This window comes from Pinus tabuliformis, chromosome 6 (genome assembly GCF_031772625.1).
Source record: "Pinus tabuliformis cultivar Carrire ecotype Pingquan chromosome 6, CPIR1, whole genome shotgun sequence".
NCBI classification, from domain to species: domain Eukaryota; kingdom Viridiplantae; phylum Streptophyta; class Pinopsida; order Pinales; family Pinaceae; genus Pinus; species Pinus tabuliformis.
In genome coordinates, this window is record NC_142292.1 from 170191157 (window position 1) to 170263245 (window position 72089).

Here is a 72089-nt window from a genome sequence, read left to right on the forward strand (position 1 = left end):
ACGAAGGTATCAGAGGAAGTTACGCCGACCTCTTAACAACAGCCTGCGCCGGTGCAAGCCCCCAAGCTTCGCAAGGGTGCCCTCCAGTAGTACTGTCGAGAGTGATACAACGTCGACCTCAGGTGCCACGAGATTCCCCTCCGCAGCCACCTATGCAGATCCCTAGGAGAGGCAACTATGGGTACCAACTCGTCGCAGAAGCCAGGCGGAACAGTCGTGAGGTAAGTTCGGACAAGTAGGAGAGGGGGTATCTCTCTTCCCTGTCTTCACAGACCCTCGTGCTTAAATCCCAGATCCGGAGCTTTCCTGGTCTTCCTAACGCTATTGGATTTACTCTCGTTAATCAGACTCTTATGTTTGATGTTTTATGTGGCCTTGGAGAGTTAACTCTCCACTCGCCTAATCCAAGGCCCTAAAATCCTAAACTTGTTGGTGTAACTGACTAAAACAAAAAAGTTCTAGTGGATTTTAATTTAGCGCTTGATTTTATTAGGCTGTTCTTTAAGTCACAAGGTAATGGAGATGAAACTTGTGGTGTTTTTATGGACGCAAAAGAAATTAATAAAACTTAGCTACATGCACATGCACTTTTTGTTTTCGATGAAGAGCAATTTCTATGAGGTTCAGAGGTACTTCTAATATAAACAAATTTTCTTTTTCTTTTCAGACTCCACACTCACAAAAACTAACAAAACTAAATATGCCTAAAAAGAGATGCAAATCTATCCTAATGCAAGAACTATATGTGGATGCAAGATTTAAAGACTACTTCTAAAAACAAAGAAGGAAAGTTGTTGCTTTACCAAATTTTGTCTTGCCACTAAAATGCTTAGATAGAAGATGATGTGTTACCAATCATTTCGTCCAAACAATAGAAACAAGTTTTAAGATAAAAACAAAGCACTTTCACTTCGCAAAAAAGGAAATCAAATGAAAAGCAAGTTTAAGAAAGCGAAACTCAAAACTTTCAAAAGATTTTCTTTCAATCCAACCAAAAAGTCTTTTTCAAAGGAAAGCTCTCAAAAATACTGACACCAATGATTGATAAATAGGCAACCAAACACTTTTGTGAATTGACACCTTTCAAATGATGAAAACTCAACAAAAATAAAATGTGTTTGAAATCGCTTTTGACAATCAAAAGCAGCAATGAAAGTCCAAAAGATCAAAAGACAAGTTTCAAGAAAATGGTAACAAACAACTTTCCCGAAACGAAGGAGCAAATGGTCACAAAAATGATTTCGTTAAGCAAACAAAAGTGTCATGAAAGCAAAATGGACACAAAGCTTGAAATCCAATCTTCCTACTCTGCCAAAACAGAGCAGTCAAGATTCTTAACCAGAAATCTTGTGTGTCAAAAATCAATACGCTTGCAATCAACGAAAACAAGACTAGTACTCCTTATAACTAGGGAGAGTTCAAAACAAGATGCCCCCTGTTAAACAGAGGACTGTTACTGGAAAATGACTGCTTGAAACTAACCCAAACCACCAGACAAACATTCAGCAACAAGAAAATTTATAAACCTTGAAAATTATGTAATATATGCGCCTGCATTTATGTGCAGAATGCGTGTACACGCGACTGTAACTAAGGAAACCTGCGTATACGCGGGTTCGCTTAGTGCAACTTGCGTATATACGCTTCTGTAATCTAGAAAAAGAGCGTATCTGAAGTCTTTCAAGAAAAATAAAAAACACAGACTGAAAAACTGGAAAAGCTTGGAGTTCAAGAACAGATCAGACAGTTAGAGCCAACAAACAAAGGGGCTGAGCCTTGATTGGCTTGAAGACTACCCAAACTAGGAACAACAAGAGTGTTGTCCCCAGTGGAGTCGCCAATTCTGGTTGAAGGGAAAGTACCCCTAGGGTCCTTTGGGCTAAGACTCTACCAGACTGAAAATTGCTTATTCAAAGAAACACACACACAGCCATCATCTTTACTTTTAAGAAAATTCTAATGTTAAGGGTACGTACCTAAGGTCCTACGTTCGAGAAGGCCTTTAGGGTCCAAACCCTTCTTGGAGTTCCCTTCTTCTTCCTTTGACCTGTAAGACAAACACATCAAAGAACACAACAATACATGTACAAATACTTATGTATAAACCATCTTTATGCTATAAAGTTAGTTATAAAAATCTTTAAGTAACTACTTGCATAAGAATTCAAAACAAGAATCTCATAAGCATAAAGAAAGATTGTTTCGGGAACAAAGACGTGTTTCGTTATATATAAAGGCAAATAAAGTACATATAACGGAAAGATATCACCTGAACACCTTCAGCAGGCTCCAAGCAAAGCTTCCTCCCGGATTCGTTCCAGCCTCAAGCCTCCAACAAGAGCTCCTTCCAAGTCTTACTCAATGATGATATCAAGGATGAATGATCACCAATACACATGAAAACAAGGGTTTCCTATGCAAAATGGGGGAAGTGCAGAAAGCACCAAGGACTTCAAACCTGGTCTATGGGGAAAATCTCAGCATAATAATCTTGCTCTTCTTTTCTCTCTCCCTTAGGCCTTCCCTTTGATGTCTTTTTATACCATCTCCAAAGTAGTTTTTTAGTTAGGATTTGGTTGGGAAAAGTTGGGCCACGGGCACTAACAGGTGATCAGCAGGTAAAACCCGCGATCTCCACCCAAAAATAAGGAATTATATATTTTTTTAAGTGTTTTAATACATACACGCGGGTTGGGTATACACAGACCCACGTGTACACGCGTTTAACTCAGGGCAATGTCGCGTATAGGGAATAAAACACTGTTTTTTTAAATTTTTGGACCAGGTCTGGAAGGATGGGTTGCCCTAGGCCATGAGTGCAGCATCACAAACCATAAGAGTGAGATTTGGAGCTATAACAGCAGCCGACACAAGTTTCCGCAGCCGACCCAGGTTTCTGCAGCCAGCACAAGATTCCGCAGCCGTTTTTTCAAACACCATGCTACAGGTGTCCTCTGAAGAAACGAGCCACATGGGCAAGTTACAGGAGTCAAGGACATGGAACGTGTCCCTCCAGATCATCCAGCATGCCCATAAAAGCCCGCGGTCAAACAAGGGGCAAAGGATAGTCAACGGAAGTGTTCAGCGGTGGCACAGCTCTGCGTAGCTCTGTTTTTGAGCACGTGAAGCTATGTGGCACAATCCTTAGCCACGAAGACATCCTGGTAGCGTGAATCCAACAGCCATACCTCTCAGATTTAATAAACATGATGACAGTTACCTAGATCCGGGCTGAAGAGGATTTACGTGTCTCTGGCAGCGTGGTTAATAGCGTAAATTTAGTTAATTTGTTTAGCTTTCTTTCCTTATAAATAACGCATCCATGAACGCTGTAAAAGTTAATCTCTTGTAATGTAATTCGAAGTTGTTGTATTTCCCCACTGCACTTTTACATTGCTGTTTAATATATGAGAAGACTAGTTTAAACTTAAGCTTGTAGTTGTTCGTTGAATCGGCTGAAGTGGTAGAGGGCCCCTGCTCACTAAAGCCTTGTACAGTTGTCCTTTAACTCTTGCATTACTTTTTTCATATTCATGTATATTAGTTGTACAGTTGTCATTTAAATGCTGCGTTTTATTTCATCATGTATATTAGCTGTACATAACAAAGCTTTTTGATTTCTGTTGATTTACATTTTCATTGCTGCTCTTTTATGGTTACAATTGATCAATAATTTCTACAGGTTTTCTTAGGCAGCCCGGGGCAATTTTTCATCTTTTCTTTTTATAACTATTGGCATACGAGATCATCTTGTCTTTGTCGGTGACTCTTGTTTTCTGAAGTTTGATTTCCAGTACTGTCATTTCCTTAAGTTGTACATTTATTTTCTGCTCTTAGATATCATGCTATTCATCTGTTAACGGTTTCTTTCTATAATCAAATAACTTTATTAGGAACCAGAATATCACTCATTATAGCTTGATTTAGTTTGCTTTAGATCTCACATTGCTTGACTTGTTCATGATTGTTTCTCACAGGGTAAATTAAGTTCAAAGGCAAAAGGTCAAGAGAGTTAAAGTAGTGTGATTAGTTTCTTTTATGCAATTTAACTTCTTTTAGATTTCACATTGCTTAACATTTCATGATATCTTTTCACAAGGAAGATTGAGTTGAAGAGTTGAAATAGTGTGGATTAGTTGTTCTTACTTTTAATTGAATTTAGTGTAGATTTCACTTTCATTTTCATTCAGCAAAAAAGATACTGGGCCGATGTCATTAGTTCATTATTTGATGTCTTTATTTCTTTTTAAGAATTGATTTCATTATAGTTATTTTAAAGCTTTCTTTTTTTTAAGTTTTGAAAAACCACTTAGAGATCACCATAATCATCCATATTTCACTTGCTTTATCACCTTTTCATCATCATACATTAGGGAAAGATAAATCCAAAAACAAACTTAAAAAACTAAAAACGACAAAAGACTAAGGAAATGGTTATCTAGTACATATAGTACACTTCACTTCGTCAGTTTACGAACCCTGGATTGACATTATAAATAGCAATTTAGATCACACTAAATTGACCAAACACAAACCATAGAGGATTTCTTCAACCTACATGATGAGCCTCGAATTGGGTAACTTATTGGGCTCATTTTTCCTAATTGTCCTTGTTCAATCCTCCATTTTTCATAGATTATGCATATTTTTCTAGTATGTTTATGTTATTTGAACGAATAAGGGTGGTCACTCTACCAAGGAGGCTAATACATGGTCATTTCAGGTTTTTTGGGCAAATTTTGGAGCAAAACCAAGCAATTATGGCCCAGGCGACAACCAAGCTTGAGGTGAGGATTCGTAGGGAGGTTGTCTTTGTCATTAAATGGCCCTTCCTCGAAATATCCACCCTCAACGCTGAACTCAATAGGCCACCAAAACTAGTTTTAAAGGTAGTCGAGCAGCTTTGGGAAGAGTGACTGTTTACTAGCAGTTGGAACAGTTGAGTCCCTTGAATCTAGGAGGGCTACTAGGCCCCTCGTAGTGTACAAATAGGAAGGCCTCAGCCTTCATAGTTTACTTTTGGAACTGTTGGTATTTGCACTATAGCGTTGTCCTTTTTCAACTCATTTTTCTTAGCTACTGTTGTATAACTCTCTTGTGATGATTATTTTTTAGTAATGAGAAGCAGCTTTACTTGGCATCAGACCTGAGTTCTTTATAGGAGCCTGCAGCTCTTGGGGTTGGGCCCAACCCAAGTGCTAAGGCCTCCTTTATGTATTGCTATTTGTTCTTTATGTATTTGCAAAATCATTTCTGTTAAGTAGATTAAATCTTGTTGATTAACTAGGTCATTGTTGATGATTAGAAATACTTTTGATGTTCAGATTTAGTTGATAGGTTGTTCACAGGAAAAGCTTCAGAAAAAGGGCCATCAAACACCTCTGATTTCACCTCTCCATCAGTGGGATCAGGAGCTAGGATCAGGGTGACCTTGCTGCCCACAAAAACACTGACTTTGCTTTGCCATGCAATCACTAGTGTTTGATTTTCATTTGTAGAAGTTGGTTACATGTTCAGATTTTTGCTTGTTTAGTTGCATAAGTTAGTATACATGGTTTCATTGCAGTTTAAACTTATGTTCATTCTCTTTATTGTCAGCTAGATCAGATTAAGTCAACGTAACTAGGTGTTTGATTTTACAAGTCTTCGTTGGTTCAGTTGGAAAAACAACTTGCAGAGCAACTGTACTGCTTCTCTACCTACCCATACTCCATCAACCCATCTGCTCCATCCCTCAACTCATCTTCTTGCCTTACGTTTGCCATTTGCTCACATAACCCTAGTTTTTGTGCATCATTGCTTCAGTCCTTCTTGAACAAATCCAGCCATCTACATCTTTCCTCAACTCCATCCACCAATTCCTGGACCACCTCCAACCCTTATCCTACCTCCATAACTACTCCTTCATCTTTCTTCCTCCATCCATCCTCCAAAATCCCATTTCTGAACATCCTGTAGAATAATTACAGACATCCTATAGAAAATCACAGACATCCTGTAGAACCCCTGCAGACTTCTTGTAGAAGCTCACGAATGAGGTTTCTTGATAGCAAAACTCTGTGAAACTCTCTGGAAGGGTGTTAGGGACCCCTTAGGCCCTCTCTAAACCTTCCCGACCTCCTCCAAGCGTTTCCTCTTGCAAATCCACCTTTGCACAGTCAAAACAGTCAAATCGCATGCATGATAATTCTGGTAACTTATTCAAAAATACAAAAAGATGTTTTTTTCATATGTTACTCTAGAAGTAGCTTAGATACATGTATTTAACTTCCTAGAAGTCAATGGCATTTCTTTCAGTAGCTTGCATCCTCTTTCTTGCATCGGTAGGGATAGCTGGTAAAATTAGGGTTTGCTAGGGTTTATGTTTCCTTTCAGCTTTCCAGTTTCTTTCTACAAGTAGATCAGCCTTCTTTGAGTTAGCTTTCGTCCATCAGTTAAAAAGCTTCTTCTCTGAGCTCATAGAAGTTGGCTTAAGCTCCTAGCGGACTTGTGCCAGCTGACTAAGTGACAGCTGCAGCAAGAGCTAGTACTTGTGCATATAGCACCGTCACTTCCAGGTTTGTTACGAACTACCAGGTTGATAAAAGTAAAGAAGGGAGTCTCAGGAGTTGCAGCATTATTGCTGCAATACTGGAGCTCACCACTCTTTTTGGCGTCGTTGTCGGGGAAGCATTAGAGTATTTGTGATTGCTGCTTTTCTTCTATTTTCCTACTCTAACCTTATGCTAAGTAGTTTATTTCAGTTCCATTCTACAATTTCATTTCTGCAAAAGTAAATTAGACATTTCCTGCGTTCATAGATTAGCCTTTCAATTCCGCAATTTCAATTCTACAAGCGTAGAATAGAATTTCAATTCTGCAAGCGTAGTCTAGCATTTCATTCTCGTAATTTGATTTCAGCAAAATAGATTAGTCCTTTCCTGCTTTCATTTCAATTCCGCATTTTTATTTCTGCAAGATAGATTTTAGTTAGTTTCAATTCCATCTGTTTCAGTTTTGCAAGTACAAGCAAAGAAAAAAAAGCAAAAGCAACCAAAAATCCTTTCATTCCTCGTAGGAACAGAGATAATACCGGAAAATTCCCACCCAACACCCCCACCACTTCACTGAGTCACCCTTCTCTCTTCTTTGGTGGCAGTGACCCAGAAGAACCTATAGGTGAAACTCCTGAGATATACGAAGATCCTATAACAGAAGAAGAGCAAGAAAACATTCCTTTTGAGACCATGGCTGACAACAGAAATGGTAGAGATGATGACGAGAGAATAGAAGGTACCTTAACCATTTGAGAGACCAACGGGGACATGAAAATGAAGAACATAAGTCCCTCAGCCTTACCTCATTTCCATGGATTGACCACTGAAGACCCTGATACCTTCATGTTTGAGTTTGTTGTCCTTTGTCGAACTTATGACTATACAGAAGATGAGCAAAGGTTGAAACTCTTTCCCTCTACCCTCAAGGATGCAGTTTTATGCTGGTTCATGGGGTTACCTGGAAACAGTATCACTACTTGGGATCAGATGTAGCAAGCCTTTAACAACAAATACCGGGATTACTGTAGGTCAAAGGAAACCAAGGGAGAAATCTTTCGGATGACCATGGGAAATGATGAGTCTTTAGAAGACTACGAGGAAAGGTTCCAACTTAGCTATAAATGGGTTAGGTGCACACTTGACCCTGAGTCTCTAAAGTTGGTTCTGATCTGAGGAGTCCGAGAAGACCTTCTAGATACCCTTCACATGCTAGCTAGAGGATACATCTACCAACTACCTTATGAGAACATAAAGACTGTGTTTAGAAACCACTCTAGGGCAGCCCAGAAAAGAGGTAGGGGGAATCCACTTTCAGCTAGTACTACCTTATCCAAGCATGAGTTTGCTAATCAGATGGAAGACCTCAAAAGTGAGATTAGATAGACCATTGCCATGCAACTTGATACTTTCTGAATCCAACAAAAGAAAGAGGAAGCTGAGAGGGCTTTGGCCATTTTCTGTCCCAGATGTATGAGGAAGCACCCTAAGAACGAGTGTCCATTGCACTCAGTAGAGGTATGTTTCGTTTGTGAGGAGAACCACCCCACAAACCAATGCCCAACTTTACCCGGATTCAAAGCCATGTACCAAGGGACTGAGGCACCCACTGAACCTCTCTACTTCCTCAACCAAAGGAGGTCGCATGGACCCAGACCTTACCAGTAGGGGATGCAAGGGACATCCCAAGCTTATTACAGCCCCAACCAATCTGCTCACATGCCTTCTTGGGGTCCCCCTGCTCATCCTTCCTGGTCTGCACCTCCTCTGTGGTCTTATCCACCTCAATACCATACTCAACCCACTGCTCATTCGTTTCACTAACATGTCCAGCCATAGCCTCAGTGGAATGCACCTCAACCAGGGTGGAGGCCCCAATGCAACTCTCCTCCCACCATTCTGCCTCCACCACTGGCTCAGCCACAACCATTACCTCCTGCTCCTCCAAGACAACCCCAGATGCCTGCTCAACCGAACCCAAACCCCAACAACCGACAAGCCCAGCAGTATACACTAGGGAGACAACATGTCCTACCTATGCTGTGGAGATCTAGGAGATCAACCTGCGGTCCAAGAAGACCCTTCCAGATCGCCAACCTCCTCCCCCAGAGGACGAGGAAGAGAAATAGGAAAGTTAACCCAAAGCCATTCCACCCTTTCCTGAGCAACTAACAGTAACCACGCAACCAAACCCAGAGGAGACTGAACTTCTGGGAGAACTGAAATAGTTGTGTGTGAAAACACCACTTCTCCAGGCCATCAAAGATGTACCGATATACAACAAATTGATTAAGGAGAAGTGTTTCAGGCACCTAGGCAGGCAAAAGAGAGATGCCTCGACTATCAATGTCATCGGACAACTGTCCGATCTAATGTTGGGGCAAGTCGTCTGTCCAAAGTATTTGGACCTTGGGAGTCCTGTAGTTGATGTCCACATCAATGGCACCATAATCCCCCATACCTTGATTGATCTAGGGGTTGCCATTAATGTGATGACTAGGGACACCATGCTTAAACTCAACCTTCAGAATTCCTTAAGGAAGACCTCGACAGTCCTGCAGTTGGCAGATCGCTCCACCGTGACTCCCGAAGGGATTGTGGAAGATGTCTTAGTCTCGGTTGACTCTTAGGAGTACCCTACGGACTTCTTGGTCCTTCAGCCAAAAGAAAAGCTCACTGGATACCCCCTTCTTTTGGGAAGGCCTTGGTTAGCCACTGTGGATGCTTACATCAGTTGTCGAGCTGGAAGCATGACTATCAATAATGGGCCTATGTCCAAGCAGCTAGTCCTATATCCTCCTGCCCAACCACTGCTAGAACATGACTTACCACTCTGTTTGGAAGAAGGAGATGAGGATGAGGTCTACTCTTTACCATTGTGCATAGTAGAAACCACTAGGGGAGGCCCTCAAACCGAGGATGATTTGACTGAGACTTTGATTCAAAATCCACCTCCCAGTGCATTGTCCTTAGAGGAATTGGTGGAAGATACCCAATCCAGCACCTTAGTGGAGCTCTGTGTGACTGATCCAAACTCTCCCAGAGTTAAGAATGTGGAGTTTGGTCACGAAAGAACTTTAAAGATCATCTCCTCCCTATCTCCTTCCCAGGAGAAGGAGTTGTGTAGCTTACTGAACAATCATTTAGATGCTTTCGCTTGGAGCTATAAGGAGATGAAAGGAGTCCATCCTTCGGTCTGTACCCATCACATCAACATTAAAGAAGATTGTAAACCGGTCAGGTAGCCTCAGAGGTGAATGAATCCAGCCCTTAAAGACATTGCCAAAGAAGAATTGCAAAAATTATTGGATGCAGGATTCATCTACCCTATCTCCGATAGTGAGTGCGTCTCGCCTCTAGTGCTTGTGCCCAAGAAGAATAGGAAGTGGAGAATCTGTGTATATTACCGAGAACTTAACAAAGCCACCAAGAAAGACCATTTCCCTTTGCCTTTCATAGATCAAGTGTTGGATGGACTGGCAGGGAAGAAGTTCTTCTCTTTCCTAGATGGGTTTAGAGGGTATAACCAGATCCAAATAAGCCCGGAAGACCAAGATAAAACCACCTTCACCTATCCTTGGGCTACCTTTGCCTACCAAGTCCTTCCCTTTGGGCTATGCAACACTCTTGCCACTTTCCAGAGAGCAATATTGAGCATCTTTTCTCAGTTGGTCCATGATTCGGTAGAAATCTATATGGATGACTTTACTCCTTATGGGCCCAACTTCCAAGAAGCATTGACTAATATGGGAAAAGTTCTAACCAAGTGCATTGAGATGAACCTATCCCTCAGTCCAGAAAAATGTGAATTCCTGATGACTGAAGGGACCGTGCTAGGTCATACCATTTCTCAGTAAGGATTACAGGTGGACCCTAATAAGATTGCTATCATCCAAAAGGTCCCGCCTCCTCAAAAGGTAAGAGATGTTCAAAGTTTCCTAGGCTTAGCAGGATATTATCGAATATTCATTAAAGACTTCAGTAAGCTAGCCTCGCCATTGTTTGGCCTCTTAGGGAAAGATGTTGAGTTTAAATGGACTGACATCTGTCAAAGGGCACTCGATGAGTTGAAAGATAAGTTGGTGTCCGCGCCGATCTTGAGAGGTCCAAACTGGGCCCTACCTTTCCACATCCACACTGATGCCTCGAACAAAGCCATAGGGGCAGCCTTAGGACAAGTTGAGGAGAAACTCCCATATTCCATATACTTCGTCAGCAAAAACCTGTCCAAGGCAGAAATGAACTATATTGTAATCGAGAAAGAGTTCCTGGCTATAGTCCATTCCTTAAACAAGTTCAGACACTACATCCCTAGTTATCAAAAATTTGTACACAATGATCATGTTGCAATTAGATATTTAATGAATAAGCCTGATGCCAATGCTCATATCATTAGATGGTTACTTTTGTTGCAACAATTTGATTTGACGATTGTCGACAAGCCAAGTAGGGAAAATGTTGTTGCTGACTTCTTCTCTAGATTGGACTTGCTTGCAGGTGAAGAAGGAACAGTGGATGACCAGATGCCAGATGAACATCTGTTTTCTATATCATTACTCTCTCCATGGTTTGTTGATATAGCAAACTACTTGGTCTCAGCACAGTTCCCTCCACATTTATCCTCAAAAGAGAAGAGAAGAATTGTAAGGAAGAGTGCCCCATTCAATTGGATCGGGGGCAACCTGTTTAAACTTGGCCCAGCTCAGATCTTGATACATTGTGTTAGGGAGGAGGAAGTCTATGACATCCTCCTAACCTGTCATGATGGACCTTGTGGAGGCCACTTTGCAGCAAAAAGGACTACCTTCAAAATTCTACAGGCAGGCTACTATTGGTCTACTCTTCATCAAGATGTCAGAAGATACATCAGCCAATGTGACCGATGTCAGAGGATGGGGAAACCAACTCCAAGGGATGAAATGCCTCTCCAACCTCTGGAATTATTGTAGGTTGCAGGGAATATAGTGCAGATAAAGAAGGTAGCCCAAAATGAGGACAGGGGTCCGTACCAAGCTACCATACATCCTCACAAACACCCCCTCCATGGCCACTCACTTTTTCTAGGATTTGAACACATTCAAGTCGAGATTCAACCTCCTACAGGAAGTTCTGATCTTTCTACAGGAAGTTTTGGGGCTTTCTATAGGAAGTTTCGCATTTCTACAGGAAACATCCTGTAGAGCCTTCGGGCAGGCCAAAGTCAATTCTGGAAAGGGATTTAAAGCTTGAAGTCTATTGGTAAGGCCTGCAGCCACTCCTCTCTTCCATCCATCACCGATTTCATCTTTTCCCACCGCCATTACAACAATCTGTCCGGTATTCCTGCATAGTCATGCAAAGAGTGATGTTCTCCTTAGATTGCAATTTTTTTCAAGGGACAAATCAATTACATGAAGGCTCGCACACTCTACCTATTAAAGCTCCATCAGGACCCTTCAATTGTGAATACAACCTTGCTTGTTTCAGCATGCACCCCAGGAGGAGAAGCAACTACAGGATGTCCTACAGGAACCCTGTAGCAGTTGATCCGCCTGAAGTACACACTATGGAGTCAATAGCAGTTGAAATTAATGCAGGAGGCATGTAACCAACTCCGCTTTAATGTGAACACCTCATCGATAGCTGAGAAAAGCCAGAGTCGTGCATGCAACATTCACCACCAGAGGATCGGATCCCGAAGCCTTGCATGCAGCATCAGCCAATGAACGAAGGAATTCCAGTGCCTATGCACGAACCAGCAGCAAGCAAAGCCATCGTTCCACATCCCAAAACCTACAGAACACATCCACGGCCACACAGGTAAGTGTCTAACCTTATTTCGTCAAATTGCATAGACTATACTATGAAAATTGCATGTCTGTGAATGGTGTGGATTAAACAAATTCGATGGCCAGTCACACCCACAGTCAGTCGAATGGTCTCGTGGGATCCAAACAAGCTCGGTTACACTCGAATCCGCCAAAGGGATGTGGAGCCGACACATGGGAAGTGTCCAGTCGAGGAAAATCGGCGGATTTGCAGTGAAATCGGCGGATTAGTAGTGATGATGGCGAGTAATGGCAGAGATAGAAAATGGCGGTCAGAGACACACCAAAGAATGATGGCCATGACGTTGGCTAACGGATCGGTCCAGACACCTCACCCCTGCGCCATGAATTGCGCCATAATTCAAAATCGTTCGGCCAGAGCACTCACATTTACCACTGTCATTTACACTTGCAACTAGTTTTCAGCAATGTATGCATCCTCCTCCTCTGCAATTCATTAGCCTGAGCTTCTCGGCCTATTTCAAACTCCTCTCGTGTCCTAGGCTTGCTCAGAAGTGCCATGACATCCTCCAGAAGCCGGCAAAGCTCTCTACAGGAAGCACAGCATAGCCTCCCGAAGCAGAGAAACCCGGATCTTCTGTGTCGGAATTGGAGTTTCGAAGAGAGGTAGGCTCGAAAACGCCATTCCAATGCATGATATTTCGAAAGGTGGTGAATTAAAATTGTTTGGAGTAGGAAAATTAAAACAAGTCTGCCTATGGGTCAAGAAGGGTGGTTTGCCTGTGTGATACATGGAATTTCTTTCAAATGGTGTTGCGTCACATTCTCCTCCATGGTTCCTACTAACAAATTCCTCCTGTAGAAATGATAAACCACTGTAAGGGCTAACTTGTGCATGAAGAATGTGACTTGTATGTGATTGGTGTGAAAATTAAGCTCTGCACTCTATCTGTGAGAGCCTAATTCCCTTTTGATAGTTGAGTTTTGGGCAGGAGTGGCATTATAACCAGGGAATTGGTGTAAAGTGAGACACAAACATCTGAGAAACCCTATCCTAAGAATCAAAGGAGGAAACCATATGCAGAATTCCCCTTCTGATCAGAACGCAAGCCAAAATAGAGCATTCTCACGGTGCCAGGAGGGTTTATCAGAAAGGAACCCTCGGATTCTAGGAAATTGCAAGAAACTCCTGAGGCGGTAGACCTATTTACCCGTGCCAATTGGATGACCTTCTGTGACAAGATTCAAGGTCACAATGATGAGGTAACAGAAGGGTTCCTAATGTCTTTGCAGCCTAAATCCAAGATACTGGACACTGTAAATTTCAGAGGATTGACCTTAAAACTTACCCCACAACTCATTAGTTGATTCACTAAGTTGCCATTGGGGATACCCTTGAGCAAAGAGGAGAGGGCATTGGGCCAAAAAGCCAAAAAGGAATTCTTCCTCCCAGAAGAATAGTTTTCAGAGGATAAAAATGGGGTCTGAAGAGCCAGCCTACATCCATTTTGGAGTGAGTTCAGCCTTCAGATCATGAAATACATTACCTGTGAGGGGCGGTTCAGTATTATATATGGTTATCACTTCCGGTTGCTAACTAAACTCAGGCATAAGATGGATTTACCCACAGAACAAAAGCTAAGCATCCCATATTTCCTCCTACAATCATTAATGGAGTGTGGCACAAAAATGAAGGAAGGGACACTGGACCAGATGGCTCATCATGGGCTTATCAAGCTTCTAGTAGAAGATGCCCTCCATACCTATACTGTCCCTCTCTCCTGGGAGATTTTCCGCAATATGTCCAAGAATGATGATATCCGGATTCTAGCCGAGGAACTCACTTCATCCAGCAGTGAGGAAAGGGAGCACATTGAGGCAAAAGAGAAACCCAAGGGTAAGGAACCCCAGGACAGACCACCACAGAAAGAGAAAAAAGAGAAACAAGAGAAAGGCCAAGCTGCTAAGCCCAAAATTGTGGGTGGAATAAAGGCACAAACGCCAAGGGAGAAATGGTTGCAAATCAGGGCAGAAAGGACTGAAAATGTCCAAGCAAGTGAGGGCACATCCAAGGCAACCATAGCAAAATTGAAAGAGAAGGCACCCCCAGCCAAGCAGGGCAAAACAGCAAAAACGGTTTCTACAGGAAGCCCGAAAACTGTTTCTACAGGAAGACAGAAAACAGTCAGCACAGGACTTTCTACAGGAAGTCTGAAGACAGAGCAACAGAGGGAAAAATCGTCGGAAATTTTAGCTAGGGAGGCAGCAGCTGTGCTGGCCACCCTAAGCACATCTCCCAAGTAGAAGGGGAAGCGAAAGAGGGAGCCTCCCCTGTATTTTAAGGTAAGAAGGAGTGTGAGGATTAAGACTGGCAGACCCCAGCCACTGTCAAAAGAACCAATCACAATTTTAGACACCCCTACCACACAAAAGGAGAGGTCCCCCTCCAAGGCATCCATCACTTATGAACGGGGAAGCCCGAAGACATCCACCTAGAGAGAAAGAATGAAAATGTTGGACACAAAGGCCTCTATACAGGATGTTGAGACTGTTCTACAGGAAACACTGGCTAGGCTGAAGGAGACCGAAGCAATGGAAAGTGAGGCAGCTAAATCACCACAGGAGGAAGAAAAGGTGGAGAACATTGTGGAACCTAGCCCCCAGTCCAGCTTGGGCTCCTACTATAACTTCTTAGAGGCTGGAAAGATCATTCCTAAAAAAATCACAATGCCACTTTTCCTTGCACTAGAAGAAGAGAGAGTGAGGACCCACACTTGGATGAAAATCGCTAAGTCCAAGAGTGTGGTGGATATAGGTCCTCTTGAGGAACAACTCAAAGAGGCAAGAAGGGAATTGGCTATGGTACGACATATGGAGAGCAGCCAGCAGGTCAAGCTACAAGAAGAAAATGAGTTGCTTAGACAACAACTATAATTACAAGGACAGAGGAAGGAAGACAGGCCTCATATCTTGGGAGAACAACAACAACAGGAGGAGCCCACAACAACCAAAGATACCCCTGATGAACAACGGAGAAAGGAAGGGATGCAGACTGAAATTGAGATACTGAATCGACAGCTACAGGAAAAAGAATTGCAACCATGCTTGGAGATACAGTCTCTGAGACAGCAGGTACAAGAAAAGGAGGCCCAACTGGCCTGCATGGCCAGCTGGGAAATGGAAGCTCTGCAGTGTAGGAAGCCTGCCAAATCCTATTCCCTATACCTCAAGGATCAGTGGTTACAATTTCAGATCAATACCTTGGCCCAAAGGGGCATCACCCCATTCCAAAATTATCATCAATTTGCAGCTCTATGTGGCAGTAGTTCATCAGAGGATAGGGACAAATTATCAGAGTTATACTTGCACAATTTCGCCCTTCCAAACATGAACGCATGGGATCCCAACACGGTGATAGGAGATGTCCAGCTTATGGCCATGGCCTCATGGATGAGTCAAGAGGAGAAGAGAGCAACAGAGGTCCGCAATATCATAGGCAGAGAGCTCAGTGAACCACTCATGATCAGAGTAGAGCCGGATGACCCCTTAGCAATGATAAGTACCCACCAGCACTTGGCCAACAATCCTCAGGATCTAACGGAATACATTGAACAACAGGCTCAAGCCATTTCCCACTTTGAGGACATGGAGAGACTGTTGGGAGAAAATTGGTTGCATGCGTGCACAAGGTGGTGGAACACACTGCCTCACAGCCTAAAGATAAACAATACCACTCCCCCACCAGGATGAGGTAAGCCTTGGCAAGGGTACCTCTCTACAAACAGTTGATCCATAATTTGCAGGCCAATTGGATTGGCCTGAAATTCAGTCCTCCTTTACTTTTGGGATTGCTAGAAGGAAGAGGAGGAAGGTAGACAATGGGAGGAAGTGGAAAGGAAGGCAGGATTCCACAACCGGGAAGAGGATATCACCATAGAGGCCTAAGACATGAGGGAAGCGATCAAAGCCATAAAGGATGATGAGCTGGACTAGTTGCTCAGAGGATGAGCAACCCATTTAGCAGGGGGATGATGATGAGCCCCGAATTGGGTAACTTATTGGGCCCATTTTGCCTAATTGTCCTTGTTCAATCATCCATTTTTCATAGATTACGCATGTTTTTCTAGTATGTTTATGTTATTTGAACGAATAAGGGTGGTCACTCTACCAAGGAGGCTAATACGTGGTCATTTCAGGTTTTTTGGACAAATTTTGGAGCAAAACCAAGCAATTATGGCCCAGGTGACAGCCAAGCTTGAGGTGAGGATTCATAGGGAGGTTGTCTCTGGCATTAAATGGCCCTTCCTTGAAATCTCCACCCTCAACTCTGAGGTCAATAGGCCACCAAAACGAGTTCTAAAGGCAGCCGAGCAGCTTTGGGAAGAGTGACTGTTTACTAGCAGTTGGAACAGCCGAGTCCCTTGAATCTAGGAGGGCTACTAGGCCCATCGTAGTGTACAAATAGGAAGGCCTCGGCCTTCGTAGTTTACTTTTGGAACTGTTGGTATTTGCACTATAGTGTTGTCCTTTTTCAGCTCGTTTTTCTTAGCTACTATTGTATAACTTTCTTGTGATGATTATTTTTGAGTAATGAGAAGCAGCTTTACTTGGCATCAGATATGAGTTCTTTATAGGAGCCTACAGCTCTTGGGGTTGGGCCCAACCCAAGTGCTAAGGACTCCTTTATGTATTGCTATTTGTTCTTTATGTATTTGCAAAATCATTTCTGTTAAGTAGATTAAATCTTGATGATTAACTAGGTCACTGTTGATGATTAGAAATACTTTTGATGTTCAGATTTAGTTGATAGGTTGTTCACAGGAAAAGCTTCAGAAAAAGGGCCATCAAACACCTCTGATTTCACCTCTCCCTCAGTGGGATCAGGAGCTGGGATCAGGATGACCTTGCTGCCCACAAAAACACTGACTTTGTTTTGCCATACAATCACTAGTGTTTGATTTTCATTTGTAGAAGTTGGTTACATGTTCATATTTTTGCTTGCTTAGTTGCATAAGTTAGTATACATGGTTTCATTGCAGTTTAAACTTCTGTTCATTCTCTTTATTGTCAGCTAGATCAGATTAGGTCAACGTAACTAGGTCTTTGATTTTACAAGTCTTCATTGGTTCAGTTGGAAAAACAACTTGCAGAGCACCTGTACCGCTTCTCTACCTGCCCATACTCCATCAACCCATCTGCTCCATCCCTTAACTCAGCTTCTTGCCTTACGTTTTCCATTTTCTCACATAACCCTAGTTTTTGTGCATCATTGCTTCAGTCCTCCTTGAACAAATCTAGCCATCTACATCTTTCCTCAACTCCATCACCAAGTTCTGGACCACCTCCAACCCTTATCCTACCTCCATACCCACTCCTTCATCTTTCTTCCTCCATCCATCCTCCAAAATCCCATTTCTGAACATCCTGTAGAAAAATTACAGACATCTTGTAGAAAATCACAAACATCCTATAGAACCCCTGCAGACTTCCTATAGAAGCTCACGAATGAGGTTTCTTGATAGCAAAACTTCGTGAAGCTCTCTCGAAGGGTGTTAGGGACCCCTTAGGCCCTCTTTGAACCTTCCCGACCTCCTCCAAGCATTTCCTCTCGCCAATCCACTATGCACAGTCAAAACAATCAAATCGCATGCATGATAATTCTGGCAACTTATTCAAAAATACAAAAAGATGTTTTTTTCAAATGTTACTATAGAAGCAGCTTAGATACATGTATTTACCTTCCTATAAGTCAATGGAATTTCTTTCAGTAGCTTGCATCCTCTTTCTTGCATCGGTAGGGATAGCTGGTAAAATTAGGGTTTTCTAGGGTTTACGTTTCCTTTCAGCTTTCCAGTTTCTTTCTGCAAGTAGATCAGCCTTATTTGAGTTAGCTTTCATCCATCAGTTAAAAATCTTCTTCTCAGAGCTCATAGAAGTTGGCTTAAGCTCCTAGCGGACTTGTGCCAGCTGACCAAGTGACAGCTTAGCAAGAGCTAGTACTTGTGCATATAGCACTGTCGCTTCCAAGTTTGTTACAAACTACCGGGTTGATAAAAGTAAAGAAGGGAGTCCCAGGAGTTGTAGCATTATTCCTGCAATACTGGAGCTCACCACTACAGACGTGAGAATTTTTTCCATGGACCTCAAATCCTTGAGGTTGTTTAATGTACACCTCCTCCTCAATCACACTATTGAGGAAATCAGTATTCATGTCCATTTGATGTACCTTCCATCTCATAGAAGTTGAAATAGAGACATTGGATCTAATGGTTGTGTTCTTGGATGTCGGAGCAAAAGTCTCATCATAGTCCTCTCCCTCTTTTTGGGAGAACCCTTTAGCCACAAATCTCACCTTATATTTATCAGTGCTTCCATTTGCTACATGCTTGATCTTTTCTATCCATTTTTAAGTTACAAAAGACTTCTTCTTTGGTATTGGAACAATTTCATGTACATTCATTTTCATGATTGATTGATGTTATTCCATCATAACATTCTTCCAAACTTGTTAGATAGATGCTTCTTCATCAATATAAGGTTCATAATTGATTAGCTTAGTCATGAATTTCACATAGCATGTGAATAATTTAGGCCTTTTACTTTCTTTGAATGTGCCATGAGCAGGTACATGTCTTTCTATTACTTTAATGTTTTTGTCAACCAAGTTGGTTTCTTCTTGATTTCTACAATGGGGATAAGATCCATATGATCAATTCTAATGCTTCCAAGTGATCAACAGGAGGTTCAAATTTTTCTTCTTAGGGAGCCTCGGGTTCTTCCTCTTCATTAGTATCCATGCGGTCTTCAATAAACCTTTTAAATGCATCGCTCTCATCAAAGGTGACATCTCTGCTAAGTTCAATATTTATTTGCTTCTTGATCTAGATTTTGTAAGATTTCGAGGATTCACTATATCCAACCAATATTCCCTTATTGTCAAAGGGGTTCAAATTATTTCTTTTGGCTTAGGAATGTGAATGTATATATGGAAACCAAAAATTATCAGTTGATCCACTAAAGGCTTTAGACAAGTGAAGGCTTCTTCCAAAGTCATATGATCCAACAAGTGTTGAGGACTTCTATTTTGAATGTAAACAACAACCATGATTTATTTACCCCGTAAGAACAAGGGGAGGTATTGATCATGAAGCATAGCCCTAGAGATCTATTCTTACTTCCTACCACTCCATTTTGTTGGGGATTCTAGGGAACTGTTAACTCCCTCTTAATCTCTGCTTCCTTACAGAAAACAATCATCTCCTTAGAAGTGGTTCTCCTCCATTGTCAGATCTTAGGATCTTGATCTTATTTCCATACTTATTTTCAAATTGATCCTTGAATCCCTAAATCTCGCCAAACACTTCATCTTTTATTTTCATAAGATACACCCAAGTCTTGTGAGAATAATCATCAATAAATGATACATAATATGATGCACCACCAAGGGAATTCACATACATGGGACCATAGACATCAGAATGAATCATATCTAGGATTTCTTTGGCCCTATTTTCACTACTAGGAAAAGACTTATTAACATTCATTCGTAGGGCAAAGCCTTTACAGACACCTTCATTATCAATTTGAAGTTTGGGCATGTTAGTTACCATATTACTCAAGAATGGTAAAGTTTTGTAATTAAGGTGAGCATGCCTCCTATGCCAAAGTTCACAAGGATTGATGTCTTAGTGTACTAGTGGTTGAAGAAGTTGAATCAAAAGTCTATAAAGCCTTCCTTGATGGACTCCAATGGTTCTAGAATTTTATATACTAAAACCTCCAAGATAAACCAATACTTTACCATTAATGAAAGCTACATTATGACATTTTTATCTGATAATGAGATCTAAGACAATTATTAAGGTATTACAGACTCATGTGCATGGATATGCCTATGTTACTTTGTGCAGTGGATCGATAAGATTGTGAAATACATAGACAATGAAGTAGTAAAAGAAACATAATAAACAACACATATAAACACAGCAATTTTAATAAGGAGTTCACCCAACACTCCTAGGCTACATCTACTGGTCCATCCTTTGGTGGTGACCTCTCTATTATGTCTTCAAAACAGAGTTTTACAACAGTGAGCTCAATTTGAGCTTCACACAACATATACAAAACAATAAGGCTTTACTTGGATCCCCCAAGTCCCTTCTGAGTACACAGACTCTCCTCATTAACTTCTCTATCTCTATTGCTCTGTCTCGGCACTACCTGTCTGTTTTCTGTCAATCTATGGCTTTAAAGCCAATCTACATTGTCTATTTGTTTCCTCTTCTCCGGCTCTCTAGCTTACCAACCTATATCCGCTTAGATCCCCCTCTGAGCATTAGCAAACATTGTTAAATGCTTTCAAGGATGGTGGCCACCTGTACTGTAATGGAATGGGTCATCGAGCCTTTGAAATCCTTTGAAATCCCAAAAACGGTCGTTTTCTATTTACACAGAGAAACACTACAAAACATGGAAAAATCTGCCAAAACACTATTCATCGGACTTCAAATATTATAAATCTGCCTTATAACTCCTATCGGGTCTACCTTTGTAGTGATATCTCATCTCCATTGTTGATCTGGGAGATCCAGATCTAATGGCTATGGTACATTTCGGGCGACTCTTTTGTACGAAGGTTAACCACCCGATGAGGGTGGTTTTCTCTCTTCTTAGCCTGGACACGTGGCAACCATTGTATGGGATCGCGTGGAGCCCAACCCAAACCATTTATCGCCTTTGGCTCTCCCGAAATCTCTCTTATCTCGTGATTTCCCTTTGTATTTAAAAATGCAGTAAAACATGAAATCTCGCTCATATCGGACTTGAAATGTTAAGATATCATATCTATAAGTTCCATCGGGTCCATAATATCGCATCGGGTGCATTTCCTTTGTAATCCATTCACTTGGCAGAAATGCGAAATACAAAGGAAATTAACGCTTTCCAGATTTCAAATTATATAGAATATCACCTATATTTCCATCAGGTCTAGCCATCGCATCACATATATGTATATGTATATAGCCCCACTCCTCTATCGTTTTTCGATGCGATATTACGATGCAACGTGGGTCGTCGATCTGTGCGCTTGATCAATGGTCCTCGTTGACCCCGTTGATCGTTGTCGCATATTCCTTGTGGTCTCTACCGATAGCCTCCCTTTGTCGCCGCCGATTGTGATTTGTCGATCGAATCTGTATTGTTGATCGACCAGATCCGACGAATCTGATCCAAAGTTTCTTTGACCGCCAATAAGCCTATTTTTCAATGTTTTCATTATGTTTTTGCCTCCCGATAGTGTTATCCACCTTCTTTAAGGGATTTTATTCATGCGATAGTTTTTATCTTTCACACGATTTCGAAGACTTAGAGGGTATTTGGATCCATTTTGGATCACATTTATCTTCTAAACATGAAACAGAAACCAAGTTCTTTTTCAAACCTGGTACATAGAGGATGTTGTTGAGATGCACATTCCCACTAGATTCTAGTTTGATAGATGAATATCCAACACCTTCCATAGGATAGCAATTATCGTCTCAATGCTCAAATTTGTGAGATGTCTTTGTTCTTGATATACTTGAAAAGTTATCATGATCTCTAGTCATGTTCCTTGAGGTGCCATTGTCAATAATCTACATGGCATCATCATCAAAAGAACCTAAAAGATGATATAAGTAGAAGTCCTTATCTTCTTCAATCATTATTTTCTTGGAATGTTCCACTTCCTCAGTTGTTGAGGCCTGATGTCTTCCTTTCCTCTTCTTGTCATTTTATCTAATAGGAAAGTCACTTTTATAGTGACCATACTGATGACAACCATAACATTAAACTTTTTACCTATCTTTGCTCACTTGAGGAGCAATTTTTTACTTGAATTCTTCCTTTAAAATCCAAACTTGTTCTTTCCATTAAACTTATTTGATCTAGAAGAAAAAGCTTTAGAATTATTTTCTTGAATTTTTTCCTTTAGCTTTGAGTCTTGGCTCTTCTTCCATACATGTAACACATAATTCATCAAATATTGGTCTCTTCTTTCTGGAATAAATTCCTCCTACAGTAAACCATTAATTGCAATAGTCACCAATTCAAGTTCGGAGATCTTGTTTCCCATGTTGTACAGTTCGTCCCTTGTGTTAGATATCTTCATGAAGAAAGATTCCATTGATTATCCATTTGAAGGGTTCAGATCACGAAGTTGAATCCTTAGAGAAATCATTTAACTAGTGGTATTGGATGGAAACAAATTGACCAACTTTTCATACACTTTCTTAGCAATGGGTAACTATGAAACATAAGGGATCAAATGATTCTTAAGAGATTCAAAGATAATTATATGAGATTTGAATTCACCGTTTCAGTGTTTAGGCTTTCCATCATCATCATTAGGTTAAAAAAGTTCTTCTTGGACATATTGAAGAACAACGTGTTCTTGTAGAACCAAATCGGTCCTCTTTTTTTAAGCTTTGAAATTTGTTGCTCCATTAAGCTTGTTTCCTTCTTTGTAAGAAGGAGCCATATACTCACTATCCTTAGTCATTAGAGAGAGATAAAAGACTTACTCGATGATGATGAGAAGATGAACAAGGGTTTCTTCAAGATGTGATCTGTAATTTTCTTCTGCCACAAATGCTCTGATACCATGTTGAAAAACCAAGTAAAATGTGTACAAGAACAATTTTGACATATTGATAATTATTTGTCAATTTATTAGAGCTTCTTTAATTCATCTTCCTCATCAAATAATTACACTTCAGAAACCCAATAGTAACCAATGACAAGAAAGTAGATATCATAGAGCACAATAACAAGGGACACCAAAGTTTAGGTCAGAGACCATGGGAAAACCCAATCAAGCTTTTCCTTAGAGAGATCCTTCAACAAGACATCAAGACATAGATAATACTGACCACAAGATGGATTCCACAAGTGCTAAGGGTCTTCTTCACAAAGCCTTCCAATCAAGATCATAAACAAGAGTTTGATCCTCTCATCATACCATAGAGACCAAGCTCAGATATTGTTCCTTCTGAAGCTCTAACTTTGGATAAGATATAGATCTAGGGAAATACGAAAACTTGGAACAATTCACACCTTGGAGTGGCTTAGATATCTCATAAAGATCTGAGTTAGATCTCAACCTACTTCACAATCTTGGAAATAGATCTAAGTTAGATCTAGACCTAGTTCACAATCTTGGAGACATATTTGAGTTAGATGTTGAACTAATTACATTACTGGAGATAGATCTCATATCTCAGCCTAATTACAGTCCGATCTCAGATCTCGACCTAATTACAGTGGTGGAGATAGATCTCATATTTCCGCCTAATTATAGGCTTGAAGTAGTTACAGACTCGAACCAATCAAAGACCTCAAATAGACTTATAATATCCTTCTAGCACTCAGCCTAGAGATCACCTTCAGGAGACAAAAGGTCTTGAATAAGTAGGGTCTCACACCGCTGAAACATTTCTTGGAGTGTCCTTCTAGATCTCGATCTAGTATCAAATTTCAGATCAAAAAAATAGGAAGCAGATATTGGACCACCAAACTTCATATGACAACAATAATGAGCAGATCCCAGACCACCGTTCTTTAGATCAGAAGAGTAATGAGTAGATCTCAAACCATTTCACATCGGAGAACAAATGAGTAATGTATGTGTGATTGAATTGTGTTAAAGGAGGATGAATGGAGCTTTTTTATAATCAACATGAGAATGGAGTGGACACCTTTCTAGGAAAACTAACTTGAAGAGCTAGAAGGACTTATTTGATCTAAATGAGTGAGTCTCTAAGCAAGCCAACTTGACCATCTAGAAAGGTCGACTTAGCACATGTGGAGCCATTTGTAATTATAAATAAAACTATATTTATCTTATTTACAAAAATATATTTTTGACCAAATCTAATGCATGATGAACATACTAGAACAATAATAATAATAAATTATTTTTCCAATAACAATAAATAATTTTATGAAAACCAATCCTAGCTACATTTTCAAGGAATATAAAAATATAATATAAAAAACACAATTCTAAACTAAACTAAATAAATAATAGATAAAGTGTCAATATCTAAACTAAGACATATAGTTAATAGATACAAGAATATAACCAATATCTAGGTGAAGATACTATATGAGTCCATGTTGAAATTGATTAGCTAAATTGTTTGATATTATGAAATGCAGAAATAGTGCATATCAGAATAATATAAGCTTATTTTTTATTTTTTTTCCCTTAAGGAAAAAGTCATAATTTCTATTAATAATAGGAAATTACATTCTGTAGATGCTGGTCGCATATTCATATGAGGTCAGTGACATGTCTGTATATACAAAAAATGAACTAAAAGAGTTGGATCTCCACGCAGGGAGTCTTAAGTTTTACTGAATCCAAGTTTTTTACAAAAATATTGCTTTGCCTAATGAGTACTGCTATAGGCCGTGCATAAACTTAAAAATATACAATATAAGTCCATGTGTCAAAATTTGTCCAAAATGGCTATGACTGTTTTGGGCGGGTCAATGACCCGTTCTGTTGAGGTCTTCAAAAGGCCTGTGATAATATTGATGGAAGGTTCCATCAATCTGCTCCTCTATCAGCCATTGATCTAGATGGCTGTGTGCTGCTTCTTTGGAAAGTTGATCCGCTTCTGTATTATGTTCCCTGTATATATGACGACAGACAAAGGATTCAAAAGATGATTTCAGTCTCTTGGCTTCATCCAGTATGTTTCTCAAAGAATATGCATGACAATGAGATGCAGAATTTATCCAATTGCAAACAATCTGTGAATCTCCAAACAATTGCAGGTGTCTGCAGTGCTTTTGGTGAGCAAAATGAATGATGTGCTTTGCAATGCATAATTCGGCGTAATTATTTGTGCCATTTCCAAGTTTGATCTATATTTTGAAGCAGTGTGAATCATTGATGTATAATACAACACCACCGCCACAGCCCGCATCCTGTGCGGAACCATCGAAGAAGGCCCAGGGCTTTGTCTTATCAATAGCAATGGGATTAATAGTGCGGGGTGGGGGGTTTGGATACAGTATCTGGTATTAGATTGTAGTCAGCAATGGTATGATTTAGGATTGTAGGCCAGTGGGGAGCTTTGTTGTTGAATATGATGTGGTTCCGAGCTATCCAAATAGCTCTACACACAATGAGAGGTATGTTAATGATCTTTCCTGAGTGTGCTCGATTCCAAGAGCTCCAAGCCTCCTGTATGTTCGCGCCATGCCACGCTGTGAGGAAGGTATAATGTGATGATATTTCATGCCAGAACTCTCTAGTGACTGTACAGTGGAGGAATAGGTGATTTGTGCTCTCCTCTTCGCTACAGCAGAGGTGACATCTGTATGGCCCGTGGTAAGATCTTTTCATGAGATTTTTCCTTGTGGGGATATTATCAAATAAGATGTTCCACATTAATAGACGACATCGGGGGGCAACTTGTAGCTTCCATAGATTTTTCCAGTGTGGGAGGATATTCGGGGGCATATGTGGCTCCATTAGTTTCAGGTACCCCATTTTGGGGGTGTACATGCCATGTTTTGAATGGGCCCAAATGAGCTCGTTCGGTCCCTCAGTCAACCTAATGTGTGCCTAGGTGAGAGAATCGGTGAAATTACCCCATTCAGCCTGCCATTGCTCAGGAATACCCAGTGTCTCAGATGTGAGCCAAGCCTGTTGTAGGAAACTTGAGTTATCACCGTCGCCAACTTGATTGATATGTGATATGCCTCTGCTGTGTAGGTGTCTGATGAGGCCTTCCGAGAGTCTGTGTGTAATACCACATCTGACCCATGGGTCCTTTCCAATTCTAACGCTCTGCCCACTCTTGATGCGCCAGGTAATGCTCTCCCTTAAAAGAGGAAGGGAGCGTAGCACTGCCTTCCAAATTTTAGATATGTTATGCCCAGGCTCTTGATGCTGTTGGAACCAGTCCATAAGATGAGGAGGTCTGATGTATTTTTCTTGGGCGACACGAGACCAAAGGCTATCAGTGGTCAATAGCTGCCATCCAAGTTTTGCAGCTAGAGCATTTGCAAAGAGATCAAGCCTTTTGATACCCCAGCCACCCCTTTGCTTTGGCTTGGCTATAGTGTCCCATTTCACCCATGCAAAGATCTTCCCAGATTGTTGTCCTTTCCATAGAAATCTAGAGCATATACTCTGGATTCTGTTGAGTACTCCACGTGGTATCCAAGCAAGGGTCATCCAGTAGACTGGCGTAGCTTCTATAACCGCTTTAATGAGAGTCAACCGACCCACTCGAGAGAGGTATTTGTGATACCATGTCTGAAGTCTTTTTTCCACCTTGGCTATCAACCAAGTCCAGTCGGCAATTTTGTAGCCAAGGGGTTTGAGTCTATACCCCAAATACTTGATACCGTCAGCAAGGGTAGTTGAGGTGAAGGGGAAGCGATGTGTGGCGTATGCTACCTCATGTCTAGAGCAACCAACCGAAGTGATAGTGGATTTACTATTGTTTACCATCATCCCCGTAGCTTGCTGAAATAGGAGGAAGTTATTTTGGAGGGCTGTGACATCTCCAATACCTCCATTGAGGAATATGAGGATATCATCCACAAACAGAAGGTGCGTGAGGAAAAAATTTTCCGATATATTGATGCCAGTCATCTGGTGCCTATCCTTGGTTGCAATGATAAGCCTACTGAGCCCCTCCATGACAAGTAGGAAGGGGAGAGGGGAGAGAGGGAAGCCCTGTCTAAGCCCTCTTTCCGATGTGAAAAATGGTGTGGCTTCCCCGTTGAGGAGGACACTATATGGCACATCAGTGATGCAGCTCATGACCCATTTAGTGAAGTGGTATGGAAAGCCGAGGTGTGTCAGTAGCAATCTGATGTAGAGCCAATTGACTCTGTCAAAGGCTTTGGATAGATCCACCTTCAATATCATGCCTTTCTGTTTTTTAGTGTGGAGGGTATGAAGGAGTTCCTGAGCAGTAGCTATGGCTTCATGGATCTGTCGGTGGTTTAAGAAAGCAAATTTTTCTGATGAAATATGGCGAGATAAGATAGGCTTCAGTCGGTTGGCAATGATTTTGGCTACTATTTTGTATAGACAGTTGCAGAGAGATATAGGTCGGAAGTCGTTGAAAGATGTAGGGTGGTCGGCTTTAGGGATGAGGGCGATGAAGGTAGATTTTAGGGCCAAAGAAACTCTACCTTCCTGCCTGCAAAGCTCGATGACTTTCAGGAGATCATTTGCCAGGATGTCAAAGAAGGCGATATAGAACTCAATGGACCATCCATCCGGGCCAGGGCTCTTATCTTTCTTAAACCATTTTATGGTAGCTTCAAGTTCCTCCATGGTCACTTCCTGAGTGAGGTCGTCTTGTTCCTCTTGAGTGACGAATCTGGGAAATTTCTCGGCCACCCTCATGATTTCGAGTATGTTGGCCTCCATGGGAGCCTTATATATGCTTTTGAAGTGATCAGTTGCTAACTTTGCCAGGTGCCTTTGAGATGTGACTGTATGGTTCTGATCATATTTTAATTCCCAGATTGTGTTAATGGCCTTCCTGCCATTGGCAAAGTTGTGGTAGAATCTGGTGTTGTCATCCCCAGCTGTGAGCCATATGGCTCTGCTTCTCAGCCTCTAACTTTCTTCTCTTTCTTTCAGGATCTGCGTCTGTTTGGTAATGAGAGAAGTATATAGCTCCTTGCTTTCCTGGGTAGGGAAGATGCCTCCCTCATCTTCCTCATGAGTAGCAATGATCCTTTCAGCCTCGCTCAATGTGTGGTCATCACGGAGACGCTTCTGATGAGCCCAGATCTTAGAAATTCTTTTGAGCTCGGATAACTTCCTGGTGAAGCCTTCAATAAGGTTTTCATCGTCTCTGATGGGGTTGTTCTACCAATACTCAGTGATCATCTGAGTGTAGGATGGGTCCTATAACCAAGAAGAGTTAAACTTGTAAGGGCTCTTAATTCTGGTGTGGGAGTCAGAGGTCTCTAGGTAGATTGGCCGATGATCCGAGATGCCCCCTGATCCAATCCATTGTCTGATGTGAGCAATGTTGTTATGAAGGGGTTCTTTAATCATGAATCTGTCAAGCCTCCTGGCTAAACTCTGGTCACCGCATCGATTGCTAGACCAGATGGGTTGAAGTTTTTCCATAGGAGTATCTATCCAGTGGTGTTCATCCAATAGAGTGGATATAGCTTCCGAGAAGGGATCCACCCTGGCTCCATGTCCCCAGGATTCACAGAAGCCCATGGTGAAGTTGAGGTCTCCTCCCATAATGATGTTATCTTCACTTAATAGGGCTGATCTGAGAAGGGAGTTCCAGAAGGTCACCCTATCAGAGCATGGGCCATATACATTGATGAGGCGAAGGTCAAGTTCCATGGAGCGAGCATATGCATCAATTCCAATATACCCTCGTCCACCCCAAGTATTCTTAAGTCTCAGGGCTTTATTATTGATGCCAATAGCCAATCCACCAGATCTCCCAGCAACATCTAGTGCGAAGAAGGTCCAATTGGGTAGCCAGGTCTTGAATATGGGAATAAGAGTATCAACCGGGCAAAGAGTCTCTTGTAGAAAGATAATATCCAGTTGTGCAAGAGAGAGCAGCCTCCTAAGGGCTAGTTTTTTGGGATTACTAGCAAACCCTTTGCAGTTATAGGATAGAATCATCATGATGGAAGGGAGGCAGGGCTAGTCTGTGCTCTAAGGGCCCTAAAGATGGTTTTCTTTTGTCCAATGGTGACCTCAGCATCTGCAGTGTGTCTAGCTTTCGATATTCGCGATGGCTTGCCCCTAGTGTGCTTGAGAGAGGAAAGTACAGAATCCAGGGCAAGTCCAATAACATCCGGGCCTCTGTCTTTAGATCTGGGGCGGAGGGAGTATATGGGGGGAGCAGGGGAAGATGGGGCCGGGAGCACTTCAGAAGTGGGGGGAAGAGTAGGCGATCGTGTGGAGAAGATTAGAGGGGGGGAGGGGATAGGGCAGATGAGAGAGGGAGGGGGAGAGGCGATGGATGAAATTGTAGTTGTATGTGCAATGTGAAATTGATGCAAATGTGCAAATGTAGAACCATGATGTTCAATCGGGGGCGATAGAATGAAAGTTGAAGATGGGACAGACATACCCGGCATATCGGTCCTCATCGGTGCAGAGTCTGTGAGGGCTATGGCGGATGATGCTCGGGTCCGGACCCCAGTCGAGGAACTCGGAGGATCTGGAGGAGATCCATCAACCTGTCCCTGAGTGTCCCTGGGTTCTCCTATAGGTGGATGAGCAGGTGATGGGGGGGACGAGCCTGTGTATCCTCATGATTTTGTACCATTCCTTTACGAAGTAGAGGGCAATCCCGATAGAGATGCCCAACTTTGTGGCATCTGCGACATCTGTATGGGATTCCTTCATAATCTATGATCTGCCTCCAGGATGTGTCCCTCCATTGTATCGTGATATATTCCAGAAGGTCGCCCCTAGTGTCCAGGTTGATGAGGAGGCGTGCGTAAGCCATCATACCCGTGTGAAGATACGATTTGTCGTAGTCCATGAAGCCGCCGATGGAATTTCCAATTCTCCTGAATATGTCTTCTGACCAGTACTGCAGGGGGAGACCGGGAAGCCTAATCCATACCGGACCTATCCCAATCTGCTCTGTTGCCGGGTTGAATAAAGGAGTCCATCGTTTAAGAAGTACCGGAGCGTGTTCGAAGTGCCAAAACGAGGATAGGACCCAATTTGTGTGGTCGGCACGAGCGAATCTGAATGCAAACCATCCTCTCACAAAGGTTTGCACAAAGGGGATGTCGACCAGGTGATGACCCCATACTTCCGTAGCCCAGGTCTTGAGTTGAGCTGCCGAGTAATGTCTGCCTCTGATGCGGCCCACGAGGACCCTGTCTGCGAAATCCATAATTTTGCCCCACTGTATATCTTCTTCAAGCCTGAGAAAAGTATCCTCCGCCCTGGATTTAAAACAACGGTACTTCTGCTTGTGACCAGATCTCGACGGAGGGATAGATACCAAGTCGGGGCCGAATCCCTGGAGGGGAGGAACACTGGGAGTGGGGTGCAGGGGGCTGGTACCGTTGGTGAAATGAGGACCAGAGAGAGGCGGGATCCCAGTGAAGCTACCCGATAGAGGTCCGGCTGATGAGGAGGCGGTTAAGGGGGGGCGGAAGGCGGAATGACATTAGTCGACCGGGGTTCCAAGGAATGAGTAGGGGCGGAACTAGGGTTAGGGTTTAAGTAGCCCGCCACAAAACCCAGGGTGGCCGGAGAGTGAGGAGGAGTAGACAAAGCCGGCCAGGTTGGGGGGGAGTCTGGGAGAATCACTGGATAGTGACTCGTCGGCAACCCATCGGAATAAGAAACCAAATTTTCCGGGAGATCTGTATGGAACATACCTTGAGCTGTAGAGTAGGGTGTACGCCAGATGGAGACGCCCTCCAGCAGGTCCTCAGAGTAGTCGACAGCGTCCTGATCCTCCATCTTGACAGCGACAAACCTCGGAACAGTGGACACCTCGACACAGTTAACTGCGGAGAAACTTAGGGTTAGGGCAGCGTGACCGAAGACGGTTATGGCGATCCGGTAGCAGGTGCGGAGGTTGAACAGGAGAGCAGGGGAGAGCCCGAGCCTGTGAGCGGCCTAGAGAGGAAACGGCGACCGGGGAAGCGGTGAGAGTGACCGGGAGGATATTCGATGCGAACCGCAGAAAAAACAGGAACCCTTGTGACTAACCGAAACCATCGCGCTCCATTTCCGCAGAGCTCCCAAAATAATATAAGCTTATTCATAATATTATGTTCTAAATTTTGATTTGTAAAGGGATACTGATCCGATTTTATATTTTATTTTAGAATGTATATTTTAAATTGATTTAATTATAATTTAATTGTTTAAAAATCTTATTCTTTTAATATTTTTAATAATTTTGGAAAATTGATTTGATAGTTTTAATTGATTGGCTAAACTATTTGATATTTGATATTGTGAAATGCAGAAATAGTGCATCTCAGAATAATATATGCTTATTCCTAATATTATGTTCTGAATTTTGATTTGTAAATGAATATTGATCAGATTTTATATTTTGTTTTAGAATGTATATTTTAAATTGATTTAATTATAATTTAATTGTTGAAAAATCTTAATTTTGGAAAATTAATTTGATAACTTTAATTGTGATTCATTACATCGATAATTTTAATAGGTTAATTGTGATACATTGCATTATATATTGTGTTATTAAAGCTAAATTGCTAATGTGCATGTGAAGAAGAACAGAAAACTATTGATTGTTTAGTAGATTGTTTTCTATATATTATAACATATTTGATATGATAAGCTCATATACATCATATTGGACATTGTTTGTAAAATAATTTAAGATTTGTTTATGTATTCATTTCACAACAAAATAAGATATAGTACGGATATCATCTTTCAAATAAGCATAAGAAAAAAAAACTATTAATTGTTTAATGGATTCTTCTCCATATATTATTAATATGTTTGATATGATAGACTCATGCACATTACCATAATTTGGACATTGTAATATGGTTTAAGGTTTGTTTATATCCAATGACAAAACAGTATATATGATACAGTACGGATATCATCTTTCAAAGACATGTATTTTGGTACCAATTTCAAAGGGCAATTTCTAAATATGGATAAGGCACTTGTGACCTCTTTGTTTAATCACTGTTCATCCCCGCAACACCATTAGTGTCTCTGCCATATTCTTTCCTTCCGGTTCTCACGTATCTTCCAACACTAAAGTATTACAAATGTCTTCCTTTATACATACATACAGAAAACAATACCTTTATACTTCAAGAAAATCATGAGAAAATAGCGAGAATAGCGAGAGTCGGTGGCCCAACAAGGGAGCTGGAAATTCCAATCAGTGGGCGCCTTTAATAAAGCCAAAGGTCTAGAATAGCATGGTGGCCAAGCATTCTCAAAAGCATCGAGTCGGGAAAATTTCTTTCTTGCAGTGGTAGGTCTCGCAAAGTATTATGCGTTCAAGACTTCAAGGAAAGAAATTATGTAGAAACCAATATGGCATTAAATAACAGAAGGTGGGGAAGCTTAGCATTCTGTGTATTACTGCCAACATCATTTTTTTTGGTTTTTTGTGGCTGCAAGCACCAGGATTTCTCAGAAGCAAGAAATGGGTCAAATCTGGACTGGTTTACACAACTCATTTAAACGTATTGATCTCAGATCCATGGGATATATTGCAATTTTTCTTATTGTTATGTGAATTTTGTTGTCTAATGTTTTAGAGTTTGAGATCATTTTATACACAGTTTATTTATAAATAAATGTAAAAATGTTAGATTTTAGGATTTTGTAATTTATATAGAAAAAAATTTCTTTCAAACTAATCTCACCATTTAAGTTTGATGAACTTTTACACTCAAATAATATTAAAATCTTCAATTTATTATTATCTGGCTTTGGTTAAAATTTTAAAACTACCCCTTATTTATTATTTAGTCGTTATGTTGTGATGCAGACCACATCCCGGAACAATATCTGAATGGGGTTATAGACACAATATTTGACAGATTACCCAGTGGTGAAGATGGAAAGACTCCTCGCGCTGAGACTGCTGAGCCAACACCAGCTGGTGGAGAGACCCGTGATTCTGCCAGCGATACAGCTCATGACTCTAAAGAGATTTCAACCCCTGCAGCAACCCCTACAGCAGGTGGACCAAAGAAGAAAACTGTGACTTATGAGCAGCTGCATGAAGCAATAGTTGAGGTCTTCACGTAAGCATCTAAAAGTGGAGAATAAATATGCAACTTCATATTTCATTTTTGAGGATCCTTTCGTTAAATCTTATTTTTTTTCATTGTTCTTCTTATGCAAAATAGGAAAATCAACCAGATACCTGGCGCCAATTGGGCTCCTCCATCAAAGGAAGATGTGGTCAGATTGCTCGAGGTATGGAAGAAGGGGTTAAATTTGACCATTATCTGTTTGTGTTTTTTAATAAAGCAGTAGTTTTTGGATAAAACTTTCTGATAAGTGTTTCTGAAACAAAATTTATATTATTTTTTAAACAAAAATTATATTATTTTTTATTTAATTTTTAGTAAATATTTCTTACTTAACTATCAAATATTGACCTAATTTGTACATCATTTTTAAAACTAATAAGTTGAATATATATATATATATATAATAACACTTCAATATTTTGCATATAAGCAATTTAAATATAATTCAGACCCAAAAAAAGTGATTATGCCGAACTTACAATATTAAGGTTTTAATATAATATTCCAATATAAGCTCAAAATACCCCATAGTGTTGAGATTCTAACACAAACTTATACACAATGGTGTTGAGATTCCAACACAAACTCATATACAATGGGTATTTGAATGTATTACCAAAAAAAAAACCTCTTTTTTCTTTTTTCTCTTTTTGAGTCTCCACCCACATCTGCAATCATGACTTTTGCACACTTCAACCTAAAACCTATAGCTTTAAGGTTGAGATTCATAAAGCATGCCCATACCCATAGGTTATAGGTATGCTATATGAACACTCCATTGAGATTCATAAAGCATACCCATACTCATAGGTTATAGGTATGATATATGAACACTCACTTATGGGGATAGAAGAACAGAATTAAAGGTTTTTTTAGGTTGTTAACAACATTAATATAATTGATGATTTTTCTTATTTGTCTATGTGAAATAGTGATTTTCTATTTGATTTTTAGTGGAAACAGATTTATAATGATTAGAAAACGGAAATCTCAAAAGATTTATTTATCATTTTTATTTGAAATAGAAATCATTGTAGTGGCTATGAACACATTATGTAAATCTGAACTCAATTCAATGTTAAAAGTTGAAATTAATTGTTCTTTTTCAAAATACATTATAGTTAATGGATTTGACTAAACTATTTCAGAATTTTTTCAATAATAGTTCACTACACACCTACAAAGATGTTGCGGAGAAAACCCTAAACTTTACCAGCAAGGAAACTTAATGTTCATTTTGCAATAATTGGAATTTGAAACACATGAATTCCAAATGCATGCAGGCTTCTGATCAAGACCAAAATAAGGAAATCGATCGCGAGGAATTCCGCGAGTTTGTCCGAAATTTCTGTGGACATCTAGTGGCAACATACGCAAGAGAAATGATGATTGTTACAGTAGCAGTCCCTATTGCAGCTACATTGACAAAGAGGGCCACTACCAGAGTACCTGTAGTGGGCGGCTTGCTTTCAAAAGTACCCAATACAGTCTTTTATGCATCAGCCTCGGCCACTGCTATGTTCATCAGAAACAAGTATTTCGTAAATAAAAATACACGCCCAATCTGATACAAGTAGTTGAAGATCCTCATAAACTATAAGACAATGGTGTACTTTCACAAGTTGGTTTGATTTCAACCTAAATTCAAATATTGTCATAAATGCAACTCATTTTAGTACCAAATGCATAGGGAAGTAACGTTTGATTAGGTATGGTTGTTTTATAATTTTTTCTTCTAATAAAAATTAAATCTTGAAGTAGCAGTTTTTAAAGATGGAAATTTGGATTAATGTCATAACAATGATTACTTCCAAACAAAATTTATGTCCTATGATTTTAAGTCTAATGAAATTATATATTTTAGCATAATAAGGTGATTAAGGTTTCAAGCAAAATGCAATGATTACTTATCACCAAAGTTGAGTGAAAAGATTTTTTTTAAGATAGTTCTTCCCCTTTAGAAAATATATATATATATATATATATATATATATATATATATATATATATTCATATTCAATCACTACAACTGACACGTGATCCAACAAAAAGTGCATAATGAAATGATCACTACCCAACAACACCTGATCTAACAAATAGTAATAGCTTTGTCAAAATACTATACCAAAAAATCTTCATCACACTATGAGGGAATAAATGTCTATGAGGATTGCTTGAGTTTAATATGTTAAAGGATTTTAATTCTAAGTACCACCAAAGAAAAGGGATATTTATGCATTTTTCATATAGTGGGTATTTAGGCATTTCTCATATAGTGTTGTTGGACAAAACTTTGGAATGAGGAAGGATGAATTTTGGAATCATTATGATTTTAATTTTATTTTAAACTTTTAAAAGTGATGGAGGAAAAAAGAAAAAACCAAAGTCGAATCTTATTTAATTAACTAAAACTTTAACTTGACATTAAATGAAATGGAATTGATTTAAAATCTATCTTTAGTTTATTGCAAGATTTTAAAAAATATAATAATATGATATTGAAATCATTCGATTTTGATTCTATTTTAAGTTTTCAAAATTTGAGAAATGAATTAATAGAAATTGATTTAAAATTGGCCTTCAGTTTATTGCAAGATGATAAAAAGAACTTAGATGAATAAGAATAATCATATTGAAATCCCCATGATTTTGATTCCATTTTAAGTTTTCAAAATTTGAGAAAGAAATTAAAAGAGGACAACAAATCTGAATTTAATTAATTGAAATTAATCTAAAAAACTATATTTATTCTATTGTAAACTAATACAAAAAGACTTCGATGAATAAGAATAATGAGAGTTGGTACCTAATTATAATTGCGATCTCAAAATTTTCTTAGGCTTTGAGAAGTGATCAGAATGTAAGATTATAAATGGAGGAGTGTTACTTAACCAAGGGGAAAGGACCAAAAATTATGGTTATGGTGTAATTAGGTGGGGTTTCCACCCAAAATTGAGTCAAATATCAACTAAGTTTGACTATAGGACTAATGCTATGAGAATTTCACCCTATAATTATCAATGTATGATTGCAAATATTTGGTTACTAGGTTTAAGGTATAGAATAACAAAAAATCATCATCCTTGAATGTACATTGTAGTGGAGAATTTCAATGTGGCACATGTGGGGCAGAAAGTGGAATTTTTTTATTTCATCACGGCATATTAATATTCTACAAGTGTATAGTTCTAGTACTACAACATGGTCTTGTAATTTCAAACTTCGATTGTACTAACACATTAGCATAATACCTTCGTTCATTAATGTTTTTCATAGAGAAAATCCAAATTCGTGCAAGTGAACTTGGGTAAGTGTCAAACTCAAGAGATAGTCATGTGCAAGAGCCCAATGTCCATGGTGGGTGACCTTCCAATATAGCTTGGCATGAATTTGTGTGAGGCAAAATGAAAATGACTTCTTCAGATTAATGAGTTAGATGAAATCTGTCAACCATCTCTACACCATAAATTTGTCATTAAACAACAAAGAGCTCGGTAGCATGACAAGTTCATAAAGAAGAAAAGATTCAAATTTGGGATTCGTCTTTGTTATTTGACTCGAGTTTTAAGGACTTCAAGGAAAAATTATGCATCATTGACTTGGGACATATGAGATCGATACCATATATGATAATAGGTCCATTAAGCTCCATACTATTGATGAATATAGGACCCCACTTATGGAAAATAGTCATAGGCTTTGATTATATCACAAGCCCCTATCAAAAGAGGAATTTTTAAGAAAGCTCAAGGAAGGATAGCCTAATAACAATTTGGATATTTTCCATAAGGGAGAAATCCCCTCTAGATGTTTCATCTTCAATTCTCTATTAAAAAAATGAATAAGTAAATATATATTAACTCAATAAATAAATGAATAAATTGAAAACTATATCATGAGCAAAGGGACACTTTAATGACTATGTCAAGATTCTCCTATTCAAGAAACTTATAGGTTCCTTCTAATGACATCTTTGTCATTATTGTATGAGAATGAAATTGCATTCTCCTAAATTACTTATGATATGGGGAAGGGAATAATCATATTGTTGCAACACCAATACAATATTGCCTACACACAGTTGTTGCAACACCTTCCTCTAGGCAGAACTAACACCATTTGTTGCAACAATGTTGTTGCAACACCTTAGGTTAGGATAATATTATGATTATGCTACAACACCTCTCCACTAGGTCAAGACAACATCCATTGTTGCAACATCAATGCAAATAATTGGTGTAATACACCATGCTACAACACCTTCACCAAAATATAGCTACATCCCACTTTTGGTTCCATTACCAATTTCAAAAAATGAGATAGGACCTGACACACCTATCTCCACCAATTTGAAGAGGATCACCAACTCATAATGATGGTAAGCATTGAAAATATATTAACTTTCCTTACATAGCATTTGACATTAAAAGTTGGCATAATAAATCTTACCTTGTAATGATTTCCATGATCATTCACTATTATTCCCATATCACTCCAGTGTTGCCTCACCCTATGACATGACCATCACCATCACTCATGCTTATAATGCCTTAACTACACATTTCCACCTCCCAATGAACTATTCATTTGTGTTGCAACTGATAGCTATTTGATTTTTTACTAGCATCATGCGTGGTTCATTAATACATCAAGAGCCTTTTGAGACCCTCTTGTTGCAAGCTTACAATCACATTTTCTCCATATTCTAGGTAACATGGTGGATAGAGTATGCAAAGAGACTGCAAGGTTTGATGAAAATGTTGTATTTGAGTTTTCCCTTAATCAACATGATAAAACGACAATGGAGGGAACACTAGTTATAATCAACAAAGAAATAATAGCCACTATCCCAATACTACCATAGGTGGTGTTGTAACATTTTCTTTGCAAAATGTCACACAAAACATTTTGAACTTTATCCTAATAATCATAATATTTTTATTTTAAATAAATCTAATTTTATAAAAATATTTACATTTTTTTGTTAAATTGTTAAAAACATTGTTTATTTTTGTTAAATTGTTTATTTAAAATAATCCTAATATTTTTTTATTTTAAATAAATCTGATTTTCTAAAAATATTTAATCTAATTTTATAAAAATATCTACATATTTTTGTTAAATTGTCTATTTAAAATAATCCTAATATTTGTTATTTTAAATAAATCTAATTTTATAAAAATATTTACATATTTTTGTTAAATTGTTAACTGTCGGGGCTTTCCATGGAACAAAGGCCCCAAGCTAAGTTGGATCTTGAATGATGTTGATATTATATTGCTTGTTGAAACTTGGGAGCACAAAGAATCTAAGGTCCCTAACATAGATGGCTTTGCACTATGGTCTACCTGGAACAAGCGATCCTCCCATAGAGGCATTCAGGGTATAGCTTGTTACATTAAGAAGAACATCTCCCCCCATGCTAGGATTTATAAAAACGACCCTTACAACCAATATAGTTGGATAGATATTACTGACATTAATGATAAAAAGGCCTACATAGCAATCTGTTATTTCCCCCTATCAATTCTAACTTCTATAAGAAAAATAATCTAGATAAAAATAGTCCTTACAATGGTTTAGAGAATGATATTTCTAACCTAAGGAATGAAGGTAATATCCTTTTAATGGGTGACTTTAATGCTCAAGCTTCAAGCAACCAAGCTATTCTTTTAAGAAATCATTCCAACCCTAATCCTCTTTGGTTAGATGAAGACCTTACATTGGCTAGTTGGTACAAAACGAGCTCTGAAGACCTCAGGGAGAATTTGTTTGGGTTGGAGCTAGTCAAGCTCTATAGTGCTTAGGATCTCATAGTTTGCAACAGTCTAACGAAGTGGCCTAATTCTAGCCATATGACCTGCATCCATGGGCTTGGTAGTAGCATGGTAGACTATGTTATTTTCAATCTCCCTTTATACAACGAAATAATAAATTTTAACATATTAAACGACCACGAGCCTGAATTTGATCATAGACTTTTACTTATAACTCTCAATTTTGTCATGCATAGAGATCCCATAGAAGATAATCCTTATAGCCAAAATAACTTGTTCTTTGATAGAAATAAAAACAATCACTTCCTAAATGAATTAAAAACTAATTTGCTTCCTTTATCTAGTATAGACAACATATAAGACCTCTATCATAATTTTATTACAACCATCTCATATTCTATTAACAAATTCTCAATTTAAGTTTCAAGTAATAAAAGAAATATCAAAACCAACCCATGGTATGACAAATATTGTAAAAGTGTGAGGAGAGCAATTAAGGAAGTTGTTGATGAATCTCTTAAAATTGGCAAGATAAAAATATACAAAGCCCTAACTAAAAGGAAAAAAAGGCAGTGTATGCATAAAATACAAGAGAACCTCTTACACCTCTCTAAGGTGGCTCCTAAGAAATTCTGGAGGTAGATTCTAACTAGGAAAACTAAAGATAATAATAAAATTGCTTTACACGATTGGAATTCCTATCTTAAAAACATTTATGAATCTCCAAATGTCATGGATAACTTTGAAACCTTGCTCACAACGAAAGAATTTTTCTCATTAGAAGACATTTATTTTGGGGTTAAACGCATGGAAAATGGGAAAGCTAAGGACATTGAAGGTTATCAGGTGGAAATCTTAAAAATTGGAGGTCCTATCCTCATCCCCCACATCCACAAGCTTTTAAATCAAGCGGTCAAGCAAGGGTTCCCTAAACCATGGACTCAAAGCCTCATTATTCCTATTTTTAAAAGTGGGGATACAAATAACCCCTCTAGTTATCGGGCAATTATGATCAGCCCTCTCTTAGCCAAGTTATATGGTATTATTTTGGAAAAGAAGTTGAGCATATGGCTTGAAAGTAAAGGTAAGCAGGCTAAAGGCCAAGCGGGTTTTAGAATGTAGCACTCAACAACATACCACCTCGTTATGCTTAGGATCATTGTGGAGGAATGTCGCAATGATAAATACGATCTCTTTTTTTGCTTTATGGACTTTAGAAAGGCTTTCGATACAGTTCCTAGAAATAACCTATGGAATATATTAGAGGAACTAAGGGTTCCTTTTGAGTTGAGAGTTGTCGCTATAAGGCTATACAAGAACGTAATTGCCAAGTTAAAGAGCAATGAGGAGTGGTTGAAATATATTAAGTTTAATATCGGAGTTAAACAAGGTTTCCCCCTCTCCCCTACCCTATTTGGCATTTACATCAACAAGCTAAAAAGTTGTTTAGAGGAAGCAGGTTGTGCTAGCACGATCTTAGCCGAGATAGTCATCATCCTTCTTCTCTATGCTAACGATATTGTTCTTCTCTCAAGGTGCCCTTCTGTTCTTGATAAGAAACTAGACTTCTTAAGGATTTTTTCTCTACCATGGGTATGATTGTCAACACTGACAAAACAAAAGTTATGATTATCAAATCCAAGAAGGACATTAGTACCTAGGAATTGATATTCATCACAACCTCAAGTGGAACTATAGCATTGAGAAAAGGATTAATGGAGGGTGGAAACCTTATTTTGGTCTTGAAAATAATTGTAAAACGAGAAACCTCGTAATGTGGGATAGAAAGAATTTCCTCTTTGAAACTTTAGTGACTCCTGTTATCTTATATGGATGTGAGGTTTGGGGTTGTAGAATCTCTAAAGAATCCTAGAGAAATATTGAGCAAATCCAGAAGCGTTTTATAACGTATAACCTCAAAATTAAAAGCAATACACCCTATCCTATTCTCCTTATAGAAGTGGGTCTTTCCCCTACCGAGAGCCTAGCTATGACTATGCTTATGTTGTACAAGCACAAACTCAATAACATAGGAGACCATAGACTTTCTAATCTAGCTTTAAATTCCAGCCAAAACCACCTAAGGCTCAAATGAGGTTGGTATAAAGATAGGAGGGCCTGGTTAAGCCATTGGGAGATCGACGAGAATGTTGCATTGAAAAACATTAATAACATTAAAAATATTGTTACTTCTAAGTTCAAAGAAAAAATGTGGTGTGAGAAAGATTTAGCAATTTAAAGAAAATTAAGATATTATCAGGAGGTCATCAACCCCACTCTAGAAGATCAAAAGTATCTCTCTATTTTAACTAGCTCAAAGAAGAAAATTAATATAGACAAGATCAGAACGAACTCTCATGAGCTCGATAGTGAAACGGGTCGTTGGGAAGTTCCTAAAACACCATGGATGGAAAGGATCTTCCATATCTATGAGAATATGAACATCGAGAATGAAAATCATTTCCTCTTAGAGTGCCCCATGTACAACCACATTAGATCTTAGTTTCATAATCTTTGTTGCAATACTGAACTTCCTAGCCTTTTACGATGTCAAAATTATAGTGAGATCGGAAGGCTTCTCTCCAAGATTTTTGAGCATAGGAATAAAATATTAAATCAAACTAAATAATTCCTTTGTTTAGGTCCAATAGACCAAAGTTTGGTCTCAGTGGACGTTAACCATCATCATCATCAATATGGTGTTTCATATCCAACCTTTTGACCAAACTGTCCAACTAAGCTTTATCCACGTCGCGTATAGTTACCAAGAGTCGCATGCTAAATATGGTCCATGGAGAGCCATGCCCAAGTGAGCACAAGGATCAAGTTGTCTGCTGAACACATCAACCAAAACTATGAATAGCTACATCTATAAACCATTGAAGATACAAGTATTCAATGCATGTGGGATAAAACTCCCCAGTTTGACAAATAAGAATATGACTTGGAGATTTTGTATGCCTATTAAAGTTTTAATCTTGAGAGGTTGAGTGTTGGCAAACAGTGACAGGAGTATGAGAATCATCTTGGCGATGCAAAAAAGCTTCAAAATCTATTCATGTCAAAGTTGGCAGGTTGTTGGGGACTTCTTGCTGCTCCATTCGATTCATACTTTGTTGATCATTTCAAGAAAGTAAAATGTTGTTTATCATCATAATATAGATTGGCTAGAGCTAGATGAAGTTTTACAATTTGGTCCATTTCTATCACAATGAAGAAATTAAATCATAAAAGAGTTTTTCAGTTTTTCAATAAAAAGCTTGTAGTTTTCAAAGGTGAGCAATGGCACTTGAAGATCAACGGTTGTAGTTTCATAGCAAACCCCCTTACAATTCGAAGTTTAACAAAGGGGGGATAAAAAATAAGTTTTTTGTCCAAACTGGGAAAGGTTACATGGTAAGATTTGGTGAATAGTGGGGGACCCCTTGAAAAAACCAGATACATCTAGTACCCCCATGCCTTCCACTTCAGTATACAACCTATGAAAAGAGTGATTTTATTATGGTAATGGTTTTAGTTTCAATGGTGAATAATGTAAACTTTGAAACGGGAACTATAAACTCAAAACGGGAACTATGGCCAAAAAACCCCCAAAAAACATCAAAAACAATGCTAAAAACGAAAAGTGTGTATACTGGAACGATGTTTTTATTTTTTAGGCATCAATTTTGAACATGTTTTAAAAATGGCAGTGACTACGAAATTTAATATGAAATTTTCGCGCAAAATATAGCTTCAAAATGAAAGTGATGATACGGAAACAATGATTTTTTTTTAAGGGTCAATTTTCAAAATTTTTAAAAAATGCTAATAAAACCAAATTTTTATGTGTCAAACAAAGTTGTTTATGAGGGAAAAAACACATTAATGTTTTTGATAGAATATCATTTTTCTTTCCTAAGTATAAATCTAACATGTTTTCAACCATAACATGCTAGATACAAAAAAATTGAAATTTTTTCAACTATAAAATTAAAAAACCATGACATTATGAACAAATTACATCACTAAATGAATTCAAAAGTCATTATTTGTATATTGAATAAAACATACATTATATCTCTAATTTAATATTGCATTGTAGATATTTTAAACAATAAAATTGATCATAATTAAGACATATAATCCAACAACATAAAAATTCCTCATAACTTCTCATTTAACACCATATGGAAAACATTCATTTTATTTGAAGATACGATGCATACATCAGTTATATAAACTGTCTTAAACAATTATTCAAAATCACTCATATTTTCTTTCACACCATCAGAATTCACATCTTCAGATGAGTGACTGGATGCTGACGAAGATGTTCCATATTCTTCTCTTTCATCAACTAGTGCCCCATCTGAGTCCACATGCATGCCCAACATTTCAGGTTTCAAAATTCTTCTAGATCTACGACTGGTTTCGGCTGACTCCCATGTCAACACTGTTCCTTCTGGTAAAAACCTTTTCAAAATCTCTATCATCTTGAAGCGAAGAGTTCCTCTCTTTGTTAAATTGAAGTCATAAACAAGTATGTCAACCTGCTCCAATTTTAATATGTCTGTGCGACAGTGATTTATATTTGTACCGTTTCTTTTTCTTTTTCTGCCATTTCTTTTGTCAACTACCATCGCTGGCTTATACACACCATTGAATGGGTGTGTATTTGTGGCATACCAATGTACTTCAACACTTGTAACATCATCATTTTCTATAAAGACCTTTATAACTTTAGCAACCCAAAATGGATAGCCATTGGGATCTCCATCTGCTAGCACTGCAATCATGCAACCCTCCTTAATATCTTATATTGAACCCCTATAAAGGTCTTCCATGGCTTCACGTTGTGCACGAGATCTTCTGGAACCAATATACATCTCTCTTTCCGCTGCCTGTGAAGAATTAATAATACCTTGAGATTGTTGTTGTTCAACAATGTTTACTTCCTCATGTTCATTTGACACATTTTGTGGCCAAATAAATGGATTTTTCAAAGGTGTATCTTCATTTGTTGTTTTGGAAATGATATCACTTTGATTATTGAAAAATGACTCCCACCAAACTGAATCAGCAATGTCAAAGTACTCATATGTATATCTAATACATTTTTTAATTTCTTCCAGGCAATCAGAGTAATTTATATCTCTATTCTGACTGTGTGCATTCTAAACTTCACCAACTGATTGTAATAACAATATTTTGATGCAAATATTGGATGATCTGGAATGAACTTCAAAAATTGCAAACCTGATGACGGTGCCCATTCTGTAGTAGTTGAATACTTCTTGCCCCATATTAGTGTTTTCCCATCAATTTTTTTGATACGAAATTGATGTTGGAAGCTAGTGTCATTAAGTTGTTCAATGCATTTCCCCTCACCATATGATCCCAGAATAAACCTTTGCATGTCAACAGTTTCTTCCAACACATCAAAAGTAGGCTCTGGCATGTATGATTTCTTAATACATTCAATTAGTGATGGCAAGCTCCCAACTTCCTTCCTCCTCAATGTGACTGAAAAACAACTGAACATCTGATCAATATGGTCATGAGTGTGCCCAACAAGAAGGAAACCAACCTTTACCTTTTGAAAAATTCTCAATTCAACAAGCATGTTTAGATATCCAAAAACAACCTGATTTTTGTTTTCATGGCAAGTGTTGTCCAATTGTAGATATAGTACTTCAGGAAGATTACCAGACCAATGAGAAATCACATCCTGAATTATGGTTATGGTCAGATTGGCATCATTATGAATATTTTGAGCTGTGAAGGTCACCCTTGCCAACATTTCCCCATTGAAGACCATACAACCGACCAAGTGAAATTGAATAAAATTTTCCTCCTATAAATTTTTGGGTGTGCGAACAAAATGTGGTAAAAGTGTTTTCTTCTGGTCCATACCATCAATTATCAAACCAAAATATTTATTTGGATTACCATAACACTTCTTTCGATGCTTGTACAACTTCTTTCTTTCGTTTGTTTGTTGTTCGCGATGCTCCTGAAGTACTTTGACAATTAAATCTACACAACATAAAAGAAATTCATTAAGAAATATGTTTTCATAGTTGATGACTATACAATTTTAAAAGTTAAAGTTATGAACGCTTACCTCTTTCTGAGCCTTCACATTTGTCCCTTTTTTATTTAAGAGAATCACATGTACTGCAAATCCCCATCCTTGTCTTCTTAGGAATATGAACATTGTTGAATTCTTTCTTCCATACCTTCACAAAATATTGATATGTAATAAACTAGCCATGTCCCTCAGCACCTTCTTCATATTCTTTGTATAAGTTGTAGATTTCTTGTCTTGAAAAATTATCTGGAATGTGTATTGTCTCTCTATTTGGCATACACTCTCCATGCTTTGAAAAGAAATCTTTCATCCATGACATTGTAGTATTTGATAATGGCCCAAACTATCTTTTATGACATACTTCTGAATAAAATGTGGGATCCTTTTCCAAATTTTCTTGAATTCTCGAGAGATGAAAATTCCCAATCAAATGAAACATTTTGAAACCTTTTCTACAGATAAATAAAGTCCCAATATGATAATCATAACCTGACAATGTAGATTGCATGCACCCAACTAAATATGAATTTTACATGCTTTTATTCATTGACAAATATATCTTCCTGCTTTCTAATGCAAATTTGAAATCCATATGTTTCAAGCAATATTTTTGGCAACATTCACTCGAAATGAGAGCACTGATAGAACTTCTTCTCGTCAAATATTCTGCTCTACCCCTTGTATAACTAGAACAACTTGCATTGATAAGAAAAGGTCTGCTCCTACTCCTCGATACAATATTTCTTAGCAACATCTCCATCATTGGATCATCATTTGTATAAGGCTTTTCATCATCATTAAGAGGAATGTTATCCACACTATGATCAGCTCTGCTTTTCAAATATTGACTTGGAGGATATTCTTCATCTTCCGCTTCTTCAGTGCTACTGTCATAGTCCTTAGAATTCAGACTGAATGGAAAATATGGCTCGATGTTTAATGGATATTCTTCCTCATATGCATTGTCAGCGCTACTCTCATAGTCCATAGAATTAGGACTACGTCGAAAATGTGACTGTTTACTTAATGAAGATGCTACATCCAATCCTTTGTCACTGCTACCTTTATACTCATTAGAATTAGGATTAAGTGCATCATCCTGTCCTTCATCACTGCTGCTCTCATAGTCCTTAGAATTAGGAATAAGAGGACACAGTGACACTCCATTCTTTTGAAATTCATCATCACGCTCTTCATAACTATTTCTCTCATAGTCTGCCGAATTAGGACTAAGTGGACACCATGGCACTCCAATCTTTTGAAATTCATCATCCCACTCTTCATCACTACTGCTCTCATAGTCCTTAGAATTAGGACTAACTAGACACCATGACACTCCATACTTTTGAAAATCAACATCATGCTTTTCATCACTACTGCTCTTATAGTCCTTAGAATTAGGACTATGTTGACACTTTGACAATCCATTCTTTTGAAATTCGTTATCACGCTTTTCATCACTGCTGCTCTCATAGTCCTCAGAATTAGGACTAAGTGGACACTGTGACACTCCATTCTTTTGAAATTTTCCATCATGCTCTTCAAAACTACTGCTCTCATAGTCCTCAGAATTAGGACTAAGTGGACACTGTGACACTCCATTTTTTTGAACTTCACCATCATGCTCTTCAAAACTGCTTCTCTCATAGTGTTGGAAATAATACTGAGAGGGGGGGTGAATCAGTATTATCTAATTCTTTTAATAAATCTTCTTTATTTGTTCTTTGAATTATTTTTGCATGTCAGTACCATAAAATAATGAGCATGAACAAAAGAAAACAGATAGTCACACCAAAGAACACAAGATGTAAGGTGGAAACCCAATGTGGGTGAAAACCACCTGCTGCAATATGTCTCTATCTTCTTTCAAATTAGAAACTCCTTTTACAATGGTTTTGTATTGGTGCAGTCCTTTACCAGTACACAGGCTGCAACCTGCAGAGAGCTACAACTCTCTCTCTCGTTTTCCAGTCTCTCTTGGAAGGGAGCCACAACCCCCTACTTCTTTTCTTACAAGGATCACTTTTCATAAATTTTCAAACTGGATCCATAAGCATCAAATGATCATCAAGTATAAGAGAATCACCCAATCAACTGTAGTAACCAGATCAACAATAATAGGACCAAACCCAGAACACAACAATGATAAACAAAGATCTTAAGAGAAGTAAGCACCATGCTCAACTTCTCGCCTGCTTACGTAAGCACCCTGCTCAATTGTTGGCCTGCTTACTGTACTCACCCTGCTCAACTGCTTGCCTGCTTACAGTATGCACCCTGCTCAACTGCTAGCCTGCTTATGTACGCACCCTGCTCAACTGCTAGCCTACGTACCTCGCTCTGAGTCCATTGAACTACCTGTGGACCTCCGCACCTGCAACCCTTCTGTGCTTGCGTATGTACGCACCTGCAACCCTTCTGTGCCTACGTATGTACGCACCTGCAGCCCTTCTATGCCTGCGTACCTTCGCACCTTCAACCCTTCTGTGCCTGTGTACCTCCGCACCTGCAACCCTTCTGTGCCTGCATACCGGCGCACCTGAAACGCTTCGTTCCTGCGTATGTACGCACTTTTCTTTCACTGTACCTGCGTACCTTCGGGCATAGATGATTTCAAGACTTCAGAATTAACCCAGACAGTCAGATCTACAGATCTGAACATGCGCCGAAGAGATCTTAGTCCATCAATAGATTCGCCTTATTTATATCTAGACCAGATCTAGCCCTCGTAAGATATTCAACCCAAAACATGCTCAAGCCAAATGATCTCCTTTGCTTTATATAGGAAAGCTCTTCCTTAAAACATGGATCAATACCACGAGCCGACACCATAATAACCCAATACCATCAGCTAAATACCAAGAGTAAAACATAAGAAAACCCCACATGTGAATTTCTTTGCCTTGAAATGTGTGCACTGGGGGTACGCACCTCCTGAATGGGATAACTGCGGGTATGTACGCACTTTATGTAACACTGACCTGCGTGTATGCACCTTATGTAAGGTGTACCTGCGTACCCCTTATTTTCTTCAATATTTGATAGTTGATCATCAATCTCTGCTGCTGACTTGAAGTACTGTGATCTATCACCTGAATGGGTTGCCATCAAGGACAACACTTTAGCCATAATGCCAACAATCTCCCCCTTTGGACTTGATGGCAACCTCAAAACTTCAGCTTCATTCTCCCCCTTTGACATCAAGGGCAAATGGTTATGCTCCCCCTAAGCACATGCTCCCCCTGAATATGAACCAGATCTGCAACGAAGAACCATAATCCACCATGAAAGAGATAGAGACATATTGCAGCTACTTCCAAGATCTCCTTTTGCACATCCTCCATAATGCCAACAATGCATTATAAGCTCCCCCTGAACCTGTACCATCAATGAGAAGAGGTTCAGCAATAAGATGATGCATCAACAACCCCCAGCTTTTGCCTGAGGTATTCAAAAGTGTCCCTGGGCAATGGTTTGGTGAGAATATCAGCAACTTGTTCCTTAGAAGGAACATACTCCAACTTGACCTTCTGTTCAAGCACTTGTTCCCGGAGAAAATGGTACTTGATTGGTATGTGCTTGGTTTTTGAATGCATAACAGGATTCTTTGAGATGCTGATTGCACTTGTGTTATCACATAAGATGGGGATTGGTGGTGTACAAGTGATTTGAAAATCCTGCAAAGTTTGCATCATCCAAAGGAGTTGGGTGCAACAAGATGCAGCAGCAACATATTCCGCTTTAGCTGCAGACAAGGCAATTGAACTCTGTTTCTTGCTGAACCAAGATACCAGTCTGGAACCCATAAAGAACGCACCACCACTTGTGCTTTTCCTGTCATCCACGCTTCCGGCCCAATCTGCATCTGTATAAGCATGAAGTGTAAGATCTGTATCTCTAGGATACCATAAGCCATAATTTTGAGTCCCTTGAAGATATTTGAAAATTCTCTTCACTGCCTGAAGATGAGTCTCCTTCGGATTTGCCTGAAATCTTCCAACTATTCCAACTGCATGCATGATGTCCGGTCGGTACCTGTCAAATAAAGTAAACTTCCAATCATAGATCTGTAGGTTGGTTGATGTACTGCTGCAGATTCATCATTTGCACTGAGGCTACATCCTGTGACCATGGGTGTACATACTGGTTTTGCATCTTCCATACCATATTTCTTCAAAATCTGTTTGAGATACTTGGTTTGAGATAAAAATATTCCTCCTTCTTTTTGTTGGATTTGCAAACCAAGGAAATATGTCAGTTCTCCTAGCAAGGACATTTCAAATTCTTTATGCATGACCAAGGAAAAACTTTGACTCATAGCTTCTTCATTGCTCCCAAAAATAATGTCATCTACATACACAACAAGTATTAGCAATTTGTCATTTTCAACTTTTATATAAAGATTGCTATCTGCTGATCCTTTTGAAAATCCTTGTTGATGAAGATATTTGTCCAAACGGTAGTACCAAGCCCTTGGAGCTTGTTTGAGACCATAGAGAGCCTTCTTCAATCTGCATACAAGATTTGGATCATTTCCAAGAATGAACCCATCTGGCTGTTCAATGTACACTTCTTCTTCCAAGTCTCCATTCAGAAAGGCTGATTTCACATCCATTTGAAATACTTTGAAGTTTTGAAAACTTGAGAGAGCAAGGAACATTCGGATGGCCTCAAGTCTTGCAACAAGAGCAAAGGTTTCTTCAAAGTATATTCCTTCTTGCTGCGCATACCCTTTACAAACAAGTCTGGCTTTGTTTCTAATTACTTCTCCATTTTCATTCAATTTATTTTTGAAGACCCATTTTGTTCCGATAACATTCTTATCTTTTGGTCTAGGAACCAGCTCCCAAGTGTTGTTCTTTTCGATTTGCTCAAGTTCTTCATCCATTGCTTTCACCCAACATTCATCTTCGCATGCCTCTTTCACATTTTGTGGTTCAGTAGAAGAGAGTAATGTCAAATAGCTTGAAGCTTCTGCAACTGTTATTCTTGTTTGTACACCTGCTTCTTTCTGCCCCATAATATGAGATTCTGGATGATTCTTCTGAACATATCTGGATGGAGTCTTTTCTTCTATTCTTGTTTGCTCCTCTGGTTCTTCTTGAGGTTCTTCTTGAGGTTCTTCTTCTTCATCATTCTGTCGTTGGGGGTAGCCTTCATCTTCTTCGATGTCTTCATGATGTACTTGCCTAGGAATGTATCCCTTCTCATCAACCACTACATCAATGCTGTCAACAATTCTGCCAAGTCTTTTATTATAGCATTTGTATGCTTTGCTATGTGGAGAGTAACTAAGAAGAATTCCTTCATCTGCTCTAGGTTCAAGTTTGCCAAGCTGCTCATCAGTATTCTTGATATAGCATTTGCTCCCAAAGATTTTGAAGTGCTTTACTGAAGGAGTCCTACCACTTCAGAGCTCATGAGGAGTTTGAGTGATGTTCACCCGGACATTTGTTTTGTTGAGAATAACAACTGCAGCATGTGCAGCTTCACCCCAGAAAGTTGCGGGAGTTCCTGACTCATCAAGCATAGCACGAGCCATTTGTTGGACCGTTCTGTTCATTCTTTCCACAACTCCATTTTGCTGAGGAGTTCTTGCTGTAGAGAATTCTCTTCTTATCCCATGTTCTTCACAGAAATAGAAAAATTCATTTGAAGTAAATTCCCCACCTCTGTCGGATCTGAGGCACTTAATTTTGTGACCTGATTCATTTTCAACCAAGGCTTTGAAGGATTTGAATTTTTCGAATGCTTCATCTTTGTGCTTCATAAGTCCTAACCAGACAAACCTGGAGAAATCGTCAATGAATAATATCAAGTATTCTTCTCCTCGAGGTGTTCTTTTCCTGAAAGGACCGCATGTATCTGTATGTACTAGCTCAAGAGGCATGCTGGCTGATCCTTCTTTCTCTGGAAAGTTAGTTCTGGTTTGTTTTCCAAACTGACATGATTTGCATATGGTGTTGTCAGGAATTTTGATATCTGGAAGATCACGAACTACCTGATATTTGCATGCTTTCCTTATTTGTGAAAAGCTTAGATGTCCCAACCTCCGATGCCATAACCAGTGCTCATCATCCTTACTCAAATAGCATTGTTGTTGTCCTTCTTCAAATATGTACAGATTATTTGGAGTTCTTTTGCCTTTGATCACTGTTTTACCTGTATCAAGATCACGAACAAGACATCCATTTGATCTGAATATAACCTCGGTTCTTTGATCACACATCTGGCTGACACTTAGAAGATTATGCTTCAATCCATCAACATACAAAACATTTCCAGCCTTGACCTTTTCTTTTAACTGAGCAATGCCTTTTCCTTTTATAGTTGCAGGAGTATCATTTCCAAAAGAGACTTTCTTTCCCTTTTCTAGAGTAGAGTAAGACTCAAGTTTTTCTTTATCACCTGTCATATGCTTCGAACATCCACTGTCAATGTACCATAGATTTTCCTGTCCTTCTGCACAAAATGCTATTCCACATCTTTCTGTTTGAGGTTCCTTTATTCTCCATGTTTTGGTACTTGAGGCTTGTTCCTTTTTCTGCTGAAACCTGCTCCTGCATTCAGAGTCTTCATGACCAAAGTTATTGCAAATACAACATTCAACTTCATTTTCAAGAACCGAAAAGTTGTTATAGGTCCTTTTTGTAATCCCCGTCATACTTCTTTGTTTTTGAGCTTCCCTAGTCATGATCGTTTTATATGCAACACATTGAGCTGCTTTGTGACCAAAGTTATGGCAAGAAAAGCATTTTCCATTGAAGAAACTTCTGCGGTTATCGAATCTACCAGCCAATTGATTGTAATTTCTATTGTCATCTATTCTTGAACCAAATTGAGAATATTTTACATGTGGCTGGTTGTAGCTTTTGTTCACCCTTAAGATGGATTGCCCCTGATAGTTTCTGTTTGTAATTCGTCCCTGCTTTACCTGATGATCTTCATTGTGCTTTTGCTCATTTCTTCTTGCTGCATCAAGATAACTTTTTGAGGTGGATGCTTGAGAAGTTTCTCCATTATAGCCCAGACCTGTCTTGTTTAGTGGAGACTGCTGCACATTGATAATCTCATCCAAAGTTTCAGATCCTTTGACAAACTTGAGATTAATAGCTTTTGTTTTCTCAATCTCTTTTCTAAGACCAACAATTTCACCTTCTAATTTTTCAAGATGTTTTTCCTTTTCATCAATTTGAAATTGTAGAGTATCAATGATCATGTTCTTTTCTTCTATACATCTATTGAGTCTAGTAATTTCATCATAAAGGTTATCCACATTTATAGCATCCATATAATCATCATCTTCAAATGCCATTAACAACTTATATTCATTACCTTGTTCATCTTCATCACTGTTTGATAGACCATCACTATCTTCATGAGTGTAGTAGCTTTTCTTATTTGCATTTTGTTTCTTGTTCCATCTAACAGGTTCCTTTCCTTTAGCATAATGACCTACTCTTCCACAAGCAAAGCATTTAAAAGGTAACTTACCTCTAAACCTTCCAGAACCCCTTTGAAGATTTCTGACAAAATTTGATTCTTCTTCCTCTTCTTCTGGGACGTGGCTCGCTTCATAATAATCTCCTTTGCCTGATGCCTCGAAAGCAGCTTCTCTTCTGTCTGATGGACCTCCCTTTCTCATTTCATAAGCAGTTAGAATTCCATGTAGCTGAGACATAGTAAGAATTCGTAGATTTTCCTTTTCTTCTATTGCAGATACTTTAGATGCAAACTTGGGGGACAATGATCTTAGAACCTTTTCAACTACAATAGCCTCTTTTATTTCTTCACCCAAATTTTTCATACAGTTAACAACCTCATATACCCGAAGAAAATAGTTAGCCACACTTTCATCATTATACATTTTGAGAGTCTCATACTGAATTCTGAGAGTTTGAAGTTTAGCACGCTTTACCTATTCATCTCCTTCATAGCTCGTGACAATTTTGTCCCATATCTCTTTTGCGAATTTATAGTGCATTACCTTCATGAATTCTGATTGAGATATACATCCTAATAGAGTACTGACTGCTTTCGCATTTGTTTCATACTTCTTTTTCTCGGCTGCATCTGTAGGAGTAGTTGAAGGAAAAGCGTAGCCTGTCTCTACAATGTCCCAAACTTCTGTACCAAGAGATTGAAGATAGGCAGTAACTCTTACCTTCCAATAATTGAAGTTTGTCCCATCAAAAACCGGTGGCCTGATTGATGCTTCTCTCTCGTATTTGCTCATGATGAATGATCTACCTTCAAGCGATCAAGCTTCTCTGAAGGACCTGCTCTGATACCAATTGTTGGAAATAATACTGAGAGGGGGGGTGAATCAGTATTATCTAATTCTTTTAATAAATCTTCTTTATTTGTTCTTTGAATTATTTTTGCATGTCAGTACCATAAAATAATGAGCATGAACAAAAGAAAACAGATAGTCACACCAAAGAACACAAGATGTAAGGTGGAAACCCAATGTGGGTGAAAACCACCTGCTGCAATATGTCTCTATCTTCTTTCAAATTAGAAACTCCTTTTACAATGGTTTTGTACTGGTGCAGTCCTTTACCAGTACGCAGGCTGCAACCTGCAGAGAGCTACAACTCTCTCTCTCGTTTTCCAGTCTCTCCTGGAAGGGAGCTACAACCCCCTACTTCTTTTCTTACAAGGATCACTTTTCATAAATTTTCAAACTGGATCCATAAGCATCAAATGATCATCAAGTATAAGAGAATCACCCAATCAACTGTAGTAACCAGATCAACAATAATAGGACCAAACCCAGAACACAACAATGATAAACAAAGATCTTAAGAGAAGTAAGCACCCTGCTCAACTGCTCGCCTCCTTACATAAGCACCCTGCTCAACTGCTTGCCTGCTTACTGTACTCACCCTGCTCAACTGCTTGCCTGCTTATAGTACGCACCCTGCTCAACTGCTAGCCTACTTATGTACGCACCTTGCTCAACTGCTAGCCTGCGTACCTCGCTCTGAGTCCATTGAACTGCCTGCGGACCTCCGCACCTGCAACCCTTCTGTGCCTGCGTATGTACGCACCTGCAACCCTTTTGTGCCTGCGTATGTACGCACCTGCAACCCTTCTATGCCTGTGTACCTCCGCACCTTCAACCCTTCTGTGCCTGCGTACCTCCGCACCTGCAACCCTTCTATGCCTGCGTACCGGTGCACCTGAAACGCTTCGTTCCTGCGTACGTACGCACTTTTCTTTCACTGTACCTGCGTACCTTCGGGCATAGATGATTTCAAGACTTCAGAATTAACCCAGACAGTCAGATCTACAGATCTGAACATGCACCGAAGAGATCTTAGTCCATCAATAGATTCGCCTTATTTAGATCTAGACCAGATCTAGCCCTCGTAAGATATTCAACCCAAAACATGCTCAAGCCAAATGATCTCCTTTGCTTTATATAGGAAAGCTCTTCCTTAAAACATGGATCAATACCACGAGCCGACACCATAATAACCCAATACCGTCGGCTAAATACCAAGAGTAAAACATAAGAAAACCCCACATGTGAATTTCTTTGCCTTGAAATGTGTGCACTGGGGGTACGCACCTCCTGAACGGGATAACTGCGGGTATGTACGCACTTTATGTAACACTGACCTGCGTGTACGCACCTTATGTAAGGTGTACCTGCGTACCCCTTATTTTCTTCAATATTTGATAGCTGATCATCAATCTCTGCTGCTGACTTGAAGTACTGTGATCTATCACCTGAATGGGTTGCCATCAAGGACAACACTTTAGCCATAATGCCAACACATAGTCCTCAGAATTAGGACTAAGTGGACACTGTGACACTCCATTCTTTTGAACTTCACCATCATGCTCTTCAAAACCGCTACTCTCATAGTCCTCAGAATTAGGACTTAGTGGACATCGTGGCACTTCGTTCTTTTGAACTTCACCATCATGCTCTTCATCATTGTGGCTTTCATAGTCCTTAGAAGTAGCACTAAGTGGAATCTGTGACTCTTTATTTATTTGAAATTCTCCATCCCCTCTTTCTTTAGTGCTGCTCTCATAGTCCTTAGAATCAGGACTAAGTGGGAGAATTGAATTTCTATTCATAGTGGAAGAATTCCCGCTATATTCATCAATATGAATAGAGTTGTTTCGCGATGAAGAAGTTGATGGTGTATAAATCGAAACTTCACTATCAAAACAATCCATCCCTTTCAAATAGAAGATGTTGAATGATACAAATGGAGAGTCTCCTAAAGTTATCATATAGCTTAAAGAATGAAATTTTTCCCTTCAAAAAGTTTTGCGAAAATATTTCCCTCCAAAAAGTCTGTTAAATTTATTTACCTTAATTATTTTGTTCTACAATTTATTGAAAAATGTAAACTAAATTTGTTTATGAAATAAATCATTAAAATTAAAATTGTACACCACAAATCCTACATTAATTATTTTAATAGTTAAACTATATAATATTCGCTTTACAATTCTACAATATTTGCTTTATAATATTTAAAACAAATTATCCCACATTCAACCCGTTGTAAAACAAATCTATAATATTTGCTTTATAATATTTTAAAACAAATTATCCCATATTAACCGTACAGTAAAACATCTCCATAATTTCACTTATATATTAAAATTTCATTATCACTATTACTCACATCACATCTAAGCTTTCTGAAAATCGTTGAAAGACTCGTGAATTTGTGGAGCAGCTAAATTGCTATCAACAACATATTCAACAAAGAATTCTCGTAATTGAAAGGTAAGTTAAATTTTTTTCCTTAAAAACTTTTATATTAAATTAGTTTAATGAAAAAGATTTTTTTTTTAAATTAATAATTTTCCTGAGCCAAAATAACAATTACATCCATCGTGAGCATGGTGGGCCTGATCAAACTCAATCGCTTAACACCGGTGGGTGGACCGTCGTGGTGTCGCGGGGTGGGCGGGGTGTGAGGGCATGGGGGAGCGGTAGGGGTGCAGGGGTGTCCCAGCGGATCGCCTACCTGTCGTAGGGTTGGGCCCCTGCCCCCTTAACCCCCTCAATGCCACCCTCATCCCTTACCATCAACCCCCCATAGCCCTCACCCCCCCTGGCCCGCTCCCTCGCCCATCCCTCCCTCACGCCCCTCTCTCACCTCCCCGTGCCGCACTAGGCACCCTCACCCCTCCCTCAGCCCCACCAGCGCTCTACCCATCTCGCCCCCACGACCACCTCACCACAACCCCCACCTCAACCCCCCCCCCCCCACCGGGTGCCCCCCGCCCCTCCACACCACACCTCCCCCCCCCCTCGGGCGCCCCACAGCACCCCACGTACCCCACCCCCGGGCACCCCCCACCCCTCCACACCACACCTCCCCCCCCCCACCCCCCGGGCGCCCCACGTACCCCACCCCTGGGCACCCCCCACCCCTCCACACCACACCTCCCCCCTCGGGTGCCCCCCGCCCCTCCACAGCACACCTCCCCCCCCCCCCCCCCCCAGCGCGTCGCGCCCCGCTCCACCCGACCTCTCCTCCCCGCCGCTCAGGCACGCCCCTCTCCACCCCACCTCCTGCTTGGGTGCGGCACCTCGCCCCCACCCTACCCTACCCCCCACCCCAACCCCCCCGGGCCACCCCCCTTCCCCCTCCCCGACGCCCAACCCCCTAACCCCCAGGCACCCCCCACCCCAACCCCCCTCCCCCGGGCGCGCCCTGCCCCTCCACACCACACCTCCCCCCCCACCCCCCTGCGCGCGCTGCGCCCCTCTCCACCCGACCTCCCCTCCCCCCGCCCGGGCGCGCCCCTCTCCACCCCACCTCCCGCCTGGGTGCGGTGCCCCGCCCTTGCCCGGCAGCCGGGAATCCCCCACCACCTACCGGGCGGGGGTGCGGGCACCCCGGGTGGCGCTACCTCGGTCGGCGCCACCTGGGCCGCCCACGCCCCTGCCCGACAGGCGGCAGGGCGATTCCGAGGCAACGCCACCTGGGCCGCCCGCGCCTGCGCCTGGCAAGCGGTAGGGCGATTCGAGGCAGTGCCACCCGGGCTGCCCGCGCCCCCGCCCGGCAAGCGGCAGGGCGATTCAGAGGCAGCGCCACCAAGGCCGCCCGTGCCCCTGCCTGCTGGGCGAGGGCGTGGGTGGCAGGGCCAAGGGAGGGTGGGCGGGCACACCTGGGGGGAAGGGGGTTGGGCCGGGGGTGCCCGGGTGGAGGGGGGCTGGGGCGGGGGGCGCCTGGGTGGGGGTGGACACCGGGGAGGGGAAGGGAGGGGCGACCCGAGGAGGTTGGGGTGGGGAGCGCCCGAGCGGGGGGAGGTGGGGGGTGGGCGCCCGGGTGGGGGGGATGGCACGGGGGGAGGTTGGGAGGGGCGCTCGGGCAGGGGAGGTGGGGAGGGGCGCCTGGGCAGAGGTGGGGGGCGGGCGCTAAGGAGGGGGGGGGCAAACCCGTGGAGTTGGGCGGGCGCCCGGGCAGGTGGGTGAGGGGGTCCAGGCGGGGGTTGGGGCGGCAGGTGGGGCATAGGTGGTGGGAGGGGGTGCCCGCCTGGGGGTTGGGAGGGTTGGGGCGCGGGGGGTGGTAGGCCACCCCAGTGGGGGGTGGGTGAGAGCGCGGGGGTTGGGAGGGCACCCGCCCGGGGGGGGTGGTGGGTGGAGGCGCCCTGGCGGGGGCTGGGGTAGGGAGGGGGTTCGGTGGGATGGGGTGGAGGGGGTGGGTTGGGGTGCCCGCCCAGGATGGGGGTGTGGGTTTGTGGAAAGGTTGGGGCACGGGGGGTGGAAGGGCGCCCGAGCGGGGGGTGTGAGGGATGGTGCCCGTGGGGGCGAGGGGGTTGGGTTGGGGCACCCGGGGGGGTGGTTGGTGCGGTCGTGCGCCTAGGCAAGGGGTTGAGATGACACGCCCAGGGGGGCAGTGGGGGGGTTGTGGCGCGAGGGAGGGGGGTCGCTGGTGGGTGGCTTGGGTGGCTAGGGGAGGGCGCCCCGGAGGGGGGATGCCGATGGGTGGGTGGAGTGGAGTGTGGCAAGCACCCAGGGGGGTTGGGCGGAGAGGAGGAGGGCGCTCGTGGGTGGAGTGGAGTGTGGCAAGTGCCCGGGAGGTTGGGCGGAGAGAGGGAGGGTGCTCGTGGGTGAGGGGGAATGGCGGTGGGGGTGCCCGGGGCAGGCGGATGGTGTAGAGCGCAGGTGGGTGTGGTGAGGCACCATTACATATATATTTATTTGTACTTATTAAAAAAAATAGACATTTCATATTATATATATATATATATATATATATATATATATAGTTAATTTTGGAATGCTTTATTCGTGATTTACTTTTTTTACACTAGAATGTTAATGCATGTCCTTTTAGAATGTGAGGGGCGGTGGGTGGGGCGATTTTTGATCATACAAATAAAAAATTTATGATATATTTTCGTTGTTAATTTAAGTTAATATATTTCTATTATTTACTGTTTTATGTGTTTCTATTTTCCAGGAAAATGGCATCAAAGAAAATTTTAGTGAATCTTTCTGGACCAAAGACTCTTAAAGGTGCATCTTCAAGAAACATTGGTGAACGAACTCCACCTGAGCTCATGACTACAAATCTTTCAAGTGCCTCAAGTGATAAGAAGATGATTTCAGACTAGAAGATTTCAAAAGAGGTGAAATTTCCATCAAGAATCTGGTATGTGAAAGAAAAAGAAAGCACAAACGTGAATATATATCTATATATCGATATACCGAATGATAATGGAATTTTTGAGGTGATGGGAAGAGTCATAGGTATGTGTTCGGTACCGGACACTGAAGTTGTTTGCGTACTTATAAAAGCTCCCAAGTCGCATGAAAGGGTTAAATACCAACTATCATATTCATTGTATGACACGAGAGATGTATCTACAAATTTGTGTAATCAAATCGTAAATGAGATGACACAAAACATCGTAAGTAGTGTTGTTTATATTTGTATTTTGTATTCTTGAAAGTGTCTCGCTATATTTTTTACCTTTGTTTTTTATTGACATATGATAGTTTGTTTGGTAGAATTTCATTGAAAGTTGTTCAATTAAGTTGGGAGGCATTCATTTCACAGAGCATGATATCATGAAAGTTGTCAATAGTTTTTACTCGGTGTCAGAAGAAGATATGGAAAATAAGAAAAATGTAGTAATTGATAATGCTACAAAACTACATCCAAAGAATCAGAAAAATAGGCCTCTGGTGGATAAATATAGCAAGGGTAAACAAGTTACTTTTGAGAACGATGAAGTTGAAAATGAAAATGAAGCATATGTTGCCATTACTGAAGATGACATTGGAATTGAGAAGAGCCATAAAAAACCAAAAGTAACAATGCCCAAGAATAACTCTGTTGGGAATGTTATGACCAAGAAAAGTAAAGTTGAAGATTTTGAAGCAGTCATTACCAGCAGTCAAGAACCTAGTGAAACTTCAAAAGGAAGCAGAGAAATCATTACACCAGGAGCTGATTTAGAGGATGGAATTATCAAAACAAAACAAAATGTCATTCGAGAGAATTTGACAATGAGAAACTTAATTGATGGTGGTCGCACATTTCAGCTTAATGTCAGGCAAACCTACAACGCAAGTGAAGGAAAATGTCAATATCAAGTTAGAAAGCCACATCATCTGCATGTTCACAACTTGAAGACATTGATGAGGTACAATCCATATGCTCATGTGGTTAGTTATGTGCTTCTTGTTGATCCACTTCAAGTTCCCAACAAACAAGCATTTGATAAGTCAAAATGTTTTGAAATAATATTCTTGGGGGGAACCATTTTGTAGAAGCTTAAAGACAATTGATGGAGGAATATCCTAATAACCCACGTTTTGAAACAATGAAATGTATCATTTACGCTGGTTTATCAGATACAGAAGCAAATTTAGTGGCATGGGATCATAATTCAGATAATGAATATAGGATGTCTATGACTTTCATCCAAAGGGTTAGATTTATTCATAGTGAATTTGAATAAAAATGTGGTGGGGATAGGATAAATGTTACTACAGATTTCCGAAAGGAATGTTGTATGGAAATAGGATATCAAATTGAAGAGAAAACCAATTCAAAAGGTGGAAAAGGCAACAAACATAGTGATTTATTCAGAGGTGTTGATAACATTTCCCAATTGGCATTTAGAACTGGAGATGTTTGGAGGTTGATTGATGAGATTTTTAGCATGTGGGAAGACACTGCCATTAAAAACCAAAAGGTCAAAAAGTCTAAGCCGCTGATATGTGGCAACAGTAAATTAGCTCCTAAAATGAAGCATCTACCAGACGTTATAACTATCACACCTTGGAGGGTGATGCAAGGAGTGAAAGTTGAAAAAATTGTCAAAACAATATTATCTCGTGTGAGGTCAGGGGAATTATCATTGGAGGAAATGTCTGAATAATTTCAAAAGTAAGTTTGTTGAAATATTTTTATTTATTTCTAGATTATAATTATATTTTAAATAAAACATGTTGTTCTTGGTAGTATTTGTTATACATATCATTATATTAACTTTTTGTTACTTTATCTATGCAGTCACAAAGTCTATATGAAAATTCAAGAACAAATGGTTAGATTGTTGAATGAAGATAGTTGGGATGATGTTGTACGCAACTATCCAGATTCAAGTTCTACATCAACATTAAAAGCTTTTTATCTTGCATTTAAAAAGGTATCTTGATTTATACATTCATTTTATTCACATGTGTACTATTTTTAATTTATAACTTACACATATATTTTTTTATTTTATAAAAGATGAGGAAGGATGATAATGGAGCGCCAGATAGTTTCAAAACCTTTATTGAAAAAGTAAAGATCGAAAGACTGAGGAAGCAACGTATTAAGAATGTTCAACTTGATCCAACTCTTAATCATTTCATTTGGAATGGGCTAGACACTATTCAATATCAAGTAATACAAGGCGACTGCGAAGACATTGCTAAACTCATACCTAAAAGGGATTATGCCCTAGTCATTGTAGATATCCCCCATGGTTTCAATATTCCAAACATTGACTATGATAGTGACCCTTATACTTATCAAGCTCTTAGTAAAGTGGTTGCGAGATTTGTAGAAGCCACGTCATCACCATTATGGATATTTGTGACATTTCATTCAGACACACAATTGGAAATGATATTGTCAAGCTTCAAGGGGAAAACAAATTCAAGGATGCAGCTTACATGGTAAGACGTTTAAAATGTATACTTGATTAATGTTGAAAATTTTATTTATGTACAAGTTAATTGAACTTTTACTATTTCATGTTACAAGAAAAAGTCAAATCTTCTTAATAATGAAGATCAACAATTTATAAATGGTTGTGAGTTCATTCATATTGATAGTTGGGCAAAATATGATAGCCATATGTCTATGATTTTTAATCGGGTAGACAAAAAGAGTCATAGCCAAATACTGACTTATGATGTTGTTGTGAGAAAACTAGCATATGAAGACAAAGAAGCAAAAGGAGAGATAGTTAACATTTATCAAAAACCACAATTATTGATTAACTATCTTATAGACATTTGTTCAAATGAAGGAGATTGGGTTCTGGATTTATTTTTTGGCTCAGGTAAGTTTTATTATATGGAATTGAATTTCAATATGTTATTTTTTTAATTAATATGTCATTGTACTAATTTAGTTCATTATTTCTTTTGTGTTTGATAATCAGGTACAACACTAGCATGTTGCCTTCAAAAAGGAAGAAACTGCATTCCAATTGAAAAAGATCTAGTACAGTGCAATTTCATTCAGCAAAGAATTAATGCTCTTCAATTTCTTCCAGATGCAATGCAAGAAATTGGGTTGAAGAAAGGGGACTTTAGTGAATCACATGTGGCAAAAAAGGCAAAGGAACCCCAACCACCATTACATGGAATGTTTAGAAATACATACATTGGGAGATTTGCAAACATCAAAGACCCATTAGAAGAGGAAAATGAGCAAAAGGAAACAGAAAATATTGTGGAAGAAGACAATGATGAAACTCTAGAGGACGAAGAGTTTGGATTACGTGACATTGTTGATTAAATTTAAGTTATACTTGTAAATCAAGCTTTGCAATTTTTTGACTTTGACATTTTATGAGAAGAATAAACACTCAATTAGGGTTGTTATACGTTCAATATTTGTAATATGTGATTTTCGCATTGATTTTTAAGTTAATCATTATTATTTGAAGAAAATGATTATTATTATTTTTTTGACATGAAATTCATAAAAAAAACTATTATTTAACCATTTTTAATTAAAATTATCATATCAAAATTTTGATTTTGACATGTCAATTCTAGCAAAAAATTATCAAAACGTGTAGTTTTTTAGTTATATTTATGTTAAAAATGGTTATTTTTATGTCCATTGTTAAAAAGTATTGTTTTTTAGAGACAATTATTTCATGTGGATTGAAAAATTAATTAAGGATGTATAAATATGTAGAATATCAAAATTCTAAATATCGACCTTCTAATTTAAAAATGAAAAAAAATAAAAACCTCACGGAAAAATAAATAAATAAATAAAATTAAAATAAAAAACAAAAAAATGTGAAGAAAACGACCACTTCAAAAATTATCAAATTTACAAAATAATTATTTACATTTTATACATTAAAAAATTTAAAGCCAAAAAACAGGCCTTTTAAAAAAAGGGTGTGATGCAAGATACTCACTTTTTAAAATCAACATGAAAATCACTACCATTCTAAAACGTAATGTACATAAAAAAAATTAAAGTGCCAAAAACTATGCTCTAATAAAAACATGTGCGTTCTGCATCACCCCTTTTCGAAATCAGGTCACGTTTTTGCTATCTCTACGAAACGGGTAACAGTATCAGTTCCCGTTTCAAAGTTTACATTGATGGTGCAAAAGAAGAGTGAATAGTCACTGAATTGTATGAATTTTGCTTAATAACTCCTCTAGAACATGAACCTGAGTGTTTAGGCTCTCAATCAATGGCCATTATCCATAGTAGTTGATCCTATTCAAAATATTGAGGGAGGGATGTGATCAATGCATTTTGTTTAATTAAATTTGAGACTATGATGTTTGGGAAGGAGATTCAATAAATAATTTCAAAACTTGAGCATCCAAATAAACTATCTATGTAGGCATTGATCCATAGGTTAAATCACCATTATTATTATTCTATTGTCATTAATTACTAGAAAAAATAACTAGAAGAAAAGGTGTTTCTATTGTTAAGCTTAACGGGATTTTCTAAGGAGGTCATTACTATTGCAACAATTTTATCAGTTTAGTCCATTTGGGTTTCTAGGAAGGGAATTGAAAAGGAAATTGGTGCACTGAAAGACATAACAACAATGAACAATTGTCACCATAATCTGAACATTGATATTCGAAAGGCCGCAATTGAGCAGCCAACAAAAGAAAAACATCATCCATGCTCTTTCAAGATGTCTTGCCAAGACACGCCACTAGATAGTTATGTAAAAACCATTATTTTTATTCGTTGAATTTTGAGTTAATTAATCCCATGTTTCAGGAGGAATTGATTGATTACAACAAATTGAAGGGCCACTTTCTAGATCTATCTTTTCTCAACGATTATTCAAGTCCAAATGCTTAGGAGTGCTGGAAAACCAAGGAAATGATTTGATTTTCAAGATATGGGAATGGAGCTTGGGGCTCTACATAAATCTACATCAAATGATAATATTGAGTCATCTTAGATCAATCCAATAAATTGTCTTGGATAAGAAAGGCAAAAGTGGTGATCTATGGAACTCTAAATTTTAGAATTCCATAGAGGAAATAGCTGATAAATGGTGTGATCCAGTTGAAAGGTGGCTTTGAAAAAACATCACTTTTTTTTTAGAAGTAATAATATAAAAAAGTTGTAACTGTAGATAGTTTTAGCCCTTAAATAATTAAAACAATAACTCTTTGAATGTAGTTGCAAACGCTCTGTTTTCTTCTGGAGATATGTTGAATGGATAACTTCAAGAAAATACTGAAAGAAGAAGAACCCGAGATTTTTGAATACTTTGGATGGAGTACCTAGGATGAATTTTACACGAATGTTTCTACCAAAGGGGAATAAATCAAGACTTTAATGGAAGAGAATTTTTTAGTGGCAAAGAAAGAGGACAAACATTTAGTTACTGAAAACTCTTGAAATGCTTTGTATGTAGTAAAGTCTGAGACTATTCCCAAAACTCTAAAAGGGCATCAGTAGCCCAAGAAAAGCTTGCAAAAAAATAGTTGAAGTAGATATTGGTTATGAGAGAGAACTTGTTGACACAAAGGAGCTTAATATCAAGAACAAAGAGGGCCCATTGAGAAGCTTAAATACCTTTTAGATGGTGGTTTGGAGTTGAAGAGATTATTACTAAAACCACAGCTTTATTCCAATGTTTGTAATTATTCAGTTTCATATGATGATGACAATACATAAGATAATGAAGCTTATGCAGGAATGGAAGGCTTATTTCATGACTACACCATGAAAAGTTTCCAAAATAAAAGATCATTGTTGGAGAGTGTCGGGGTTGTGAGATTTTCATTACTTTTTGTCATGAGTGTGTGGAAGGTGTATAGATGGGATGATCATCATTGGTCATGTTATTTGATTTATGATGTTTGTTTACCAACGAATTACTTGTAAGAGACATTTCTTAGCAAAAATTTACCAACATGTATGATAAAATAACAACTAGTCAAAATAGTTGGCAGAGCACTTGGCAGTCAAAGATTTATTTCCAAATTTATTGGAAGTAAATATATTTTGTGGAAATAGCTTCAACAACTTTAGATTTTAAAGGAAGAGCATCAAAATTAGTGAACCAATTCCATATTTAAAGGCAGAAGGCTTTCTATTGTATCCATATTTCCTATAACAAATTAAATATTGTTTTATTTTAGTTTATTATTAGTATTTTGTAATATTGTTTTATTTTAGTTTATTATTAGTATTTTGTAATATTGTTTTATTTTGGTTTATTATTAGTATTTTATACCTAAAAGCTTGTAATAGCTTAAGTATTGTAATTATCTATATATTATTTCATTTTGATTGTAAAAGGGTTCGCTTTTGAGCTCAAAAAGACTTTATTTTTGTAAGTCCCGAATTCTTCACAGTTTAATAAAGGCTTCTAGTTTTAATTTTTGACAGGACCTGTTCCATATGTAAGTGCTTCTAGTTGTCCATTCTATTTCCCCCATATATTTTGAAATTGTGTCAATTGTAAGGGAGGGATATGTTGAGAATCAACCTCCTTGACATCCCTTACAAGGTTATGTTCAACACTGGGCAGATCAAGTAAAAATATTATTGAACTTAGATCTCCTATGCATCATTATGTTATTGCTAATGCACAATTGTCTCCTTAGCATCATTAGATTATTGTTATTACACAATTAAAATTTATATCTTTTTAAGTTGCTAGGATCTACTCTATGCCTTCTAATATTATTAGTTGGCATAAGTATTTAGTCTGAGTATAAATGTCAACTGATAGTCTCTTAAGTCTTCTACCCAGGTCTTAAAGTTGTCATTCTTCTATCACGGTTAGATGCTAGCACTTTTATTAGGTCTCCAAAAGTGAGATTTTTATTTGTTAAGTAGGGATTTGTGACTCATTAGCAACCACCCATCTAAGAACCCCTAAATCTATCCATTGTGCTTCATAAGCTTCTATTTAGTGACAGTGAACAATAAAAAGCCTCATAACATTGAGGGAGGCCCCTCTGGTTCTAGGGATAGCTTGGGCCAAAAGTGGGTGAATTGATTTCTTGTCATGATCTTTCAGCCAAATATTTCCTTCAAGAGATAGATCCAACATTTGGCACCATTGTCGGGGAGTGTAGTAACAAAGAGATATTTTCTGGGAGAATGATAAAAACTATCTCTATTCTTTGATGGTGAACAAATACTAGGCATTGGATATTGGTTGCATTTCTTTCACCTCGAGGCCCCACTTTGTTTATTTAGTGATTCCATGGGTTACTGGTTCGAGATGCCAGATGAAGTTGTTATTATGTTAACTTGAGGATCAATAATAATTGCATTTAGTAGTATATTTTTCTTCATCTCGATAATAATAATAAAAATTGGATTTCAGCAGAGGATGAAGTCTTCATAGTTCTTCAGTGTTTTATCTTTCAGCACTACAATTCTTTGGAGATGTAAGTATAAGTTGCTCATGGAATTTGTTAGGTTCCTATAATACTAGGGATCATAATTTTGAATTGGCTATGATAAATCTTGTAATATTGTACATACATTTTCTTTTCTGCAAATGTTTTCCATATTAAAGATTAAAAAATGTAAAGAGGGTATGTCCTAAAAGAATAATCAAAGGACAAAAGGAAAAACAAATGATCAAAAAAGTGAGAAATATGAACCCCAAACCAAAACAGATCATAAAAGTGTGCACATTCAAATGCCACTCCTGTCAGTTTACCTTTTGCAAATAAGATTGTGTGCAACTTGTCTTAAATGCCACAGGCCATGATAGTCAAATAGTTTAATATTGACTACTTCATGCTTTAAATTTCATTTTATAGTTAGAGAATAAAGATCTAGCCAAATTGTTTAACCTTGGCAGATCAGTAGTTAGGTAGAGAAATAAAAATGTGCTCATAAGATTAATCTAAACCATTGGAAGTTATAAGGTTAGAATTAGATAGTTTACTTGTCAAAAGAAAAGGAAAGAAAGGGTCTGCTAGTTTAAATGCACCCAATAAAGTGAAGAAAAAATGTTATGGTAAGTAAAGGGTAGGTACAAGAAAGGTTGCAGAAGTACAAAGTTGTTAAAGCATAAGCACATTTATCATGCTTAATCTTAAGTTGCAGTATGCAGGAGCAATTATGAAAGTGAAAGGATGTTCACAAGTTGATTTGGTTAACTTCCCCTCATTTCATTTCACCCCCCACTACTTATTTACTAATTTCCCCCATTATCCCATCATTATTGAAAAAGAGATTAACTCACACAAATTACAGAAAAATACACATATAAAAATCAGACACAAAATATGGCGGAAAAACGCTGAAGCCTCATGCTTCTCTCTCATTACACATTCTCACATACAAAATAATTGAAATAGTGTTACAAATAAATAGATGAGAGATATTGGTCTCAAGATAGTGCGTGCTATCTTGGACACCTTTGGTTGAGATAATTTCTCCTTTGGTTGAGATAATTTCTCACCAGACACACCAATATAGGAGTTGCCTAAACTAACTCCTTTCTTAGAGGAACAACCCAAGAGTTAGGCACAAATTCCTAACTTGGAATATTTAATTAATTAATTTATGTTTGGATTTATTATTGTTTTATGAGAGAGTCTAACATTCCCCCCCTCAATGATAAATCCAAAAACAAGAACCATCTTCCAAGTTCTCATGTTGATCCTCAAAAACATTGCCTGAAAAAACCGCCAAAACTGGATGCTGGAAAAAACTCAAATCTGAAGAGAACATGAATCAGTTGCATGCTTGATTCATCTCTGAAGGACGCTTGACAACTCCATCATGTGCCAAGCCAACTGTCCTTTGCTTGAAAACAGCATCCGATGTCCACTGACACAATTTGATGATGATTGCCCACTGGTTGAAGATGTCGAAAAACAACTTAATGTTGCTTTTGCGAGGATGAAAGCTGCTCACTGCTGCTTTGGCTGTCGATCGCCCACTGGCGAATTTGCTGATGCTCACTGCTGATGACAAATGCCCACTGGCTGATGAAGATTCCCACTAGCTGATGAAGATGCCCATTGGCTGCTTCGCTGATGTTGTCGAGACTTTCAGTCTGACAACCACTTGTCAATTTCATTGACATTTTCCCCCCTTTGTCAGCTGAAAGGAGAGACAATCTGCTCCAAAATATATTTGAACTCCCCCCCTTCAGGTGTAGGAGAGTTGCACTGTTGTACTCCCTCATTCAACTGCATGAGAGTACCATCATCTGTTCATTGCTGGCTGCACTATGTAAGATCGTAGTCGGTTGTAGAACTGAGACAACCATTTGACTGTGGATGACCATTCCCAAGGATCAATCCAGTCATAATTTATCTTCAATCTGCCTGATTTTTGTTGATTGCGACATTTGGCTGAGGAATGATTGTTCTTGCCACAATGGCAACACGGATGGAGATCAAAACATTGATCTTCCATATGACCGGCTCTTTGACAATGAGAGCATTTCTGTTGAACATGAACTTCAGGTTGCATGCAATTTCGTTTGTCTACAACTTTCTCAGAACCTGCTGAGGTGAGTGGTTCAAGAAATCCTGCACTCACAAACTTAATGGGCTTGGAATAATCTGGGATTTGTAAGTTGGTGTCATCAGGGACATATCCTAAGCCTCGTCTATTCTTGTTATTTTGAATTTCTTCCCAGGGCTTGATGACGGGTTTGGAAGAAATTTGCTCATGAACAACTTCGACACTTGAAGTTGTTGGGATGAATGACTTGGAATCAACATTTTTATCTTCATCTGTATGGTTGAATGACTGGGAAGATGCACTCTTTTGGTGCAGCTCATCTCTTTGTAGTTGCGACTCAAGCTGAAGAAACTCAATGGTTTCATGCGTTTGCTGTAGATGCCGTGAAATATCAGCAAGAGTTTCTCTGCTGACGTGCACCATGTCTTCATCACTGGAGATGATCAAACTGTGAAGAATGTTTAACAACTGAATATGTTGTGCCATCTTGCTCACTTGAAATCAGGTTCTCTTGTTGTAGATGTTGTGCTTTGAACTGTTGCACTTTACTTGAATGACAGGCTCGCTTGCTATGGGATTTGACTGGCACACTCGCTTGATTTGTGGCTTAATGTACTTGCTGAGAACACTTGTTAGAACTTTCTGGAATTCACGCTCGCTTGATGACGAACTCAACTAGCTTGATTGGTGTTAGAGTTGAACTTGTTTTGGCTGTTTTGATGGTTGTGTCAAGGAGTTAAAACTCATGGACAGGGTGTCGATCACTGTCGAAAATGCACCCAAAAAACTTACAATGATTTTAATGACTCACAAGGAATTCACTTGTCTTAATTTGACTAAGTTGAAGAGAATGAACGTGCTTGACTTATGATCAAATCAAGACGTGGGTGTCGGTTTCAACCGAGAATGCACCCGTACAATTCATTTGGAATTTGATTCACAAGTTCTTAAATTTGTTTGCAAGAATGTTGATGTAGACTTTGCTTTGAAACAGTGAAGTTTACAAATCCATTAACTTGATTGAATGTGCTTGTTGAAGTAGAATGTCGATGTTGAAAACTTTGATGATTTGTTGTATGTGTGGAGCTTAATTATCCTTCCTTGCAACTATTTCGATATAGGTGTTGTGCTTGTTGGCATTGTATTTTATGTGTGCATGAAATGAGATCATTTATGTGTCAAAACTAGACACAAAATAAAAAAGCAACAACGTGAAGTTTACACCATCATCAATACACTCTTCGTGTACCTAAGATCCCCTTATTCAATTTCGGGCGGATCTAGGACACAAACACAAAAAAATATGTCTTTATTAAACTTTGGAGTACATAATCGCTCAGTCTTCACAACATCTTCTTGCAATCAAAGTTCTAAAACTTTTGAAGAAAAAAAATTGTCTTCAAAAAACTACTTGGACTCACTCACTCTCAAAATCCTTCTCAAAGTAAAATATTACTTTGGAGTATATGATTGCCTTTTCTCAAAAAAGAATTTACTTATCACTCCAAAAAAAGATATGCCCTTAATATTACATACCACTCTTATCAAGTTTCAACGGTCTTCTTGGCAGCTTTTCCACATAGGCTTTTGTAAACACTTCAAAATGTTCAAAGACATCTATATATTTATCAGAAAGTAGACAAAGACCTTGCTTGAAAAATCATATATAAGTTAGACACACATTAGCAAGCACTCCCTTCACGGCTCTGTCCACGTAGAAAATCTCCTCACGGTTTTTTCTCACAGGCAGGAAACCTCCTTCCACGCTTCTCACAATCAAAGAATATCACAAATCGTTGCGCCAATGCTCCAGAATTCCTAATCCCTTTCAAGTGTCAACCTCGTGGTCATCGGTTCTCTCTGTGCTTGCAGACTCTTTTATTTCTTGGGTGAACAGACTCTTAGAAGCGGATCTTCTTCAAACGTTGCCGCACAACGTGCAACTCAAACTTATGCACTATTCTCCCTGTGATGATGTCGCTATCCTCAGGTTCATGAGCTGGATCTTCATATTCGGCATTCAATCTTCTACAGCAGGGAAGCAACAACTCCAGCAACTATGAAGTGCAACCTCTGGGCAATCTTCTCTTCGACTCGGTTCATGAGGGATGGTTTCCCCTTTTTTCACACAAGACGAGCTCACAACATTTTACGCACAGCTTAATAGCAATGAACTCGGCCTTCCATGCAATTTTTTTTTTCGTCATATTCGACAGCAACACATTAAATTTATTTTTCATTGCGCTGATAGATAATATTTGGATCGAAAAGAATTAAACAAAATATAAACCTGAGAGATAAACAATGGCGCCAGCAAAGAGATGAACCCAACTGTCTCCTTAGCTAAAGAAGTAAGGTCGTAGCATTAATCCTTCTACGCCCAAGGAAAAAAAACGAAGAGGCAGAGCTTTGCTACAAAAAAAATGCAGGTCACTTCTATGCTGCAGGTATTGCACAGTGGTCTCAAGATGGTCTTCAAGTTGTTGGCTCGGCTTTACACAGAGAGTTGACAATCGTTGGAAGGAAATTCAGAAGTGTAAAAAAGGCGTTTGATTGGAGGGTGTTTTGTTCTTCTCCTTCTATTAACGTTTTCTTTCGTTTCAGCTGAATTCGAAAGCATGGCATCCTCTGTCAACGCAGCTCAACCCCTGCTAAAGGATGCGATGGTGAAACAACAACAAAAAATGCTTCACTCCAAGGTTCTTCAGATTTGACTCGGCCTCCGGTCGCTTGTTTAATGTTCCAGCTCCAAAGGAAAACAAAAAACGCTCCCGGTCAATTAAAAAATGCTCCTTTTTCAACCTCCTATAGAATGCCACCGTCCTAGGAAATCAGATTAGCAGAATATAACTTCATTCATCGGAACCAGGCCCTCAGCTCCACACAGTTCGCCACTTTCAGTTCAACCACAACACAGATTCAACTTCAACCGGGTGCACAATGAAGAAAATTAAATAAATATAAAATAAAATATCAGAGATATGGTGGAAAAGGCTTCACAGCCTCAATGTATGGTATTCCTCTCATCAGTTCATTCATCACTACATCACCTTATGCTGCACAAATCACGACTTTCCTCCTTCACGCAGCAGTAGTTTAGACAACAGGCTCACAATACAAATGCAGGGTATGTTGCTCTTTGATAAACCAAAACTGTAATATGCAAACAAATCAAATATGTAATCCACGTTACCAACACGTCCCAATGACATAGATCTGCTGAGATCGTTTGAGATGCATCCGTCTTCTCGCCCCTCTACGGTTTTTTTTTTTTTTGTGCACAGATCGGATTGCAAAGACGAGTCTTGGGCATCCCAACACAGGTCTGTTTCAGCCTCTAAAAGTCAACAAACTCTCGACCCTCACACTGATGATACTTGGCGTCCTCCTGAATTGCTCTTGCAAAAGCAGCTCTTCGACGCTGCTCTCTAATCTCGGACATTGAATATCAGTTCCCACGCTCAGGTACAGAACAATATCATGGCCGCTTCAATCAAGCCATCAATTCCTCGCCAGGTTCTCCTTCCTTGCACTCAGAATTTTTAACACTCAAGCTTTGTCACAGGGTCCCAACAATCAGAAGCTCCGATACCACATATTGAAAAAGAGATTAACTCACACAAATTACAGAAAAATACACATATAAAAATCAGACACAAAATATGGCGGAAAAAGGCTGAAGCCTCATGCTTCTCTCTCATTACACATTCTCACATACAAAATAATTGAAATAGTGTTACAAATAAATAGATGAGAGATATTGGTCTCAAGATAGTGCGTGCTATCTTGGACACCTTTGGTTGAGATAATTTCTCCTTTGGTTGAGATAATTTCTCACCAGACACACCAATATAGGAGTTGCCTAAACTAACTCCTTTCTTAGAGGAACAACCCAAGAGTTAGGCACAAATTCCTAACTTGGAATATTTAATTAATTAATTTATGTTTGGATT

At 39.3% G+C, this 72089-nt stretch overlaps 1 protein-coding gene across 1 annotated transcript; it reads left to right on the forward strand.

The window, feature by feature from the left end:
• Positions 1-32358: 32358 nt before the first annotated feature.
• LOC149257927 (uncharacterized) lies at positions 32359-34849 on the forward strand. The gene is made up of 4 exons (XM_089370417.1): positions 32359-32527; positions 32836-33094; positions 33200-33269; positions 34390-34849. The coding sequence occupies exons 1-4, from the start codon at positions 32488-32490 to the stop codon at positions 34672-34674; spliced, it is 654 nt and encodes a 217-aa protein (XP_089226543.1). The 5' UTR covers positions 32359-32487; the 3' UTR covers positions 34675-34849.
• The last annotated feature ends 37240 nt before the right edge of the window (positions 34850-72089 follow it).

Bases quoted from the DNA above. Each gene is read 5' to 3' on its own strand.
- LOC149257927 (XM_089370417.1), top strand. From the start codon at position 32,488: ATGGGTCAAATCTGGACTGGTTTACACAACTCATTTAAAC. The intron at 32,528-32,835 runs GTATTGATCTCA...GTTGTGATGCAG, and splicing joins TTTACACAACTCATTTAAAC to ACCACATCCCGGAACAATAT. The intron at 33,095-33,199 runs GTAAGCATCTAA...TATGCAAAATAG, and splicing joins GCAATAGTTGAGGTCTTCAC to GAAAATCAACCAGATACCTG.